The 68,919-nt window shown below is 40.8% G+C and overlaps 7 protein-coding genes and 2 long non-coding RNA genes across 11 annotated transcripts in view; 6 read left to right on the top strand and 3 right to left on the bottom strand.

Moving 5' to 3' along the window:
• kpnb3 (karyopherin (importin) beta 3) overlaps window positions 1-1,068 on the top strand; it is a 21,571-nt gene extending 20,503 nt beyond the window's left edge. The window contains exon 26 of the mRNA XM_030070767.1: window positions 1-1,068. This exon is cut by the window's left edge and continues 189 nt beyond it. The gene's annotated coding sequence lies outside the window, so the exon portion shown is untranslated.
• An 8,800-nt stretch (window positions 1,069-9,868) lies between these two features.
• On the top strand, window positions 9,869-12,579 carry LOC115371860 (uncharacterized). Its single transcript, XR_003929401.1, has 3 exons — window positions 9,869-10,048; window positions 11,202-11,255; window positions 12,481-12,579. It is a non-coding gene; the product is annotated as an uncharacterized LOC115371860 (long non-coding RNA).
• A 1,649-nt stretch (window positions 12,580-14,228) lies between these two features.
• On the top strand, window positions 14,229-18,060 carry LOC115371851 (cyclic nucleotide-gated channel cone photoreceptor subunit alpha-like). Its single transcript, XM_030069424.1, has 4 exons — window positions 14,229-14,261; window positions 15,562-15,663; window positions 15,761-15,867; window positions 16,015-18,060. The coding sequence occupies exons 2-4, from the start codon at window positions 15,647-15,649 to the stop codon at window positions 17,370-17,372; spliced, it is 1,482 nt and encodes a 493-aa protein (XP_029925284.1). The 5' UTR covers window positions 14,229-14,261; window positions 15,562-15,646; the 3' UTR covers window positions 17,373-18,060.
• Window positions 18,061-18,623: 563 nt separating this feature from the next.
• Window positions 18,624-32,008, bottom strand: LOC115371838 (ubiquitin-protein ligase E3A). Of its 2 annotated transcripts, none has more exons than XM_030069404.1 (11): window positions 31,708-32,008; window positions 30,923-30,967; window positions 29,038-29,342; window positions 26,591-27,843; window positions 26,007-26,151; window positions 25,480-25,685; window positions 25,020-25,184; window positions 23,608-23,763; window positions 23,430-23,503; window positions 22,202-22,345; window positions 18,624-21,453 (listed from the first exon to the last, which is right to left on the bottom strand). In XM_030069404.1, exons 1-11 carry the CDS (start codon window positions 31,770-31,772, stop codon window positions 21,333-21,335), a joined length of 2,679 nt encoding a protein of 892 aa, XP_029925264.1. In that variant the 5' UTR covers window positions 31,773-32,008; the 3' UTR covers window positions 18,624-21,332. The 2 variants fall into 2 exon arrangements, with proteins under 2 accessions (XP_029925264.1, XP_029925273.1); XM_030069413.1 differs by having other exon boundaries at window positions 31,748-31,978.
• A 5,029-nt stretch (window positions 32,009-37,037) lies between these two features.
• ddx4 (DEAD (Asp-Glu-Ala-Asp) box polypeptide 4) lies at window positions 37,038-44,639 on the top strand. 2 transcript variants are annotated; one of them, XM_030072026.1, is made up of 23 exons: window positions 37,038-37,162; window positions 38,069-38,099; window positions 38,218-38,293; window positions 38,377-38,424; window positions 39,340-39,402; window positions 39,672-39,692; window positions 39,785-39,838; window positions 40,000-40,050; window positions 40,165-40,188; window positions 40,321-40,374; window positions 40,637-40,672; window positions 40,757-40,792; window positions 40,875-40,916; window positions 41,034-41,176; window positions 41,478-41,630; window positions 41,715-41,869; window positions 42,029-42,158; window positions 42,249-42,415; window positions 42,544-42,689; window positions 42,820-42,919; window positions 43,002-43,272; window positions 44,027-44,134; window positions 44,220-44,639. In XM_030072026.1, the coding sequence occupies exons 2-23, from the start codon at window positions 38,079-38,081 to the stop codon at window positions 44,298-44,300; spliced, it is 1,980 nt and encodes a 659-aa protein (XP_029927886.1). In that variant the 5' UTR covers window positions 37,038-37,162; window positions 38,069-38,078; the 3' UTR covers window positions 44,301-44,639. The 2 variants fall into 2 exon arrangements, with proteins under 2 accessions (XP_029927886.1, XP_029927895.1); XM_030072035.1 differs by lacking the exon at window positions 37,038-37,162 and adding an exon at window positions 37,191-37,421.
• A 2,049-nt stretch (window positions 44,640-46,688) lies between these two features.
• On the bottom strand, window positions 46,689-54,689 carry ccdc14 (coiled-coil domain containing 14). Its single transcript, XM_030067165.1, has 12 exons — window positions 54,513-54,689; window positions 53,331-53,386; window positions 52,971-53,040; window positions 52,465-52,537; window positions 52,160-52,258; window positions 51,893-52,073; window positions 50,615-51,150; window positions 49,667-49,799; window positions 49,057-49,139; window positions 48,353-48,496; window positions 48,104-48,206; window positions 46,689-47,736 (listed from the first exon to the last, which is right to left on the bottom strand). Exons 1-12 carry the CDS (start codon window positions 54,534-54,536, stop codon window positions 47,046-47,048), a joined length of 2,193 nt encoding a protein of 730 aa, XP_029923025.1. The 5' UTR covers window positions 54,537-54,689; the 3' UTR covers window positions 46,689-47,045.
• A 1,442-nt stretch (window positions 54,690-56,131) lies between these two features.
• On the top strand, window positions 56,132-61,387 carry ddrgk1 (DDRGK domain containing 1). The gene is made up of 8 exons (XM_030072583.1): window positions 56,132-56,345; window positions 57,810-57,962; window positions 58,059-58,180; window positions 58,703-58,804; window positions 59,114-59,236; window positions 60,034-60,072; window positions 60,269-60,374; window positions 60,782-61,387. Exons 1-8 carry the CDS (start codon window positions 56,258-56,260, stop codon window positions 60,940-60,942), a joined length of 894 nt encoding a protein of 297 aa, XP_029928443.1. The 5' UTR covers window positions 56,132-56,257; the 3' UTR covers window positions 60,943-61,387.
• Window positions 61,093-68,242, bottom strand: cars2 (cysteinyl-tRNA synthetase 2, mitochondrial). The gene is made up of 15 exons (XM_030072573.1): window positions 67,801-68,242; window positions 67,653-67,703; window positions 67,435-67,552; window positions 66,969-67,040; window positions 66,680-66,785; window positions 66,504-66,584; window positions 65,749-65,878; window positions 65,263-65,396; window positions 65,035-65,102; window positions 64,836-64,902; window positions 64,544-64,682; window positions 63,683-63,806; window positions 63,330-63,428; window positions 62,777-62,992; window positions 61,093-62,466 (listed from the first exon to the last, which is right to left on the bottom strand). Exons 1-15 carry the CDS (start codon window positions 68,031-68,033, stop codon window positions 62,401-62,403), a joined length of 1,704 nt encoding a protein of 567 aa, XP_029928433.1. The 5' UTR covers window positions 68,034-68,242; the 3' UTR covers window positions 61,093-62,400.
• On the top strand, window positions 61,924-63,152 carry LOC115373941 (uncharacterized). Its single transcript, XR_003929574.1, has 2 exons — window positions 61,924-62,072; window positions 62,753-63,152. It is a non-coding gene; the product is annotated as an uncharacterized LOC115373941 (long non-coding RNA).
• Window positions 68,243-68,919: the final 677 nt, after the last annotated feature.

Genomic DNA, 68,919 nt, shown 5'->3' with positions numbered 1-68,919 from the left:
TTCCTCCTGCTCTGATCTGTAGTGTGTATGAGTGTGTATGGATGCCGGCTTCAGCCCCCCTGCCCTCCTCCCCACCCCACCCCGCTCCACTCCACCACCCTACTCTAGTATACAGCCTTCACCCAGGGAGTGGGCTGGATTATCGGCTACAGATGGAGGACATCGCCCAGCCACCAAAAAAAGTCTTTCACCCTCTTCTCAACAGAAGCGTCACCGGTTCTCACCTGTGCAAAGGGAACCAAAGGAAAGCATCTGTCCCTTAAACCACATCTCGTTACGGTTCCGTGTCTTATATCTGGACTTAATTTTTTTTTTTTTTTTTAAGCCATTCCCTGACGGTTTGACTTGTCTAGCTAGTCCCTGAAGCATTCTCCATGTCACCCAGTGGAAACTCATTGGACTGTCGGGGCTCAGAAGGGCCAGAGCTGGTAAATGGGGACAGGACTGGACATTAAAGCGGACTGAGGAAATGAATTGAGGTGGAAATGCACGTGGGGCGATCACTGCCTGTCTCCTGTGAATTTTTTCTTTTCTTTTTTTGTTCTGTTTTATTTTTTCTCCTTGTTCTGTATTCCCAGTGTTATCTGGGTGGAAATGGCCTCTGTTCGCCACGGGTCAGAGGGTATGTGTCTAAAAAAAAAAAACTTAAAAAAAAAAACTTTAAAAAAACTAACGGCATGTGTGTAAGTGGCTAACTCTAGGAAATATAAACTAGTTAGGAAATCTACATCATTGTCGTCTGGGAGAGTTGACATCAGCCTCAGCAAGTTCCCTTCATAGCCTTCCAGACAGCTATTCATGGGAGATGAAAAAAAAACAATGTTTTCGTAGCGGTTTGCACCCTTTTTATAGCAGTTTGGTAAAGGGCACTCGTAGGAAGTGCAATAATCCATAGTGGGTCTTGGCCGCGACGTGTGTGACAAGCTGAAGGAACACAGGATTGTAGAGTATTTGTAAAATGCGTGCTACCATCCTCTAAAGTTTTTGGTTTTGGCCCTTTGCAGTTCTGCAGGTATGTGATGGAATTCCAGAAATTACAATAAAGTTTCAGTCGAGACTTCAGAAGGACTTTTGTTTGTGTGTGTGTCTGTTTTATATATTTCTCTTTTTTTTTATTTAAGTCAACATGAGCATTTTTTATAGTGCAGCTTTTTTAATATAAGTCAAAATCAAAGTGGTGCACAGATTGTTCCACCCCTGCTAATTAAAGAACGAGACCAGTCTTCTTTCCATTAGTTAGCCGTTACTTCAAAATAAAACTGTCAGCATATTGTTTTAATATTTGAATGTTTCCTCCATTTCAGGCAGCCATAACTTGAAAATCACAAGTTCTAGTTAACTTCCCACCCGTGTTTGTGTTTTCTAAATGCAGATATACCAAGTGACTCCCACATAAACAAACATGGACATTACAGCATAACAATAACCAGTGAAGGGGGGAAACACTGGATTTGTCAAAGTGTTAAAAAGTCTACATGTCCTCTGGTGCGTTCACATGCTGCTGGGACACATCAGTCTTGTGGGTCAGGATGCTGCTTATCGCTGTATACAGGATGTCCTCAGGTGCTTGAAAAGCCTGAAAATGCTTTAAAAGTCATCAAATAGTCAAACATTTAATCCAATGTAATTTAACCACCTAATTTTGTCCAGATGAGTCATGCTCAGCATCAAAGTAAAAATTTCTGATACTATAATTCATAAAGGAAACTTGAACAGTTGAAAATCATCTGGGTCAGAAACAAACATTTATACCTCATTTACTTGGCAATATTTCACTTTGTACTTAAACCCTGGAGCTTATTTGAAAGACAAAAAGATGATTTGTCTTAAATTTAATTGAACGTTGACTTACAGAGGTCTTAGATAGCATGAACACACACCAAGTCTGCATCATATTCCACACTGTTTAAAATTCAAAATACTCATTTGATGTAATAAGGAAATCTGTATAAAGTTAACTTTGATTCTTGTTTATTAGTACTGATGTTCATGGTGAGGATTCAGGTGTTATGGGAGGTCGTCTTGTGCTTTAGTCCAGATCAAACTTTTCACATTCCTCTGCTGCACGTTAATTTATAAATCATCTTGCAGTCACGTGTCTCTCTTTGGATATTTCTATATTTTCTCTGCATATTTCTCGGCACATATCTCTGCACACATTTCTGTTTGTCTGCTACTTCCACATATAAATACCTGTGAAGAGGAATCGTGCTGAAAATAATGCACAATCAGTTTGTCTTTTGACATTTGGACCTCGATCTTTGTGGTAGTCGTTATAAAGCACCTGTGGCCTTTTGTAGACCTGCTAATGTGAAAACGACACATCCTGCTCGCCCTGTGTGAACCTGTAAAGAAGGACATAAATTTCATGGCCCAAATAAGGGATTGCAGATCCACACTGATTCCAATCTAGTGGAAAAAAAGAAACAAGCTCTAAATATATTTTCATTTACTCCAGTGCAAATATTTACTTTTGCGCATTTGACAATTACTTCCTTATTCTCGTCTAGATGAATTAAAGTGGATTCAGATCCGTTTTGAGCATAGTGCAATATTGTAGTTTCTCTTTGCTGTGTCAGTTTACGTGATTTTTTTTTTTAAGTGATGGATTTATATATGTATATATATATATATATATATATATATATATATATATATACATATATATATATTTCTTTGATTGCAATCCATGACTGAAACACTTTAGTTTGAGTGAACTGGGCTGATTGTATAAACGATCATGGGACAAGTTTAGAGCAGTCCTAGTTTTTTTCAGGGAAGGTTGTGTTTATACGAGGATACTGGAGAACGTGGTGACGTGTTATTTGAGAAGTGTGTTCATGCTGGTGGTTCTTGCATGAGGCCCGGGGTCCCTCTGGGGACCGCGGCGCAGGCACATCCAGTGCCACGGCTGTAATGAATTTAATTGGCACGCAGCAGCTCTGCTGGGTGACAGCAGCTTGTTAACACCGTCAGCAGCTCTGGGAATCCACAACAAGAGTGATGCACAACGCCTGATCCACTGAGACGCAGCCTCCACACACACACACACACACACAGAGAGAGAGAGAGAGAGAAACATTGCAGTTGCATTTTATTTATTCACTTTACAAACTTTTAATTCAGTTTTGGCTTCAGTTTGTCAGCAGTTTAGTGGGCAAATGCTCTCGAGAGTAAACACACGGGATTGACATAGATTCACAGATGACAGATAATCAAACAATAAATTTACTCCAGTTTCCTATAGTTTGTATGCAGAAACCACGGTTTTACTTTATGATAACTATGAGTACTATTATTTTTCATCATGGTACCATTATGGTTCTACTGCACTGACTGTCTTTTATTATGTTTTGATTTGTAAAGTGACCTTGGGTGACCTGAAAGAAGCTTATAAATATTTTTTATGGCAACCGTCCTAACCATTGTGTTTTGTTTGTTTGTCTGTTTGTTTATTTTATTTTATTTTACTGTTGGTTCTTTATGGTAGTTATGATAAATTGGTAGAAATACTGTAGAAAAGCTGTGGTTTAACCAAGGTTCAGAGACCATCATTTTACTTTATATCAACATAAATAATGATAAAAAATATATATATATATTTATAGTTGTCTTGTTGTCTTGTCTTATAGTTTTCTTGCCATAGTAAACCATGGTTAATTTTTGCAAACCAAAAAAATTCTGTTTAGTAAAATTTGCAGTAAAACCCCTCCCATCTGCCGGTAAGTCAAATGTCAAGTTGTTTGCAGAAAACGTTTGACTCATGTCTGATGACGTGAGGAGATGTGGGTCATGAGGTTATTAATTAAAGCCATTCAGGTGACATGAATTTTCCCCGCTGATGTCGGTACTTCCTCGGTCTGACGGCTGCGCGGCTGCAGGGCCGAGCCGCCCGGCAGGCTGCCCGGGAGCCGCTGGGGCTGAATCCAGAGCTCGCCAATTATAAAAACACATGGGGCCTGCAATTTGCCGAGGCTTACCTACCCTGCGTCCCAAACGGCAGAAATCCTTCCTACTGATGCGATGCTCTCAGGCAGGCAGGCATCAGGTCGTGTCCCAACCAAAACTTTGAATTAAGAGGAGATTAACCTTTATTGTCTCCCTGAGGAGAAATTTGTCTTGGGCATTCGAGAAACGCATCAGCAAAAGGTCACCAAAGGAAACAGAGTTCATGCTTTGTGTCTTCATAATGTGCACCAAATTTCATTGAACATCTGTACAGATTTGGCATGACAGGGTCACCGAAATGGACAGGGTCCATCCTCTGGGGAGCATAAATGTGCTCATCAAATTTCATGGTAATTCTTCCCCCTTTGAGAAGTTGTTTTCAAGCCGAATTTTGCCAAATAGTAGTGCTAGAGGGAAGGGACACGAGTTCACTGAAACTGACAGGGTTCACCCTATCTGGAGCATCAGTGTCCATCGAATTTCATGATAGTAGATCCAATAAATTTCAAGATATGTTGCCTTGGAGTGGACGGCTTCTTGCAGGGCCAAAAGGATGAACGACTGCTCCATATCCCGAAATGGTTTCCTGCTCTTCTAGCTTCCGTTTGCAGATTCACCCACGCTGGCTTTATAAATATTAATGTCATTAATGTATATTTTGACCAGGCAGAGATGTTTTCTGGTGAAGCAGAGGGGGACTTCCAAGCCTCAGCTAAGGTGTCAGTTCAAGCCACCAGTCCTTCACGTTGAAAAGAGCCAGCTGAGGAGGTTCTGGGGTCTAATTAGGATGCCTCCCTTGGGAGATCATCCAGGCACGTCTAACTGGAGATTACGGAGCAGACCCAGGACACGGTGGGGGAACGACGTGTCCCAGCTGACCTGGGAATGCCTCAGGATCCTCCGGGAGGAGCTGGTGGACGTGAAGGGGGTAAAAAAGTCACAGAGTTACATGGCGCTTCAAGTGAATGGGATTCTCTTTATTCTTATCATTCAGAAGCAGCTGCCAGTTTTACGATCCGTGGCCCTGATTCTACTTCAAATTTGGATTTTTGGATGTAGATGCGGCTCGAAAATGATACAAAGCAGCAAACAATTCAAAATCCTCAATGGGGGCTGCTTTGTTTGCCGATCTATCTGTTCTATATTTGGCGTCCTGACATTACATCATCTGTCTCTGAACAGCAACACATCTTCCCTGTTTGGCTCCCCGACACAAAAATACCATCTAAGCCCCGTTGGCTTTGGCTCTGTTTTTGTTGCACATGAAATTTAATTTGACAGAAATAAAGGCTCTTTACGGTGCGAGCTGTAAAAGTTGCTTCCCCTAAACATGTTCGCTCAAGAGATGCTCAGCTCTGTTTGTTTCTTACCAGCTGGACGGTGTTTTATGATCTATCATGGCCGTTCTGTTCGTTCACCAAACAGCATCAACGGATTAACCGTAATCCCATTTGCTACAGCTAATCTCTCCATGCTGTGTGGCTGCAGGACGGCCTCTGCAGCACCACAGAAGGTAGCATCAGGTCATTTCTCAAACACACAAATACACGGAGGACTGGTTAATGAATACACCTTAAGTTGCCACAGCGGTGAGGGCAGTGGTTTTCAAAGTGGACTTGGGGTCCCCCAGGGGTGCTTACGGGGCTCCCTGGGGGTCCTCAGGAAAATGAAGTATAGTTTAATATCAATGAAATTAAATTAACCACATGCTGTTACAACACAGGGCGGCACAGTCGTCAATGCTGTGGCCTCAAGTCAGGTGAACTGGAGGTACCGAGTGTCTCTCCGCCTCCCGTCCAATGAGCGCTGCGATTGGCTCCATTAACCCCGCCTCCCTAATTAGCATAAGCAGATGGGAAAACAAATGGCTGAGTGAATGAATTAATGTTAGACTGCAGGAAATTTAACATTTTCCTCCTTTTTGGTTTTTAATCTCACCACGGTGTTCAAGACACTGTGACGTCTAAATGGTTTAACACTTTGAAACCTGAGCAAACTCACCCGAAAAAAACACAGTGATTAGCAAATTAGTAAAAAATGACCAGAACAAGTGGAAAATTTATTGATTAAAAATGTGTTGATTAATTACAACAAAAATAGCACCAAAAAATAAATAAACATAAAAAAGGAAAAAAGAAGAAAATACAGATAATTTGAAAAATAATACTAATAATATTAGTAATAAGAATAATCTAAAAAATTAGGGGGAAATTTTTTTTTTTTTAAATTACAAGAAAACTGTATTTATAATGATGAAGGTAATATATTAAAAAGGTCAGATCAGTGATGCAGGGTCAACATCAGAATGGTTATGTTTAAATGCTTGTGCCTTTCTCATAAATGATATGAGGGTCTTCAAATGGGGGTTCTCGGCTTATTGACATTGACTTATTGATATTTTTTTTTCGATATAAGGCTACTTAACACTGCTCTGAGTCAAAATGAAAGCAGGATACTTTCATTTTTCCCTGTGGAGGACACCCACAGCACAAACTGATGGTGTGTGTGTGTCTCTCACAGTGTCTGGGCCTGTCTGAGCTCCGGGCGGCCCAACACTTACCTCCCGGTCCAGGCATCAGCATTAGCAGCTCAGGGAAACACTGGAACCTTAGCTAAGATTAGCTGCTTGTACCGCGGGCTGCCGGGAGGATTACCCCGGAGGTGGAGTCTGATGTCTCACTTTAGCCATCCAGCCGGTAAGAGGCTTTGGCCGGGGGGCAGGTGGGATTCTCTGCCTCTGGAGCCAAATATGAACAATCAGACTGAACTCTTGTGACGCTGCCTTTTTTTTTTTTTTTTTTTTTTTAAACCAGACAAGCTGATTTATCCTTCACCTCAGTCAGTCTTGTCCTGCACAAAGTCCTATAGAAACAGGCAGAAAGTGATTTAACAAACATGATAAGTGGGCAAAATTCAGGCAAATTCACTGAAATTCATCGACTTCTCTGTGTAGAAAAGAGAAACCTGTCAAAGAGCTGGAAGAGAACCTGCCATGCTCATCAGCTGTAGCTCAGGCAAATGAACAGCTGCCTCTCATGTAAGAGGTTGCTGGTTTGAATCCCAAGTCTGTTGGCCAGAGAAGCCCTCCCTACCCCAGCTTTATTATAATACTTTAAAAAGGAAGGAAAAATCTGAAAGAAAATGTGAAACTGGAGTTGGGGGTGTGTGTGCTGGGGGCGTCTGAACCGTCAACAGGCCAGAACCAGTTCATGAGATATTTTTGGATTTTTTTTTTTTTTTTTTTTTTTTTTTTTTTTTACAGTGCAGACATTCAATTTAACTTTAGAGCTCCCCACTACAAAAAGTGCAGATCCCACGTTAAAAAAAAAAAAAAAGAAAAAAGTTTGAAACCTCAACTGTGGTATAATAGTTGAAAAAGGCAGGAGAAACCAGTTCAATAAAGGGTGGGCTAGGGAGGGTTGGGGGGCAGTGGGACGATGGGGAGCTGGGGGGTCTAAACAGTTTTATAAACCACTTAGGTTAAAAGTTCAATCAACATTCAATACAAATTTGGGGTTTTTGAAAGTTGAATTAGATTTTTTTACAGTGCAATTACCTGAGAGCTCCCCGCTGCAAAAAGTGAACACTGGGTGAAAGGTGTGAAGATTTTTTATGCCACCTCTTTGGGTGATCGACATAGACAGAGACAAAGAGAGCGAGTGCAAACGGGCAGTTTGTGCACCAGTCAGATGCTCAAACTTCAACCTGCAAAATCTTTTTACAGCGGGGAGCTGCACTGTAAAAAAATTATATATATAAAAAAAAAAATTCTCACTGAACTGCTTCTGAGCTGTCAAACTGAACAGTTTTTAAAACTGAACCCCACCACCTCCACCCTCCACCCCCCATCCCCCCCCCTGCAGTTTCATCCCTTATATAAAAAATGTTCACAGCTTTCAGTCAAACTTTTTTTAATCTGCACTGTAAAAAATTCCCCAAACTGTGCAAATTCTGACACTTTTTCCGTCTTTGCTGAACTGGTTCTGAACTGTTGAAGTGCACTGTTCAGAAACCTGTTCAGAAACCCCCTCCACTCCACCCCCTACCCCCTGTCCCCCCTAACCCTCACCCCCCCCACCTCACCAGCCTCCTCACCACCCCACCCCCCTCCTCCACCCTCCAGTTTAACCGTTTATTGACCAGGTGTTTCTTGTTTGCCACAAAATAAAATATTTAATTTCCCTGACTTTCTCAAGTTCTATATTATATTATATTATATTATATTATATTATATTAAAATAAAAAGATGGGCATTTGAGTGTATTAATCCCTTTGTTTTTTAGGTCTTTTAAAAAAAACTTTTCACTCTTTACAGTGGAGTCCTGTAGAGACAGACAAAGTGATTTAAGAAGCCTAATAAGAGGATTTGAACTCACAATGTGCTGAGCTCAATATAAACACTTCATCCTGCTGCACCAACAAAATTTCTCTGGTTAAAGAAGCAAAATTGATGAAAACCATTGACTTGTGTGTGTGGAAGAGAGAAACTTGTCAAAGAGCTGGAAGAAAGCTTGAGCAGCTCATCAGCTGTAGCTCAGACAGATAAACAGCTGCCTCACATGCAAAAGGTTGACAGTTTGAATCCCAAGCCTGTTGTTCAGAAATCCTTCTGAGCTCTTCAGACCAGTTCCCCACTGGAAAACTATGTTATCAGAAAGCATAGCCTCCAGTTTGAGCAGCTGCTGCAGGTTTTTCATCAGTTTGTTGACTCTTATGTTAAAGTTGAGGATGAGGCTGGTTTCACATCTCAAACTCCTGATGAAGATCACTGTGATCCTGCTGAGCTGCTCCTCACTTCCTTCAGCTTTGTCATGTGATTCCCACAAAGGTTCAGCACCTGGAAAACCTTGAGACCAGCAGATGTGGGATTCAAACTTACAACCTCTTGCACCAAAGGAAGCTGCTTATCAGTCTGAGCTACAGTTGAGGAGCTTGAGCAGCTTTCTTCCAGCTCTTTGACAAGTTTCTCTTTTCCACACAGAGACGATGAACTTTTAACTTTTTGCAGCGGGGAGCTTTCAAGTCACACTGAATGTCTGCACTGGAAATAAAATCAGTTTCAAATTTCAGAAATCTGAAATGTGTATTTAATATTGACTGGACTGTCAAACTGATCAGTTTTACAAAACATGCAGACCCCCCTCACCACCAGCACCCAACCCCCCCCCCACCCCCCCACTGCCCCCCCACCCCTAAAGTTTCACCTATTATTGAAGTGTTTTCTCTCTCTCTCTCTCTCTCTCTCTCTCTCTCTCTCTCTTTTTTTTTTTTTTAAAAGTATTATGTTGTTTATATTTAGTTGTTTTTTTTGTTTGTTTGTTTGTTTGTTTTTTATGAACAGTGCACTTTAATAGTTGAGAACCGGTTCAGTCAAAGTCAGCCTGAAAATTAGAATAACAACTTTATTTTAAAATTTTTTTACAGTGCAGTCATTAAGACTCCCCACTGTAAAAAGTGAACACTGGGTGAAAGGTGTGAATATTTTTTATGCCACCTCTTTGGGTGATCGACATAGACAAAGACAAAGAGAGCGAGAGCAAACAGCCAGTTTGTGCACCAGTCAGCTGCTCAAACTTCAACCTGCAAAAACTTTTTACAGCGGGGAGCTGCACTGTAAAAAAATTATATATATATAAAAAAAAAAGTTCTCACTGAACTGCTTCTGAAGTGTCAAACTGAACAGTTTTTAAAACCACCATAAAATAATGTGTAAAAATAAAAGATAAAAGTAATAATAATGTCAATAAATAGCCTAAATAAATGAATGATAAAATAAAAGTCTGATGTACAGCGACGAGAGGCGGGGAACTCTTTCCTTTTGGCTCCCCCCCACTTATCCTCCTCCTCCTCTTGCTCCTCCTCCTCCTCCTCCTCCTCCGCAGAGTAGAGCAGCACAAACACACACTCATCCACAGCAGGACCAGGTCTCTTCCACACAGACACACACACACACACACTCTCACACACACACTCACTCACACAGGGATGAGCTTCCTTTTCTCCTGAGCGGCCTGAGGAAGAGGAGGAAGATGAGCAGCCTGGGATTAACGCAGAGCTCGCCATGATTTCCATTCTGGACTGCAGCTTTTCTCTCATCCAGGTAAAACCAGACGGAGGCTCGGCTCCTTCCTCTGCTGTTGTTCTTGTGATGCTGAGAGGCAAAACTCCTGCGAGCTGCACCGACTCGGGGCTCTAATTTTAGCCGGTGTAATCTGAGAGAGCAGGATTGGAGTTAATGGTGTTCAAGAAGCAGAAGGCTGAGCTAATGGGATTAAGAGGAGTTGAACAGAGCTGTGGTGAATTCTCTTTTTGTCACCTGATCTGCATAAACTTAAAAAAAAAAAACAATATTTCATCTTGACTTCTTCCTCTTCTTCTGGTTTGTGTTAATTAATTCGAACTTTTATTTAATCCTCAGGGAAACAGAGAGAGAATGACTCAGTAGATCAAGGGGAAAACACAGAGATTAACTCACAAACTCTTTTACACTTTTATATTTTGAAAAGGTTTATTTGACCCGCTGCACAAAATTCACTTTGTTTCTTTCAATAACGTAAAAAAATCTCTACTGTGGCCTGTGAACATGTGATTTTTCTGTTGTTGATTCTTGTCCAAAATATGTACTTAAAAATGAAATATAACAGTTTGGTAAGATTAAAAAAAAGGCTTGTGTTGATTTTGCTCTGCACAGAGAAGTGGCAATCCAGCTTTTTATATTTTTTATTATTAGCAGCACAGATAAATCTCAGGGTGGGATATTAGAAAAAGCATCTAATGGTTCAAATGAGGCAGCAGGTGAACGTCTATGTGCTGTAAATGTTTTCTGGAATAACACTAATCCAGAATAGAGAGGAAATCCTCTCCAGATCATCCCTTTCTGCTGAGGAAACAGCAGAAAAGAGGCCTTTAACTGTGTTTATTCTCATGAGACAAAAATAAAAGGTGTGTGTGTGAGAGAGTTAAACGCTCAGGCCGGCATACTGTCCTCTGTTAGCAGTGTGTGATCATCCTGATGCTCTGCTGAGGTGTGTGTGTGCGAGGAGACGTCGAACCCCGGGCCGGTCCGGACAGCAGAGACTGTGGGAGCGGAGAGGACAGGTGAGTTTGCAGAGGACAGCAGCTCACTGTCTTTGTCTTTGTCGCCTGGGATGGCCAGGTGGAGGCAGGAAGCAGCGTCCTGGGCTTGTTGTGTTTGCCAGGCAAGGTGAAGCGTGGCTGTGAGTGTGTGTGACCGAGCTCCGCTGTGTTTCCAGGACCATGAGCGCTGAGGAGCAGGCGTCTGTACCGGGGACAGGACTGATGGGCAGGTGAGTTTCATGACCCACCGCCTGCTCTGCTGTGGAGGAGAAACCAGACCAGAGGCACCGTGAGCTCCGCTGAATGCTCCAACATTTTGGGCAAAATCCCCCTTTTTCCAACTCACCTAGACTGAGACACAACGTTGGATACCATTTTCATCTCAGGGCTAGGCTAATGACTCCCATAGACTTCAAGTCTTTATGCTAAGCTAACACCAAATGTTACCCACAGGAACTGAACCACTGGACGTACAGAGGTGAAAATGGTATCCAACATCGTGTCTCAGTCTAGGGAAGTCGAATTAAAAGGGTTATTTTGCCCATAATGTTGGAATATTTCGTTAAAATATCTTCATCCTACTTACCATATGTGTTGGAGTCAGTTTCATCTCCTTTCTGTGTGACTGGCTCTGTGAACTGTCCTGTTGGAATAAACCTCCATCATCTCTTTCCTGGATAAATCAAGTTGTTTCACATTTTACTGACTGATGCACATCTGGATTTAATGGACCAACATAAGTTCCCCACCAAAGTGACTTCCATCGCGTTGTAGGCTGATACAAAAACACAAAAAACACAAAGGCTTAAATAAACATGCTGACCATTTGCACAGCAACGTGTTTCCTGTTGCACTCTCCTTCACTGCCACCTGGAGAGAGTGCAACAAATCGCTGTGCAAGAAAGCTACAAGAGGGCTTTGAAGCTACAACAAAAAGTATTCTGCACATTGCACTGGTTTCCATCCCAGTCACTTTGGTGGTTATTTTATTGCACCATTTAATCCAGACCTGCTTCAATCAGTGTATGTAATATGTGACATAAGTGGTAGGATTTGGATAGCTGCACTCTTTTCCAGCAGTGAAGAAGACTGCAGCTGGAAAATGTGTTGTGATGCAAGATCATAAATCAGCTGAACATTGGAAAAAACATCTCAGCCACCAACCTGTTGCATCCAAATTAACATACGTATTGTACCTTTAAGTTACATCAGCAACACACAGGGAACCATGTATGGACTTTTATGTGATGCTCCACCGATGTGTGTCCGGTTATGCTGGTATAGTTTGCATGTGACTTGAAATGTTGCCTCCGAGTGCAATTCACATAAAAACGAACACCTCATTTTCCATCATTTCTTTGTCGTTTTAAAATGGAAATTTATGGCAGTATCATTTCTCATGTAGTTTTTTTGTTGCTGATAACTGAGTATTTTGTACTGGACATCTTCTCCAAGGCTGTCCCACGTCATGCACTTTGGGAGGGCTGGGCGAGTCGGCCCTGCAGAGCTGCAACAGGACGGCAGAGCTGAGAGCAGCGACACCGCCAGCTGCAGGAGGAGGTGACAAACTCATTTTACACCGATGTTGAAGAAAACCTGACCTGTGGCGTAGAGTGTGTGTGTGTGTTGTCTGGCTCCCTGGGTGTGATGTGAGTCCTCATTAGCTGCTCTGTGCTCTCCTGGGCTGCTAATCCACAACACTGGATTTCTATCTCTCCATTCACTTCCATTAAAAAAACAGCTCCCAAAATATCACTTACAGCACAGAAACCAACACCAACAAAGAGGATTATGACAATATTTTTTATACTGTCCTGGTTATAATATTGTTTATAATGTCCCAAGTCCTGGTGCCCATGTAATTGTAATGTAATTACAACTGGTGCAAGAAGAGAGCCATTAAATTTCCTCAAAAAAAGTACTGGAATTTGTTATTTTTTGGATTGGCACAACCTGCTTTGTTTGCATCTGTTTGCATCAATAGTTTTTTACAGTATATGATGTTTTGCAGTATATTATGTACATAATACAGAATCATAGACAGACTGGAAATTATTGTGTTAGAGCGGCAGGTTATCTGGACATCACACAGGGACACTCATAAACAAAATGAACCAAATGTTTAAGTGTATTCACACTCGAAGAAATATATATCTCTAGAAAACTAAACACTACAAATAACAAAATAATTATATAAAAAAGCTCAACACAAAGAATATAAGAAAAAAACTACACACGCTCCAAGTGTAGTAAATAGTAAAATCAAACAAAATTTAGCTCTAGAATTTTTTATTATTATATTTTACTGTATATTTCACCCAGGGAACATATATATATTCCACCCAATACTTTATTTGAAGTGTGATTTGTCTTTGTGCTGCTCCTCACACCTGACTGAGTGTTGCTCTGTGTTCCAGCGCTGCTCCGTCGGCCCTCGCTGCCCTCAACACCAACAACTGCAACAACAAGGACGAGTGAGTGCCGTGCAGCGTTCACGTCAGCCCCGTTAACCCCTTCATCACCCGACCCGGCGTAAAGAAACTAGTGCCACCAAACACTGCATCTGAATCGTGGGAATCTGACATTAAACTGACATTCAAATCTGAAATTACGTTGAATTTGTAAGGGAAATTTGTGAGGGAAGTTGAATGCCATTGCGTAAAACTGACTTTTAAATATAATTTTTTTGACACTTGCACTTTCTGGTGTGTTACTGGGGGTTTTCTCATATAAGGAAAGTGGTTTGTCGTTTCTACTTTTGCTTTGGTTTTATTACTAGATTTATTTTCAAGTGAACGGGTCAATATGAGCAAATAAATAAATAGAATAAAATGCAATTTAAATTCTATCTCCCATGGCACTAATCTCTTTCTATTGTTGCTGAAAAGGCAGAACAGGTAACAGAAAGGGTAAAATAATGTGTTTTCTTCATCATGCACTATATGAGTGTTGAGTTTACTTATTAAATCTGTTCTGCAATCTGTTGCTTTGTTATTAAAGCAATAAATGCACAACACTGATTAAAGGCCTGCAGGATGAGACATCTGGACTGTTCCATGCTGCTTGTTTTTTTTTTTAGTTTAATAATGCACTCCCACCTTCTGGATTGTTGTTTTCAGCAAAAAGGACGCCAAGAAGGACGACAAGAAAGACGACAAGAAGGACGAAAAGAAAGATGACAAGAAAGACGACAAGAAAGATGACAAGAAAGACGACAAGAAGAAAGACGAGCCTCCGTGAGTGTGATGACGTGTACAAAGTACTTCAACTGTTTGAAACTGAAACTGAATATTCTCTACATCATTTGATCTCTGGAAGTCATTCTGAAAAAAAAAATAGAGTCTGAATAATTATTTTTACACTTGGAAGTGGTCATTTGGGTCTCACATTATTAATTTGCAAGAAAATCTATTTCAAACTCACATCCCAAACAGAATGAATGAAGCTTCCATTCACAAAAAATCATATACCTTGGGAAAAAAATCTTACATTCTTGAGTCAATATGATTATAAACACAAAAACTATGATAATTTTGGAGCAAATCTCTCAAGACGATATATAACTCTAAAAGTAACCGATAACAGATTTTTATTTAATCACTCATCTAGAGCAGGCATTGATTGACAGCTGTGGAGGTGACCCTCTGGCTCGATAGGTCAAACTATCGGCACCCTCTAGTGGCCAAAGTAACACATCAACCTTTATTATAAGAGGTGTGTGTAAAATTACATGGCGTACATTAGGGTAAATTATGGGGTCTTGTGTTTTTTGGTACATATAAAAGTAAAACACAAAACATTCTCCTTTCTTTCACTAAACCAGGGCTGGAAATGGGAATCAGGAGAAATATACACAGTGATTTTAATAATAATAGTAAAATTAAAAGTTGAGTTTTCAGTAAATTGTTTTCAGCTCAAACTCAGGCTAAATGGAGCCTTCTTGCCCTCTCACACACAACCAAAATGTTCTCAGACAAAAAAAAAAAAAAATAAGGAGCTGGCCTTTACTGCCCAGAAATAAATACTGAGGCAGTTTCATGTTGTTTTTTAGCCTTTTGGCATTTTTGTGTATAATCACATTTATTTGCACATTTGTTTTGTAGCAGAGTTGTTGATAGATGATAAAGCCGGGTGGGTGTACAACTGAGTGGGCCTTGGCAGTTTAGTCTATGTGGATTGTTTACTTTATAATATTGAAGTACAAATAGCAAATAGTATTATTGATGGCAGGGTGTATCAGGGATGTCACAGTATCAGAATTGTAGTCGTTGGTGCCAGTGAAGGTAAAAATCCACAATTCTCGATACCAATCTCAATACCACAGAGAAAACGTTATCCTCATCTTGGAAATTTGTGTATGTAGCTCATGAACGTTCTTCTGATGAGAGTTAGGCCTAAATTACCTGAAGAGACCACTTGTAAAACAATCTCATTTTGAAACACTTGACCATAACCCCTTCCCTGCCTTTTTCCCCAAATGCTGGAATAAATTACTATAATCAATCATTCAATCAATTTTGTATTCTTTTTTTCCAGAAAGGAGGTGTGGATCTTGGACCCTGCCACTGACACTTACTACTACTGGCTGAGCACAATTTCCATCCCAGTGTTCTACAACTTGATGTTGCTGGTGACAAGGTCTGAATTTCTTGGATTTTGTGTTTTCATTTATGAGTGATTTTTTTGATTGATTGTCTTTTGATGGTCCATCTTACGGTGTTTATGCTTCTCCCAGGTCTTGTTTCAATGAACTGCAGTACACAAACACAACAACATGGATGGTTCTTGACTACATCTCAGATGCCCTTTATTATGTAGACACCTTCGTGAGGGCCAGGACAGGTTGGTCAAAAGATTTTTATTTAAACCATGACAAGGTACATGCTTACAGAACACTTATTTCAGACCATAGATCTCTTGCAAAAAAATAAAATAAAACAAAATAAAATAAAAACAAAAATAATGCACATCTTATTCATGTATCAACAGGTTTTCTGGAGCAAGGACTGCTTGTGAAAGATGCAAAGGTCCTGAAAGAAAACTACATGAAGACAACACAGTTCAAATTAGACATAATATCAATGATTCCCACTGATATTGTCTTCCTCAAAATTGGTATCGACAACCCAGAGTGGAGGTTCAACCGTCTCTTCAAACTGGGCCGCCTCTTTGAGTTTTTTGACCGAACCGAAACTCGGACGAACTTCCCCAACATCTTCCGAATCGCTAACCTTGTGCTTTATATCATCATCATCATCCACTGGAATGCTTGCCTCTATTTCGCCGTCTCCAAAGTCCTTGGCTTCGGCTCGGATACCTGGGTGTATCCAGACATTAGGGACCCTGTGAACGGACGCCTGGCCAGACAGTATATCTATTGCTTTTACTGGTCCACACTCACACTGACCACCATTGGAGAGACACCACCCCCCATCCAAGATGTCGAATACCTGTTTGTGGTTTGTGACTTCCTCACTGGCGTCCTGATCTTTGCTACCATCGTGGGAAACGTCGGTGCTATGATCTCCAACATGAATGCTGCTCGTGCAGAGTTCCAGGCCAAGATTGACTCCATCAAGCAGTACATGCAGTTTCGTAAAGTCACCAAAGACCTGGAGGTGAGGGTGGTGAAGTGGTTTGACTACCTCTGGACAGAGGAAAAAACATGCGATGAGAAACAGGTGCTGAGGAACCTGCCGGACAAGCTGAAGGCTGAGATCGCCATCAATGTCCATCTGGAGACATTGAGCAAAGTACGCATCTTTCAGGACTGTGAGGCAGGTTTGCTTGTTGAGCTGGTCCTAAAGCTTCAGCCGCAGGTCTTCAGTCCTGGTGACTACATCTGTAAGAAGGGTGACATTGGCAGGGAAATGTATATCATCAAAGAAGGAAAGCTGGCTGTGGTAGCAGACGATGGGGTCACCCAGTTTGTCGTCCTCAGCGATGGGGCATACTTTGGGGAAATCAGCATCCTCGGTATCAAGGGCAGTAAGGCGGGCAACCGAAGAACCGCCAATATCCGAAGTGTTGGCTACTCTGATCTCTTCGCCCTGTCCAAGGATGATCTAATGGAGGCACTAATTGAGTACCCTGATGCTAAAAAGGCCCTGGAGGAGAAGGGAAGGGCGATCCTGATGAAAGACAATCTCATAGACGAGTCAGCCGCCAACGCTAGCTCTGATGCCAAAGACATGGAGGTTAAGGTCGATCAGTTGCAAGCGAACTTAGACGTCATGTTGCTCAAACTCAGCAAGGTGACAGAACAATATGAATCCCACCAACGTAAAATCAAGCAGCGCCTCAGCAATATGGAGAATCAGGTCCGAACCCTCAGAGTGGATGGCTGATCTGGGGTGTTGCAGGATGATGTTTGAAATAGTCTGGCAGTATTACTCTAGCAGGTGATGCTCCATAGCTCAACGGGTAGATTATGGCACCAGCACCACCAGGGGAAGGGACCCTTCCTTCTGAGGCCAACCCTGGTACTATGAGGTGCTTTGGGTACCAGTGTGACCCAAACGGCATCTGACCGACAGCTGGACAGACAAGGACATTGGGGTGTTTCTCCCAGTCATCATCCCTTATATATAACATAGTATGGTAGCCTTGAGAGGTGACTATCTGCATACACATCTATGCACTGTGGTAGGTGTAACAGCATCCGGCAATGCTGCATTACTGCCAATATTTATGTAAAGGAGTCTTGAGGAAATTTAGATTTGGAAATTATTTTAAGCTAAACCAAGAACTGGACTTTGTTTTTTTCTAAACACAGTTGCCAAGGTCTGATGTCAGCTGCAATTTTTTGACAATTTGCAAGATGGAATTCACTATTAATCCATTTTCCTCCCATTCATCAATATAGTGAATGCATTTGATGGCCACAATTGTAATGTAATTTATTGTCTTCTAGTGCAGCATTTGCAGCATCATATGATCATCTTTTCAAATGCAATGTGTTTTTGGGATTTCTTAAAAGAGTAGTCTGATTTCGTCAAGCACCGCTGTCAAAAAGTTAAGATATTGTTTGCAGTTAAAAATGATCAACTGTAAAATAATTTTCAAATTTCACAATAAACGACGCATGAGTGCTTTTATTATGAACATTGTAGTCTTGTTGCATTATAGAACAGATACAGAAATCCATCTAAGAGGCTGTGACCACACACCCATTTATTTACTGCCTAGTTTTGCAATAGCTGTTAAAATTACAAGCCACCTTGGTGCTTATTTCTTAGTCTACATTATTTTTAGCACTTATTATGGAATATCAGAGTCCAAGACTGGTAAATGACTGTAGCTGCTAGATTTATCAGTAGCACCAGCCATCCTGATAAGACCGTAGTGGAGAGGTCTTTTGCTGTGGAAAATTAAGTGATTACTTCTTGAATAACCTGTGCCTTGTGGGGAAGAAAAATTTTGCTTCCTGCCATCATGGCAAACATGTATGCAATCTAAATATTAGTCAAGTGTAGTCAGCAGTAGTAGGTAAAGGTTCCTTAAATCAAAACTAAAATTAAACGTGGATGAAATTCATCTTCAATGAGTGAGACATGAACTCTGGACTGAAATCAGAACTATTCACCAGTACAACTTTGGAAAAAAGCAGTCACTTTTATTTAGCATGTTTTCACAACACTTGATACTTTAGCCTTTCATCAATTTGTGTCTTTTTCAAATGTTAACTGTTGATTCAAGCCAACCGACAAAGAACTGCTTCCCTTCCCCAGATAAGGTTAACCCTTTCTCCTTTCGCCTTCACAAGGCCCCTATAAGTCCTTTACAAGTCCGTGTGAGCAGCATCTTCAGCAGTTCAAATCAAAAGGTACAAAGAAATGACAGACAGCTTTAAATCAGACCTGGGTCCACTAACAGCGGTAAATAAATCTCGGGAGTTTATTTTAACCTGCCTCGAGTTCCACGCGGTTGGGGGTTTACTCCAGTCGGGACAATGCCAGTTAATTCCACAAAAGTTTACTGTTGTTTCTCTTTCCAGTGTTTGTCCAAACTTTCTGGCACTTTGCCATCCCGACTGGCGATACCCACCCGCCTGGCACCTCAAGAGGCAAGAACAAATCATAAAAAGTATTTTAGACACTATTATTTCTCCCCAGGTCTGGCTGAAAACCAAGGACATGAGAAAATAAGAGCAAATAGAACAGACAAAATGGCTCAGGGTTGCTGTGTTATGTCGCGGTGGCCTGAGCACCTTGGTTTTAGTGGCATACTGTTGCTAACATCACCCAAATCTGAGCAGTGTTTCAGTGTTCCCTCTTGTACGCTCCTCCTGCACCCACACAGCTGAGGAAGGGGGCGGCAGGCGGGGGGGCACTAACCTCATCATTATACACCATCACCTTTATCTACAACAACCATTGAAATGCCCATGAGCAAGGCACTTATCCCCCAACTGCTCCAAAGAAGCTTCTCGTTGACCAACAAAGACTGTTGCAGTCCTTGCTAGGTTAGAATATATGAATATGTATTAACTCTCCTAGGGTGTTGCTTTAAAAAACAAACAAAAAAAAAATGAACAAAAAAAATGTTCTTAGTCAACCTGACTTGTCAAATAACAGCTGAATGTTTGCTGAATCTTGTCTAAATTCAGACGAGTGCAGGGGAAGGGAATCAGCCACTGCTGAGCACTGGGACTCCTTTTGTGAGGACAGCATGCAGCATCACTTCAGCCCTCTTCAAAGAGTGATTACTCCCCTATTAAACTGTCCAGAACCTTTAAAAAAAAAAAAGAAAAGAAAAAGAAATAAAATAAAAAGCGCGGAGAAAAAGAACTGCCAAGGCTGAGGAGGAAGTTATTTCACAGTTGGTATTCCAATCTATATTACAAAACAAAAAAAGTGCCATTATGAGACTTTTTTTTGTCCAGATCACAGGGGACCGAAGCTTTATCAGTGACAATTGGCAAATGTCTGTAGACACTTTATTTAGCACACGATGCCTTGACTCTACAGGTGGAGGTTACAGCTAAACCAGGGTTATATTTAACAGACTCTGCAGTGTGGAGTGTCTATTTCTAGAGGACTAATTCATAAGGAGGCAACACAAAGTGCCTGCGCCAAGAAATAACTGGGGGGGAGTTAGCCAATCAGGTGGCTGTATTAGTTGGCACAAGAGCAGCTCTATGTTGGTATGTCGATACAAGCCGTTTGGCTCTAAGAGCTACATCACACTGCTGAGCCCGTCTTTATCAGTGACTGGTCTAAAGTGTGTAAATAATCTTCTAAAATGTGCACAATAGGGTATTCTGGTTCCAACCGCACTAATTTATAAATACTGTTTTTTTTTTTTATTTATTGAGAATTGTCAACACAGGAAGACATGGAAATAAAATGCTGCAAACAATCATGGCAATCTGTGGCCCAAAAAAAAAAGAAAGAAAGAAAGAAAGAAAAAAAAAACATTCTGAAAATGTCTAAGTGCACTTACACAGCTCTGACAAGATTTTAGTATAACCCGCGGTGTTCCAAATGGCGCAAAAGGAAAAAAAAAAAAAGACAAATTAAAAATAAAAATGCTATCTGATAATGTGCCATTTGAGACAAAACGACAGTGACTTTCCAAATGCTAACTCTGATGAAAAATGTACTGGAAATAAAAGATAACCGATGGTTGTGAGCTGAATGGCTGGGAAGGGCTCTTTCCTCCGAGGAGAGAAACACGATGCGTAGAAGTAATCAAACTGGGAGAAACTGGTCGACTAGACAAGAGTTTAGGACTACATGGATACAGCTTTGTTTTGCATCAACAAATATCAAGGTTTATATTTATTTGTTTATGCATTGTCCCGATTCACATAATTTAATCCCACTCCTCCCCTTCCCACCAGCTAGGTAGCTATCACAACAGACAGGCATGAAAAATAACCAATTCCAACCTTAAAATAAATAATAAAGAAAAAAAAGATCCTTTCTGTACATAGAAAGAAGGGTGGGGGTGGGGGGGCTGCAGCACATTGACATAATGTGTATGCAGGGGGGAGGGAGGGAGGGAGGGAGGGGGTTTGATCGCATGAGGTCTCTGTGCTTACACCAAGTGATGTGGGATGATGCAGGCACAGCTGAAGGACTACTAGAGCGCTCTATATCATTCAAACCTTTTATCCTGTGTTATTTTTTACTTGCTTTTCCTCAAATTGTTTTTATGATCTGTATCTGTATTTTGTCATCTTTTAGGTCGTTTCCATTATTGGACGAGGGGAGGAGGAAGGGGCAGGGGGCGAGGCGGGGCAGGGCTTTAATGGGGCTTTCTGAAAAGGAGTCCTTTTGCAGTGTGTGTGTGTGGAGGGGGGCTCAGAGCATGCCAAACCCTTTGGCGTAGGTGATGGCTTTCAGCAGTCTCTCCCTCAGCTTCTCCTTGCTGCTGTACTCGGGCAGCAGCAGCACATTAAAGCAAGTGTGAGACGTGGGTAACCTGCCAGGAGGAAACACAACACAGCACACACAGACGGTCACACACACGGCATCAACAAACTTGGCTTTGATCAACTTGAAACAGATACCTCTACTAGCATCTCCCAAGTGTGATGTGAAACCAGGGTCCAAAATGAACTTTATGGCTGAACTGAGAAAAGGTTTAACTGAGGTTTAACACCAGAAATCTGTCTCCACATCTCTAATGACATGTATCACAGATGCTTCTTGCAACAAAAACAGTCAGACATGGTAAGTAGAAGGAGAATGAGCCAAACAGTAGAAGCAGCTTTGATTTGATTAGCTGACGTCATGTTAGGTACGGTGAACAATGAGGGTCACATTAGTCACGGCAGTGGTGTAAACCTCACTCTTCGCTGTTAATCCAAATTACTTACTGGCCACCTGGCGAGTGACACCAATTTATTTACCAAGCAAACCCAAAATGTACCAACATTTGGCAGGTAGAAGGTGTTAAATTTGGACCCTGTGTGACACAGTGTGAGATTTGTGCCACCAGAAAAACACATTTCAATTTTAGGTGAGAAATGTATTTGATCTTTGAAACCTAATGTTGAAATTTTTCAGTTGGTTGTGTTGCAGCTCCTGTTACAAACTAAATCTGTAGCTTTACAGACTTGAGAGAATGATTTTCAGAAAGTGCAAGTACAATCTCCTGTCCTTCTGTGTGGACTGGAGCAGCGTACACAGAGAGAAGAGGTGCAGACTGGAGGACGGAGCGGTCTCACCTGTCGGTGTCTGGGCCGTTCTTAGCGATGATCATCTTCAGCTTGCCCAGGCCACCCACGGGCGCCCGGTCAGTGCCGGTTGTGAACTGCAGGAACAGACGCTTCTGCTCCTCGCCAAATGAGTGCAATGTCTCCCAAAATTCCCTGCAGGAGCGCAAGCAAACACATTCAAAGGCTCATAAATAATTCATGCCACTACACTACCACTACAATGCTGACACAGGATCTGATGGAACTGGTAACTTAAGACTTTGACAAAGTGCAAATATAAATATATTTCAAATACCAAATGACAAGTTTCATGTATGGTTTTTACTGCGAATGTTACTCTACAAATCATTTTGGGTAATAATTATTTTAATTATGGGTTTTACTGCTTGCTATAATTGCTGTAGGGGTGGGAACGCAGTAAAATAAAACAGCACATTTACAAAAATTATGGAAATGCCATCAAAATGGGTAATAGCCATCATCCAGCTGCTGAAGTAATGGTGCTGACTGAGTTTGGTGAATTTAATGATGACTGGTGAATTTATTTACTCTACTGTCTGGTTAAAAAATGGCTGGTTAATTTTGGGATTAATTACAGTAAACCCTGTAGACAGAAAGGCCATTCTAGGTTCATGTTTTCATGGCCTTAAAGCAAACTTGAACTTTGGTAGAATGTTGGGTTGTATATCCACAATACTTTATTCCTGCAAAGAAAATGGTCCTAAAATCACAATTTTAGCACTTAAATGAACACAAACAAAGTGGATTATGCTAAAATAAAAACAAAACGTCCTGGTACCATTTTTTGAGGAAATTAAACATCTCTTTTCTTGTTATTTTCCTATTTGAGCTGGAAAGTAGATCCGGCAGGGAGCGTCTGCAGGAAACTCCTGCATAGTAACCTTGCACCAGGAAGAAAAACATTTATATTTGCCCGCTTCCTCTTTGTTCAACCAATGCTAGATTAAAGCATGTTTACGTTAACGGTGCTGCATTGTTTCAAGGTGGTGTAAAACCTGGCATGGTAATTGCAGTTAATGGACCCAGTCAGTGTCTTCAAATACATTATTGTAACCATCATGCCACTTTCGCCGTCAAGCATGAACCAGGAGCGCCAGATTGCTGCTCTGAGTGCAATCCAGGGTCAGCGGGTTTGTGCACACTGGGCTGCATTCAAACCTCATTTACCGCTTGTGCACAGTCAGACAGACACAGACACACACACACAATTTCTTACTTGATGATTCGAGAATCTCTGTTGTAACCACCGTCATATTCTGTTGTTTCTTCAAGTGCTAGGAAGTCTAGGTTCTGTGAGCACAAGAGGAAAAACAAAGCATTAGTGGAAATGAAAAGAAAGCAAAATATTCAGATTACTCTATGGTGTATTAAAAATGTCTGCCAAAAAAGCTCACCCTGCTTCCACAAATGAGGAGCTCAATCTCCTCTGGCCGGAATAGATATTTCAATGGCGACTCGTTGGTGACCATGTGAAAGCCTCTCCTGAAGGCCTTGAACTGCTTCTCCACGCTTTTGTTCAGCATGTACTCGGCGTACTGAGCCACAAACTCCTGCACAAACACAAAGTAGCACAGGGACGGTTACCATTATATGTCAAACTTCTGAAGGGTACTTAGACATGCAGCTAACCTTGGGGGAAAGGTTTATAATGCAACTCTGAATACCAGGATCTCTATGATTTCATTTATCAAAGGGAGAAAAATTGCAGAGTATAAAAATGAAAGAAAACTCTGAAATGTGGATGAGCCTTTATGGATTGGAATGAAGAGACAGAGCTGTCTGAACTCTCCTACATTTCTAGTGATGATGGCCTGCAGTCTAACGCAAAGCTAAAACAACTGCTTTATTTTCATTTGTCCAGACCTTAAAGCTAGTGTATTTAACTTTTATCCTTCACAATTTCGACAAATCCCCATAATACATACAGGGTCCAAGCCAAACTAAATGCACTGGGGAAAAAAACGGTCTTCAAGGCTGTTGCGGAGGCTGTCGTCTCATTTGTTAAAATCAAACAACCAATCACATATTGCGCTGCTATGCATGCTCACTTTCCCTCCACTAAAAAAAAAACAAAAAACAAATGTATCAGAGCCACACGTAGGAACATGCATGAGGCTGAGAGGGGCTTCGATGAGGTACTGAAACACAGGTGGGTGCTGTTTGATCTCATGTTCAAGTGATTGAGCCACTTTTTAACCGGTAACCAGACTGAGCAAAACCCAGTGCCCGTTCAAATTGGTTGTCCAGCTGCCGTGGTTGCCTTTGCCTTTCACTGTGTGGTCAGATCTGAATTCGACGCACGGATATTTTCACACATGGCACCGAATCTAGATGTGATACCAAGTGTGGAAATCTGAGCAGCAGCAGTGACAGTAGCTCTGTTCAACAGAAAGGATTCAAAACAAAGTCAGTATTATAGTTTCTATTTCTGTCTCCCGACTGGCGATGCAGCACCGGATAGTTGGAGCCAGCAAAAATTAAAAAGGTGTCCGTTGTATTGACTGCGTAAATCTGCAGAAATCTGACCTTTACCTACATGTGGTGGAAACAAATTTTTCTGCTGATGTATGTTGTTCAAACTGGTGTGTACCAGAAACCAATTAATTTCCAATTATTAGTGCTAATTTAACAGCCCCTTTGCAGTTTCATATTTGCACTGTGATAGTGATTTAATGGGTACATTTGCACCACCAGCTGCAGTATGTTGAACATGCCAAGTATCAGGGTTTGTTTTAATTCTGAGAATTCAGTGACAAGAGTGTGATGGTAATTTGGAAAAATTATACGTCTTTTATGCTTCACTCACCTTTCTGTTATCATTTGTGACAGGGATCTTGTCCCCGTTTTCCCTTAAGTCATACATGAGCGGGTTTCCAAACAGGTCTGTCTGTGAAATCTGGAAGGTGATCATCATGTCCTCCTCCACGCTGCCCTCGTACTCCAGCAACTCTTTCAGACTCTGGTACAGCACCTGCACAACACACAGATGGCAACAGCCAGGCTTTAAAGTCAATAGGGCTGAACAAATTTCAACATTCAAATTTCAGTCAAATGTCAAAAAGATAATAAATCAAAGTCCCAACATACCAGTCGAATCATTCAAAAACATATTAGAAGCTGCAACTAACAGTTATAATGACAGTAAACAGTAAATCTGGCCCCTAGAAGAAGACGATCTGGTAACTGTTGCACTGTTGCAGTAGTATTACAGTAATTTCATACTGACTGAAACAACAACGAAGGACTCAGTGGATTGAGGTTCCTACCGGATTGGAGTCAGCCAGGTCCCGAAACGTGCCTTTCTTGCCCATCAGCTTCCTGTACACCACCATGGGGAAGTGGACATCCAGGATGCAGTTGTTGTAGATGGCCAGACCCAGAACGATGCCAATTAGCGTATACTGGCCTTCATTCTCAAACGACGACGGGTTGAACCAGAAAAGTTTGGTGCGCTCGTCGTATGTGAACATCCCTGCAGGAGAACCCGATGGCATGAAAACACAGACACATTTCAACATGATTGGGAATGTGAACATACTTCTACAACATTACTATATTTCTTAACATCGTAACACGGTATTCAGTGAAAACTTTTATTTTAGCATTATTCCCTGAGCAAGACACTGAAGCCTTGACCACTCCTGATGAGCAGGTTGGCGCTTGCATGGCAGCCTCTGCCACCAGTGTATGAATGTGGGTGTGAATGTGGGGCGTACACTGTAAAGCACTTTCAGCAGTCTGTAGACTAGTAAAGTATCTGTCATTTACCAACTCCTATTATTTGTTGTCCTACCAATATCTGGATTGAAGATTTCCTCCACCACAAGCTGAAAGAACTCTTTGGAAACGCCTCCTTCATCAACACCTTGCTCGCCTTCAAACTCCACGTACAGCTGCTTCTTCAAGTCTGCAGGATTCTCCATTGCGATCATTTCAAGCTACAGAGAAAAAAGAAAGAAAAAAAAAACCACAATGCATCATTAATAAGTGTATTGGGTCCCTAATTTAACCACATCACTTTATTCACTGTCACTGCACACTGTTTTTGCACTATGGAACTATTATCCATCTACTACATCAACAGCACCTTGTTCATGTATATAGTGAAGCCACCTCTCCAGGCTATTTTAATTTTGGCATGTTTTTTCTATATGTTTTCTACAATACAAGCTTATGTTTCAGGATTAAAGTTGCTTCAGGCGAATGTGTAGTGCATAGGCTATAGTTTCATGCTGAGGGTATTTTTACTGTAGGCTACTGAGTGTATTGTCATGTTGTGCATTTTTATTGAAGGGATCAATCAATTATTTATCTACCAAAATTCCATAAAGGCAGGTGTGTGAAACTGGATGTAGGGACTGGAATTTGGCTACATACCCTGACCAGAGCATCATCGATGATGTGATCTCTGCGCACTTTGAGCCTCAGGTAAGGGTTGAGCTGCTGGCCCTGCACCAGGCTGTACAGTACAGTGATGCGGCGCTCACTGTACATACGGATGCGGTTGTCATAATACAGGCCCAGGTTCTTGGTGACAGCATTGAGGATGAAGGGACAGGTCATGAAGGAGAACTTGTTTTCTGTTTCAACCTTAAAGAAAGTGTAGTCCTTGTCCATCTCCAGCACCTCGTTGAGGGGCTCATTGACAAACTCCTCAAAGGGGATGAGCGGCCGTCGGCAATCGTTGGTGCGGATCCCCAGCTCCGTCTCCAGCGGATCCACTCGTGGACCCTTTTTGTTGCGCCGTTCCTCGCCCAGCAGCTCCTGAAGGGTAAGCTCGCTGGACTCTGGGATGGGCTCCTCGTCCTCTTCCTCGTTGTGTTCTGTGTCCAGGTCACCGCCCAGCACGTTTGCATAGTAGACGATCTTCAAGCACTTGGTGGCCGCGACCACTGCGTCATCATCATTGACCAGGTTGCGGCTGTTGAACTCGTTGCTAATCACCTTATAAGTGATGAGTTGCTGGAAGGTCTCCATCATGCGCCTGATCTGATCCGCACTATAGTGCGACCAAAGGCGTGCCAGCTTGGCCAGGGCCGCCAGAGGCAGTTTGCTCATGGCCTTGCAGAACTGTGGAAGGGCAATCTCCAGGTACTCTGGGCTGTGGAGGTTGCTGTTCTCCATCACTATGACAAAAAGGTTTAGGTAGTTCGGGTCTCTGGAGTACACATTGTGGTACGTCAGGTCACACTCCACGTTGGGCGACAGGTAGACCAGCGCGTTCAGAAAGGCTGCTTCGATCTTCTCGTTGGATAGCAGGCGCTCATAGATCCGCCGCACTGCTTCAATGTCCACTGACACCTCATCAGGACCCAGCTTTTGGATATCGTTGTCCCCCGAGGAGCCCTCACCAAGCCTTGATGAGGAAGAGGAGGCGGGAGAGTCCTCCTCCATTGCTGTGGTCGAACAGGCAGCTGCCTCCTTCTCATCCTCATCCTTATCCTCATCCTTACCTTGTAGAGACTTGAGTTCCTCCTTCGTGTGAGGTTTGGATCTCCGGAAGCTCTGCACAAGGCCCTCAGCGCTTGAGAACACCCGACCTATTACTCGGATGAGAGGGGAGTAGTCCTCCTTTTCGCCACAGATGTCCAAGATCTCATACACTTTCTCCTCTGTCAGGAAATTCACATCTGAGCACAAAATTACATGTTATACTGTTAAAAACAAAAGGCAAAAAAACACTGATTGCCATGTCATGAAGAAACTATGCACATCCTGCTAGAAAATAACATTTCTGAATATACAAATATTAGGTGGCTGAAGTGATTCCTTGAGCAACACTCGTAATGTGAATAGTAAAAATCCTCAACTCAACTTTTTGCCTCTAAGTTTTGTTTCATCCACAAAATGTTTTTAACTGTCGTTATACCTGCACGTGCTGAACAACACCAGAATGTGTGGATAATAATTAGATTCATACAATGAGCTGACACTTTTGATTTATGACAAGACAGTCACTTAAAACAAAATGTCAAAAGTACAGACACCATTTCAATCAGACAGGAAAAGAAACTTTTGTAAAGCTAGCAAGCCATAGCAGCACTACATCGATGCTAAACCACCTCAACAGAAAATACTGTACTTTCACACACGACACAACAAGGTCAATCAAAATGATGGCTAATTCAGCGAACCATAGGTGTTGCTGGGGAAACAGCTACAATAAACTGCATCAGTCAATCTGTGATATTGATATTGCTGCTGAAAGTATATACACTGTAATATCGATTTAAATTTTAAATGCTTATTTTTCTTGATGTGAAATGGATTTGGGCCGTACATTTTTTCTGCCAGTCATTTCACACTGGGGTAACCTGACCCCTAAGTTCAAGTCGATCAACTTTTGTCTAAAAGTCAATTCACTCTCTTTGAGGTTGAGCAATCTGACACCTGGAATGTAGTTAATATGGAAATAAATGAATAAAAAAAAGTTGAATTTTGACTTAAAAAAAGGTTTTAAGAGGCTAGACTTAATTTTGCTCTTTACAAAAAGGTATAATCTAGTTCAATTAATCGTCACAATCACAAATCATTTGCCAACATGATCCTAAATTGAGCCAGAATCCAGACATCTAATCTGTGATGTCTTCAAGAATGTTATCATGCCCTCAGAAAGTCAGTGATTCAGACGCTGCACTAAGTGTCATTAATCAGTTGCAAATTATAGTGTTAGCTGTCTCATTTTAGTTTTTGAGAATATTATTTCTGCAACATTAAAACTAAACCGTCTACAGTTCTGAAATGTATGCCTTACACTGAATTTTGTTTCATTTCACTGAAATGTGTGTTTGAGGATGAATCCATAACGTCTGCCTTCAGCTTACCTTTGAAATCGTCCCTTACAGAATGGACATCTTTGTGGTTAATTTTCCTGTTGCTGCAGGCTGAGTTGTTGTGAGCGCTGCTCTCCAGGTAGGCTGAGGTAGTGCCTTTCTTCGAGGGGTGGGGGTCACACAGTTTGGCATTGACCTTGTAGAGCTCCAGGGCCTTGACCGCTGCTGCGTTGTTGTCCATGCGGTGGAAGCCCATCGACGAGGCACACCACGAGTTGGAGCATGAGTCATTTCCACAGCCCTCAGTTAACTGGTGGTAATAGCGCTCTATTAGATGTTTGGCAGCTGCTCGCTTCCTGCATTCAGAGGTGAGGCACAACATGTTATGAATACTGAGTAAACCCCATATGTTTATCAAATCAGCACTTCGTGTAAAGCGCTACAATAATCTGTCTGAAGGAGAAACCTGTGTGAACTCATTAGCATGCTAGTGTCATTTAATTTTCAGAGAATAATTTGTGCATCAAGTTAAGGCTGACTGCTATATTGACATGAGACTAGAAATCTGAGATTTTGCATATTGTGACATCATGCTGCACCATCTTTTCCTGGTTTTAAAAGCTGCATTACAATAAAGGAATGCACTTTAGACCGTTTCAGCTGTTCTGCTAATTTGCCTCCATGAACTTGGTCACCATATCCACTTTACTAATGACTGTCTTTAACAATTTCAACCAGTAATCAACATTAATCAATGCTGATGCATTTGATGTAGTCTATATTGCTCAGCCCTGCATCAATTCTCACTGCATTGCTCTGAACATAAAAATGCTCACTGATATTGACAGTTACAATAGATGTCTCTGTATTGTACAGAAACAGACACTGATGTGAGAAAATCGACACATTTTGATGACGAGGAAACATTTCTGAAAGCACTTAGTTATAACTAGGGGTGGGAAAAAATCAATTCACTTAAGTATTGTGATTTGTTTTTAAACTTTGTGCCTGATTTTTTAAATTACTGAATCGACTTAAAATATTGTACTTAAGGCATGCAGAACAAATGTGTTCTTTTGGCCCATTGTAAAATGGTGTATTTGTGCAGACTGGGGCCTAAACAGTCTTGGAGTTGCATCAATTGGGTTTGACTGGAAAGCTGAGACTCTTGTGGATTCAATGAGCCACATTTGATTCATGTGTGTTGATGTTAGCCCACATAGCAGCCATTTCACTGCAGTGAGACTGTTTTTTGAAACTTGTCACTGTATAAAATGACACACTATGACCTTTAAGATAATCAGCGCCTCATGAAACTAGAGGATAATTCAAAAAAACAAAAATCGCCATAAATCGTAATATTGAACTGCAATACTGATAGAACCACAATACATATCAAATCAGCACCCAAGTACCGTGACAGTATAGAATCGGGAGATAAGCATTTCTTCCCAGCCCCAGTTATAACAGGCACAATCAACAAGGTCACAAAATGAAGAATGGGAAATGTGTGACAACAGAGATGCAAGCCCAGTTTGACAGGCCTGGTGGAGAAGGGACAGCTTCCAAGGGCTGGGCAAGTATGGTGATATTATATTTATATACCAGTATATCATAATATAGTACAACTGCTGTCTTTTCCTGAATTAAAAGGCTGCATTAAAACAAAGTGATCCAATTTTCTGAACTTTGGACAATGTTCTCGCTGCTCTATTAGCCTGTCCTCATTACTGATGGTGTATCAAAAGTCTTGTGTGTGCAGCACCAGCTGTCGCCTTTACACCATTGATATTGAGTCGGTCAGTCAAAAATAAGGTGATATTTGATTTTTAGCCCAGCCCTGGAGCTTCCAGCCCATGCTCACATGCAGGCATACCTGCAAGCTGGTATGGGATGTGACTAGTTTGACAGTCAGCACGTCTCAAACATGACTTACATTCGGCTTGCTTCTGGGTTTTCTATTTCAGGCTCCTCGTTTTCTCTAATTGGACACACAATAACAGTATGAGTTGCAACAGAGATCAAGGTTGTCCTGTGTGTTGACATGATATCCGCAACAGACACGGTTAAGTCAGCTCTCTGCTGGCTCTGCAGCACTCCGGCTCAAGACTTGCTCTCTTAGCGTTAGCAGCACATTACCACAATGAGAGGTTGCAAAAACGAAAATGAAATGCTAGCTAGGACAAGCAACATCAGAGCTGACAGACAAGCAACCCGGCTAACCTTGCTTTGATTAGGGATCAATCAGTGATGGCAGTGCACCCTGCTAAATGCACGGCTAGTATTAACTGGCTTACACTGATAACTTACCAAAACCAATAATTAATCTACACTTAAACATGAGACGGTTAACTGAGCTAAACGACTGAGCAAAATACTCAATTCTTAACGTTTAGCTACACTGCCTCACTAGCTAACTAGCCGCTAGCACAACCAGTATAGGAAATGACGTTGACTTGTTAGCTCGCTAAGCTAACACTGCTAATTAACATATTAGGCCTGATTTCAAAAAGTTATTCAGTTAGAACTACCGAGGCGGTAACATTTAATATTTAACACAAAACAAAATCCCCGCCGGGTACTCTTAATGTAAAATGAAGATACACAAAATTAATATGGCACAATGACAAAGTGACAGCTAGTGGTAGCGGCTAGCTAGCTGGCTAACAGCGACAGCGGTTCTCCGGGCATCCCCGACCCTCTCCTCCCGCCGTGCCCCACCTTGCGGGGCTCGTCTCGGCCTGTGGTGACGCACACTCACAGTCCTCCTTCTCGTCGGAATTCATACGAGACTTTATCCTCAGTTGTTTCTTCTGTCGGTGTTTGTGAATGCACCAGTTCCTCCGCAGGGTGAGTAACTACTTGGATTAAAAAAGCGACTCTGAATCTGTAAGGTCCGGGTGATCTGTGAGCGATTTTCTCAGTTAAAACTTCAGTTACGGCCTTTCCGCTACATGCTCTCTCCTCTGTCTTTCGTTCACAGCCATCTTGACTTCACCGTCAGCCAGCGGCGGAGCCTGGGACTACATTTCCCACAACGCACCGCGGCACCAGAGCGAGTGCCTTTGACGAAACCTCAAATCAACCTTCCCTGAAGAGGAAAAAAACAAAAAACAAAAAAACACGTTAATAAATTAAATTAAAAAAAAAAAAGTCAATGACAAGCGAAGACAAAAAATAATAATAACAAAATAAATAAATACAAACAAACTGTGGTCACAATAATTAAACATAGTTTTTTAAAATTTCAAATAAATCTTCTTAAATTAAAATAAAAATTAATAAATTAAAGGTCATATGTCTCCAAAAAAAAAAAAAAAAAAAAAGAAGAAGAAAGAAATAAGTTAGACAATGACAAGCGAAGACCAAAGATAATAATAACAAAATAAATAAATAAATGCAAACAAACAAACAGTGGACACAATAATTAATCATAATTTTCAGATAGATTTCAGAGAACCTATTTTTCCTTAAAAGACTTTATACCTAGGCACTTATCAGTTTGATACTAGTGCATAATATATAGCATGATATATGTCAAATTTATTTTTAAATCACATTTCAAACAATGATGAAACTGTACCAGCTTGACCAACATGTTAAAAAAAGGCAAGGCAAGGCAAGTTTATTTGTATAGCACATTTCAGCAACAGGGCAATTCAAAGTGCTTTACACAGAGCATAAAAGGCATTAAAACAATATAAAAGCAACAGAAGAAAACATACATAAAAACAATTAAAAAGTGTTAAATTTAGGAATAAAAAGAAGCTAAAAAGAGAATAAGACGATAAAACAGGACATTAAAAGTTACAGTGCAGTGTAAAATATTACCCCTTAATGTGGTTCAATGGAAGGCAGCGGCAAACAAAAAAGTCTTCAGCTGTGATTTAAAAGAATTGAGAGTCGCAGCAGATCTAAAGTTTTCTGGGAGTTTGTTCCAGATATGTGGAGCATAAAAATTAAACGCTGCTTCTCCATGTTTAGTTTTTATTCTGGGGACAGAAAGTAGACCTGTCCCAGACGACCTAAGAGGTCTGGATGGTTCATAAAAAAAAGAATATGGACAGTGAAAATGCCTTTACTGTCACTGTCATCTCCAACAACCCTGATATTGTTTTGTTTCCTGGACAGTTTTCATCCTGGTGGACGTTTTATTGTGGCGGCTTAAACATAGCAAAAAGCAAACCCAAGAAAACACACTATCATAAACCTTTTGCATGATGCACAACTCAGTTTGACACAGTTGGCATTTTGCATGGTGTGTGACGACTGTGACAACAAGTATTTGTCGGTTATGAAGCAATAGTTGATGGCTATTTGTTGCCACCTAGTGGTTGAATCAGATTGTTACTCGCTCCTCCACCTTCACTTGATTTATTTTCTCAAGTAGAAAATTATTACAAAAAGAGAGAACAAAAAAACATAAGAAGAAGGCATCCTCATCTCATCAAGTATAAAAAAAAACAAGTTATCATGTAATGTAAACTGAAAAAACATGCCTACCATTTTCATATCCTCCATCTGTTCCTGCAAAATCAATAACTTCATTAAAAATCCATCAGTAGCAATACCTAACACACTAAACACGGGAACCAAACATTCAATTGTTCCTGTTGTCTCCACACACAACCACTGGAAAACATTACCATTCAATTCACCATCATCTCCGCTGCCAAATCCTTTGCTGCGTCCTGGTGAATAAATAGTCATGTCACAAAACAAAAAACTGATTTCAGTGTTTGTTCAATGTTTCAAATTTTCAGATCGACTGATTAGTTTTTGTGATATCTTGTTGATATTTGATATTTTGGCCCGGAGGTGGTATTACAGGAAAGGTCATGGGTCAAATGCTATTCTCTCATTGCAAAAGAAATAAAACAACTTAAAAACATCCTCAAGAACCATATCATCATTTTACTGTTTCTTTTCTTCTGTGAAAATGGCACTGATCATGCAAAACTTATCGTTCCCAGTGAAACCCTGAATCATGTTGTAATCGCAGTATCAGTCAAAATTGCACTGTGTTTTTCCCCTCCATTGTTCAGCTCTAAAACAGATGGACAGACAGATGGACAGACACACATGGCCATCTTCAGCCCTGTCTACCAATGACGCAAAAAGGATAAAAAAAAAAAAAAAAAAAAATCCATCATCACACAACGCTTACCTCCCGTGTTTAAATCATAAACTCACCACCATTTGCAGTCTGGCTGGTTAATGTAACAGAAGTTCCCTGTAAACAAGAGTAAATTCAAAACATTACACATGTGGTGGCCTCATAATAACTTTACAAAAACAGGGCTACAGAGTCAGTTATAATCAAAGAAAACAGAAAAGAGCAAACAACACAAACAGTAAAAACTAATATGAGTAGAATGAGTCAGCCACATAAACAAGACTAATTATAAAGGCAAGATTTCTACAATAGGTGATAAAAATTTGTGGACAACAGACAGAGATGTGAAGCAGTTCTGTAATTTACAGAGCAGGGCATGCAAGAATACTCTCTAATTCATAAAGATTTATTTGCAAAAGGTTTAAAGACATAGCTCTGAAGGTCCGGGAGGCAGTTATCGAATATGATGAGTTTATTTATGTTAAAGCAAATCTGAACAGCCCCAGTGTTGGATGGTATAATTACAACACAAGTATTGTAAGGCTGCAGAAGTTTAAGGAGACTTTGACCCCATCTTTGGAAGGTGGCGTCACTTCTTCTCATGTTGGCCAGTCTTTTGACAATTAACACTGGAAATGCTTTCTCGAATACCTGTTGGTATTCAACAGCTGTTTAAATTAAGAGAAGGGCATTATAATTTAAGAGGGTTATATATTTTTGAAACATGTAAAGTGAGAACAAATGTAAAATACAGATCTGTTTCACTTTTGGGAGTTCAATTATGGAACGGCCTCAGTGATGAGTTGAGATTGTGTAGCTCTCTGTTGAGTTTCAAAAGTGTAAAATAATTAAGGATTGTAATTTAGAGTAAAGTTTCTTTCATATTTCTTTCTGTTGTGATGCTGGTACTCTAGGATAGGCAAAAATACACCCTGGGGCTCCAGCCTCTTCCTTTTTTCGGTCACTGATGTGGGAAATTTGTTGTTTGTAATGTATATTCACACAAAGTGTTAAGTATCATTCCTTATAATGTGGCCCGAAAATAAACTACTGATTAATTAATTCATTCAATTAGTTTATAATGAACTGCAATTTCTCTTAGCAAGATCATCCCTTTGTTGGAGCCTCTGTGGCATGACAAACAGCATTCAAACATGTACGGTATATTAACGTTAAACTATATTAGTTTGTAATTATTTCTACCCGTGGGACTTGACAACAACTCATTAGTGCGATATGCCTGTGTATATAGGTACACTGTTTTTTAACATATGCTTAATTTCTTATTTCTGTATTTACTGTTGTAATATTTTGTGGGAATAATGCACATATTTAGACATAATGCACACTTTTTTACAATTATAATTAATGCACAAGTAGGATTAATGCACACACTTCTTTTTTTTTTTTTTTACATACATCTAAGGCACATTTTTATATTTCTCTCGTAATTCTTCTCTTGTGAATTTGAGCAACTGACCAAAGTTTACCCTGCTTATTAGTGTCTGATTAATTTCTAATACACTTAACCAATTGTAGATTCACTTACCACTTCCTCCCAGTCGTCCATGTCTTTCTAGACCTGTAGATCAAGACAAGTCATCATTATCACAATATCATGAAACAGCCATTTGAACAGTATACTCTGCACAACTCATGTCTGCGCCAGGGATGGAGAACCAAGTGCCAGGGATGGAGGGCAAAGAGTGTAAAATGTTTTATTCCAACTAAAAAAAAAAATACACCACTCTCTTTAGATGACTAGTGCCTCCTCTTCCTCCTGTGTGGATGAAAGTGAACTAAATGCTGAAACCACCTGTTGTCAGTATTTGTTGTAATGAAAACCTGCAGACTCTTCTCTAAGACTCTCTCTCTCTCTCTCTCTCTTTTTTTTTTTTTTTTTTTTTTTTTTTTTAAACTTAGTCAGCAATGAAAAGAGTCCTGAATAATATAAATGGCCTGACTTGGGTTTACAAGCCTTGTCTTATTTTCAGAAATAGCTGGACAACCCTGCCTCAGAACAGGTGCGTCCCAGCCGCCACAACCATAACACAGCAAATTAATCTTAGCAGTTAATGTTAGTTAATGTACCGGTAGTCCTAATCAACACTACAACCTACTAATTTTGAAATACTGTATGTCTTTTTGCACTCCAACGTTACGTCTTCAAGTGCACCTGGAAAAATGCACATATTTTTTATTTCTGCCCAGTGTTGAAAGAATTTTGGGGTGTAATTCAGAGGAGAATTATAAGCATATATGATTTAAAGAAACCATTACAGCCGTCAAATATCCTATTAGGCCTCATCCCAGGAGAAATTAAGAAGGAAGGAGATATATATCTGTACTCAATAATACGAATAGCAGCATTAAAACAAATAACACGAAACTGGCTAAACATGAAACCACCATCTGTTAAGTCTTGGGAAAAAACAATTGAAGAGATCAAGGAGATGGAAAGAATAACTTATAAATTGAGAAATAGAGAAGAGGAATTCTAAAGAAACTGGAGTAAATGGGACATGGGAATAGGAGTGGATCAGTAAAACAGCAAAACTGTAAAACCAAGAGTACTGCAAGATTATAACTCCCCAATCCCCCCCCCCCCCCCCCCCCTTTTTTTATTTATTTATTTTTTCTTTTTTTTTTCTTGTGTATTGCTGCTGTTTGTCTAGCACTTGTAGTTGTCATTTCCATGTAGTACTCTTTATTTTGTCTTTTTTTTTTTTTCCTATTTTTGTGATGTTTTGTAAGTGCATTGTAAAAATGTAGAAATGTAGCAGGATGAATGATATAATTGATGAAAGCAATTACAGATGATATGAAAACCTGCAATAAAATAGTAAAAAAAAAAAAGTGCACCTGGAAAAGGGAGCTGCGGCAGGTGGTTGGTGTCGGCTCCGTGATTGACAGCCCTCCGACCGGTGAGGCTGCGGCGCCGAGTCCCGGTGGGTGTGCCCAGTAGGCGGGGCGCAAACTCGGATTATCACGGTGTGCGGTGTGGCATCCGGAGAGCAGCTACATAAGGTGGAAAACCTTCGAGTGAAAGGCACCGAAAAAGTAAGGCTATTATTATCTATCTATAAATTTAACCAAAAGCTCCGAAGTGAAAAAAGTCGTTAATTTGAATTTAACCGACGTTATATCGCTGCTGATGTCGCGAGCTAGCTAAAGCCCGGAGCCCCGAATTTAACCGCTAAATTTAGCTTCGCCTTAGCCAGCGTTAATTAACGTTAGTTGGCAGCCGTTCTGTACAAAACTCACTTTATTTGAGGTGTATTCTTTTTTAAAAACGGCGTTTGTCGCTGTTAAAAGCGAGGTAAGGTCATTAAACAGTGAAGACACACCTTTACCTTCTGGTGCGGCACATGGCGGGACTCGCTGGCTAAGCTAGCCACCTAGCCTAATTAAGCTAACCCTAACTTTTACACATCATAGGTTAGTCAGCTAATAGGTCCAAAAGTAACTTATTAATTTAACCAGTAAGTCTTGACAAATAAATAACCAAACCAAACAAACTCGTCCATAGACCTCCAGGGAAAAAAAAAAAAACGCTTAAATCCATTGAAAGAGCACAGGTGTTTCAACTGATAATCCCAGGAGAACATTCAGAATTCACAAATTACAAAAAAAAAGAGAAAGAAAATTGTCTACATTTTCAAGTGTACTCCAATTAGTTTTTCTTTCCCTCTATTTCAATATTTGTTCATTTTAACTTACTTTTATATTAATTTTAAACTTAAGTGCTTTTATAGCAACTTTTCCAATAAAAAGTGTATGTAACCTGTGTACCTCATGTACTTGCCTTCAAAAATGTTAATGAGATTATCTCAAACTGCCTTTCAGCATGATATGATCCATCAGTTGGTAATTAATGTTGATAAAATAAACCTGTGTTATTACCTCAGTGTACTGTGTATGGGTGGTGGAGCAGGCGTGTGAATGACTTGAGCCTTCTCTTTGCAGAAAGTGAAGCATGGATGAGTGGGATGAAGAGGTAAATTAATTAATTCATATGAAACAAAATGGAACAGAAATAATATTCAGGCTTAACATTGTAGTTGTGACTTTGATGGTGGAAAGGGTCATATTTTTGAATTTACCCATGTTTGCAGGAAACTAGCACTCCTGTTGCACTAAGCACCCAGCCTGCGAGCTGTGACGGACCTGAGAAGTTGTTTAGCAATGGAGGTAAGGGGTTGTGCTGGTGTGATTGCAGTTTTTTGTTGTCTAGATGAAATGGAGTGTAACTGATCACCTGTTTCTGTCTTTAGGCGGTCAAGAAAGGTCCTGGAATGCTGAAAACGGTGACTCTGGATGGGGTGAGCGCGTGTGTGTGAAGGACGGGTGTTTGGACCAGATGCAGCCGCATTCTCATTTCATTTTCTTCCAGAGGAAAAAAAAAAAGAAATTAACTCTAGATGTACCTGACCTTAGCGACCCAAATCCGCTCTTATCCAGGTGTGCTGGATGATGAATCCCACATGTTGGTAAACTGGAGGCGTGTGTCCGAGCATTTATTAGCAGGGCTGTGTGATATGACTTAAATCTCATATCACAATATAACACATTTTCAGTAAATTACATGAATAGTTTATGTAAAATCATCAAATGAAGAGGCGCATCTTTCTACTTTTTGAATTATATAAATGACAAATTAAAGGCACTTAATCATATTTGATTATTGTTCTCCTTTTATTTGGAACCTTTGTGCAAAATTTTAATTAAACAGTGAACAAAATATAAAATATGACTATAAAATAGAAGTGTATTGATGGAGAGAATCTATTGGTGATCTGTACATGATTCCTGATGCTGGATCAGTTTTTTTTTCCCCAGGCAATAATAGTGCTGTGAATGTGCCATATGGAGTGATACTTCTTCAATCAATTACTAAGACCTTATATTTTGATGCCAAAATCCTGCCGCAGCCACACATCAGGTGTGTGTGGCTCCTGCAGAGGCTGCCACCGGGGCTTCCTGCTCCTCTCCAAAACTGTCGGGCGAAGCGAGACGCTGTGCTCCTCTGTTGTTTTGTGCCGCTTGATGAAGGCAGAAATTTCATAATCAGAGAAATGCAAAAATAAGAAAACATTGGTGAATCCTTGAAATCGATGGATATGAACAAAAATGAGGTCAAATTTATTTGTATATTGTTTTCTGCATCTGGCCCATCTGTGATTCTGTAAAAATTTATTTGTTACCATGAGGCAATTTCTTATTCTTACTTGTTGCAGGTCGTGGAGGTCGAGGCAGAGGGAGAGGAGGAGGAGGAGGATTTAAAAGTGCATTTATTTCAGGTGCTCATGCAGCTCATGTTTGAAGTTATAAACAATAGACAAAATGGGTCGCACACTCCAGCTCCAGTGTGATATCACACTTTAATTATAACACAATGCCAACATTTTGATTGAAGTTATAGTTTAACACCCAGTGGGCTACAGATCTCACTTTGTTTAAATGAATGTAGTAAAGCGGTTCACTACATCAGAAATCAGATGGGAAGCAACAGGCTGAAGTCGAGCAGTAAACACAACCTTGTATTGATGCTTTGATTTGTGCTTCACAGGAGACGATGAGAATGGGAATGGTGAGTGCTGGCAGCCTCTTATTTTTTATTTCCAGTTGTATCAGGATGCAGAAAGTGAATCCTGGTTGATCCTCTGACTTGTTGCTCTGCAGAAGGCTGGAAGAGTTCAAGAGGAAGAGGAGGGTTCAGAGGAAGAGGAGGCAGAGGTGTGTAGAGGCTATGAACTGTGATGAACCACACTCAGATAATGCATGTTATTCACAAAGAGCTGCTCTTCATATTCAGGTTTATTCTCTGAATTAATTGAATGCTTTGATTTTCTTGGAATCAGTTTTTTGTTTTGTGACACGACTGTTTATTCCACCAGGACGCGGCAAAGGATTTGGCAGCGGAGATGATGATGATGGTGAATCAAATGGTAATGTTTTCCAGTGTTCGTTGAGACAATAGGAATGATTGGATGTTTGTTTGGTGTGTTAGTGTTTTGATGAGTACTACTGATGGCTTTTTAATGAAATTATTGATTTTGCAGGAGCAGATGGAGGGTATGAAAATGGTAAGCAATCATGTCATATAAACTGAAAAAACATGCCTGTTTTTTTTTTTGTTTTTTTTTTATACTTGACTGTATGAATGCTTTTAATCTGTGTGTATGTTTGCATCCTGGTCACTGATTTCTTCTCAACAGGATTTAGTGGACGAGGTCGTGGAGGGAGAGGTGGCAGGGGAGGTTTCTCCCGAGGTATTTTCTTAATCAATTATTATTATATTGGACAGAATATTCTCTGGAAAATTAATTTGAAATTGTGTTATGTTGGAAACATCAAGTCATTCTTATACATTCTTAGATTCTGCTACCCAGTAAACCTGATCATTTGAGTCAGATGTAAACTTTGTGCTTGAAGTTTTTAATTTCCTATGTAAGTAATCCAGTACTCAGTAAGTGGAACAGGTTGATTTGAAGTGTAAAGTGCTCGTCACTAATGAGTCCTGACCTGTTAAAGGTGGAGCAGCGGGTGGAAGAGGAGACTTTGGTGGAGGTAAATAGGCCGTCATACTCGAAGTGTCACATTGACGTGTTGGTTGATGTTGGTTACCCAGCGTCTCCTCGTTTGTTACTGCAGGTTACCGCACAAAAGATGAGGATGTCTTCGCTAAAGGTTCTGATATTCTCTTATCAACCAGCATTCAGTGAATTTGAAAGGCGCCACAGATGTGATTGTTTTCTGTGTCTGATTGCAGGTTCTGCAGGGGACGGTCAGGTTGCAGATGATGGTGATAATAGTGAGTAAATGAACTGTTGGTTGTGGATGTGCTCTGTTTCTGCAGCAGGACCGGGTTCGGTTGTGTGCTTATCGTCTGTCTTTCCCACACTGTCATGTTGTGTTTTCTCAACCCCAGAGCCGAGGGTGACCTATGTTCCCCCGCCCCTCCCTGAGGATGAAGACTCCATCTTTGCGCATTATGAGTCGGGCATTAACTTTGACAAGTACGATGACATCATGGTGGACGTTAGTGGCAGCAACCCGCCGCAGGCCATCATGGTAAACTGTCAACACACCCTACACGCACAAGCTGCCAGGGCTACAGAAGGTTTACATGCAAGTAGCAGCTGATCATAGCAGGATACAGAGTTCTCCAGCATCACGTCTTATTTCAGGCATAGGACTGTTTAAATACAATTTGCACATTTCCTACCAGACAGCTTTCAGTTTTTTTCTTGTTGTATGCCCTGTAAAAGTCCGTTTTCTGGCAGTTTTCTGGCTACAAAGTCTTCTTATATTCATGTGTTATGGTGTGATGGATGGTTGCTCAGAAAACAGTGAAAAACTTGTTCATCTTTAGACTTTTGAAGAGGCAGCGTTGTGCGAAACCCTCAATAAGAATGTCAGTAAGTCTGGCTATGTGAAGCCGACCCCAGTGCAGAAGCACGGCATCCCGATCATCTCTGCTGGCAGAGACATCATGGCCTGTGCCCAGACAGGATCCGGCAAAACGGTAAGCCACACCGACAGAATCCACCGGTGAGCCTGAAGTTTGCCTCTGGTCCTTTTGATGTTTTGATGCCTCTCCTCGCTCCAGGCTGCTTTCCTGCTGCCCATCCTGCAGAAGCTGATGTCTGACGGCGTGGCAGCCAGCCGCTTCAGTGAGCTGCAGGAGCCCGAGGCCCTCATTGTGGCCCCGACCAGGGAGCTGATCAACCAGATCTACATGGAGGCCAGAAAGTTTTCATTTGGGTGTGTTAACAGTCACATCAGATCTTGGATTTGTGATCAGCTGGGAGATTTCTTTTCAGGCTCATGTGCAGTAGCAGTGAATACAGTCAAGAAATGACAATGCTGAATAATCATTTTCCCATTCTATAATCTAATCCTTCGTTTTGTCTAATGTTTTAGGACCTGTGTACGTCCAGTTGTGGTTTATGGTGGCATCAGCACTGGACACCAACTCCGAGAAGTGGAGAGGGGCTGCAATGTGCTGTGTGGCACGCCGGGGAGACTGCTGGATGTGATTGGACGAGGAAAGGTAAACTTGTGAAATCTGCCGTCGCTCACGTGTGCAGCCTTTGGATCAAGGCCTGACTGTAATAAACATTTGGTGTCGTCTTGCCTCCAGGTCGGCTTGAGTAAGCTGCGCTACTTTGTTCTGGATGAGGCCGACCGCATGTTGGACATGGGTTTTGAGCCTGACATGCGCCGCCTGGTGGGCTCCCCTGGCATGCCATCCAAAGAAGAGCGCCAGACGCTGATGTTCAGTGCCACCTTCCCTGAGGAGATCCAGAGGTGTGGACTTGCAACTCCTGCCTGAAATCTCAGTCAATATGAACTGCTCTCACCTGATATCTGTGTGTGTGTGTGTGTGTGTGTGTGTGTGTGTGTGTGTGTGTGTGTGTGTGTGTGTGTGTTTCCAGGTTGGCGGCTGACTTCCTGAGGACAGACTATTTGTTCCTGGCAGTGGGTGTGGTGGGCGGAGCCTGCACTGATGTGGAACAGAAATTTGTCCAGGTCAGCAAGTTCTCCAAGAGGGAGCAGCTCCTGGACATCCTCAAGACCACCGGTGATGTTTCTCAGCCGCCGCTTCACTCATAATTAATGGTCACACTGATGGCATTTCAATTTTCATGTTATGCAAACTTAAATTGATGATTCAGTAGTAAATAATCATCTGACATGATATCTGTCCGTAGGAACTGAGCGCACCATGGTGTTTGTGGAGACCAAGAGAAACGCTGATTTCATCGCCACGTTCTTGTGCCAAGAGAAGGTTCCGACCACCAGTATTCATGGGTAAGTGGCACGTTGGATTTCCTCGTTTCCAGTGTGCTGTCATGCAGAGATGCTCTGAATGTGATGTGTGTTTTTCTGGCAGCGACCGCGAGCAGCGGGAGCGAGAGCAGGCGCTGGGAGATTTCCGTTCGGGCAAATGTCCCGTTCTGGTGGCCACTTCTGTCGCGGCTCGAGGTCTGGATATCCCTGATGTGCAGCACGTCATCAACTTTGACCTTCCCAACAACATCGACGAATACGTCCACCGCATCGGAAGAACCGGCCGCTGTGGGAACACCGGAAGAGCCGTGTCCTTCTACGACATGGAAGCAGACAGCCAGTTGGCTCCTTCCCTGGTCAGAGTCCTCTCTCGGGTAGGTGACCTGACTGATCAGAGGTCAGCTTTGGCATCTTAACGTCATGTCAGCCTTGATGGTCTCCAGCAGTGGTGGAAAGAGTCCCACACACTGCTACTGCAGTAGAAGTAGAAGTACTGCTCCTCTGCTAGTATCTGACTGCAGTAGAAGTAGAAGTACTGTTCCTCTGCTGGTATCTGACTGCAGTAGAAGTAGAAGTAGAAGTAGAAGTACTGTTCCTCTGCTGGTATCTGACTGCAGTAGAAGTACTGTTCCTCTGCTGGTATCTGACCGCAGTAGAAGTAGAAGTACTGTTCCCCTGCTGGTATCTGACTGCAATAGAAGTAGAAGTACTGTTCCTCTGCTGGTATGTGACTGCAGTAGAAGTACTGTTCCTCTGCTGGTATGTGACTGCAGTAGAAGTACTGTTCCTCTGCTGGTATGTGACTGCAGTAGAAGTACTGTTCCTCTGCTGGTATGTGACTGAAGTAGAAGTAGTGCAGTAAAAATCTCCTGCAGTAAAAAGTCCAAAGTGTCTCATTTCAAATGTCCTGGCAGTAAAAGTGACTGAGCTCCTTTTTCCAAACAGTAACTGTGTTCGCTGGGATCTTTTCCAAGCAGTTAGAAAAGGAGGAGAGAACACGCTGCACACTACATGCTTTTAAAGGGGCATTATGTAAAATCGCAAAATGAGGACCCTGTAGACTCAGCTGACACGTGGAATAAGCACATAATATGATATGGTCTGCATTGATTTGAATGGGATATGCAGGCGCAGCAGGAGGTGCCCTCTTGGCTGGAGGAGTCTGCGTTCAGTGGCGGTGGCTCCGCAGGGTCCAACCTGCCAAGGAAAGGCTTCAACTCCACGGATTCTCGGAAGGTAACTGAGCCTGACCTGCTGGGTTTGAGCAGAATTGAGCCTTGAAGAATTGAGTTTGACTTAATTTTGTGTCCTGTGTTCTCAGGGAGGCGCTTTCCAAGACCACAGCTCTGTGTCGAGCCAGCCGGCCGCTCAGACTGCAGCCGACGATGAAGAGTGGGAATAGACGAGTATCAGCTCGCCCACACAGCACTGACTTAGTTTTACTTTTCAGATTTAGTTTGCAGTGACAACAGGGACTGAAAGTATCCCGCTTTGCTGATTCCACTCATTATTAAATGATGTTTTCAGTATTAAACAATGTTTTGTTGTGGTTTGACTAATCATTCACTTGCATGTAAATGTTTTTTTTTGTTTGTTTTTTTATTAAATCAAGTTGTTCACTCACAAGGAGTATAGTTTATCTGTTGACTTTACCTGTTTGACAGATCAGTGTGTTTTTTCAAACTCTTGTTTCGAGTTTGTCAAACTCCTTTAAAATAAATAACACAGAATGTATCCTGTATTTTTGAGTGTCATTGTCATCTTTTTGTACATGATCATTTACAGTCTCTTGAACTCAGTTTATGGCCCAGTTTTTGTACAGACAAGCTGCATCTGGTCTCTGGCCCAGTCGAAGTTTGGTGAGATGAAGTGATGTGGCTTCTCTCCTCGCTTGTCGTATTTAGCGTTTCGGTGACACAATGTGCTGTAAATGGCTAAGTCACCAGAGGTGTATGTCTCTTTGAAAAGCTTTGAGTTCTTGAAGCAGAGCTTTGTGAAGCAGAAGGCCAAATCCACCTGAAAGTGAATTGATTTTATAAAACTTTAGAAGGAATTTTGCTATATAGTAGTGTAAATGGCATCAGTGGTGTCTTGGTCACATTTGTATTTGCTGTCCTTGAGAGGTTCAGGCAAACACTGCAGAACATAAAATAGCCTCCAGTTGAAGAGAGTGTATGAAATGGTTCTGTAGCAAAGGACAGCTAAGAACTGACAGACCAAGACCTCATCTAAGACTAGAAGTAAATCAACAAAATGATGTCCAACAAACTGGAAGAGTCAACTGTGGTGAATAAATTATGCAACTCTTTGGCCAAACTCCTGACCTTTTTAAATTTAAGTTTCCTTACAGGATCTCAGTTTGGTAGAGAAACAATTTCATTTGAAGGAACAGGTAGAATCAAATCATGCAGAAGCTAAACTACATTTGACTTTATATTTCTTTGCAGAGGTGTTAATAATTCTCTATTAGTATTAGTTTCCAAGTTTTATTCACTTGGCGTAACCTTTTTCACTAAATGCGACAGGCATAATCTTACTTGACTTAAACTGATTGATTAATGCTCCACACTCACTGATCCATATTTTTTTGTGCAGAAACTTCATTGTGCTTGTTTACTTTAGTGGAGAGAGAGTGTTGAACAAGGGAGAAAAACCGTTTTCCCGAGTGCTTCATTGTTTTTCATGCATAATAATTTTTTTTTTTCTCAGTTGATTTATCACATTTCTCTGAATGGAGATTATCCTTTGCAAACCATTAACAGCCGCTGGAAAAAATCTGCACAGGATTTACAGGTTTAAAACATTTTTGTGATGTTTGTTAGCATGAATACTATACAAATAAAGTCTGATTGATTGATAATTTGTGGGACAATTTCAAATATGATTAACATTTTTTTAACATTCTGTTCATTTTGGAAAATTGGAATATTTTCGAACTGTTTCGAACTGTTTTGAATGTAGTATTTTGAAAATGACATGCTGTATGTGGCTTCCCAGGTTCAGTTGAGTGTGTTAACTGTTTTGATAGTATGGACTTCTGAGAAATGTGGAAATTCAGCTCTGAAAGTGAATGGAAACGTAAAGAGGACATGCCGGTTCGCTTTGTGTTCAGCCCAGTCCAGAGTGAACTTCTGTGTAAAGACTGTTTTCCCAATGCCAGCCAATCCCTTTGTCATCACTGTTCTGATTGGTTTATCTCTTCCAGGTAAAAGTTTCAAAGATGTCCACACATGTGATTTTTGTCTCTAGTGTGGCTGGTTTCAATCTCAGAAATCAGAAAATTTCCTGAATTACTCCAAACAAATGGGGGAGCAGGCAAAAGTCGCTGAGGGAGTTGGGAAACTCCGCATTGCCAAGGCGCCGGGAGATGATGAGATCCACCCCGAGGTGCTGAAGGCTTTTAATGTTTGACTGAACTGGTTCTGAACTGTTGAACTGCACTGCTCAGAAACCCCAGCTTCAAACTGCTATTATCACGTTTATTAAATCACTTTCTGTCTAGGCAATTAACTCTTTCATTTGTAACAGCACAGGAAGGAAAAAAACAGGGTGATAAAGGGTTAAATATAACCACTTTCATAACAAAAACTGAAGGTGAAAGAAGTTCATTAAGGATTTGTAATAAATTGATTTTTTAAAATTAGTTTTGCAAGGGAAACTGGTGTAGAATAGCTTAAATGTCTCTCATTTAGTTAACGAGGGGGCTCTGGAGCTCTCACACGTTCACACATCCCCGATTTAGAAAATCATAAAACACGACAAAAAAACAAACAAAAAAAAACAACACAGCTGTGGAAGGCTTAAATATCATTTATTAAAATCCTTAAAAAAATAAAGACAAAATGCAATCTACACCAGACATCAGAGGATAAGCATTATACAGTATATATATAGATATAGATTTATATAGATAAAGATATGATATAACATTTAAAAACCAAAAACAAGATTTATAGAGCTTTGATAAAACAAAAATGATAAATTATACAAAATCAGCAAGGCCCTTAAACAGTGTGAGTGTGTGTGCTCTAGTGCAGCAGACACTAGTAACCTAAATGAAGCACACTTAACATAAAAAAAAAATGAAAAAAGGATATAATTTGTGTCGTGATTACTAAAAAATTTTGAGGCTGAATACGTGTCTGTGTCATCTCCCCAGGTCCATTTTTATGGTCCTCTGCAGACTTGCGATGCTGGCGTCCAGCGCCGCCAGGCCGTCCCTGAACGCCACCTCGTCCCTGGTGTTGAAGGTGGAGCCTGACGCCGCGCTGCAGTCAGACAACACAGATCCCACTTCCCACTGGGAGAGCGAGGAGTCAAATAACAACCGCTGGCCCTTTTCCAGCTGCCTTTCAGACGACTGGCCGTGTGTTTCCAGGTGAGGGCCGACCAGAGATTTTGATTTTTGGAGGAGCTTAAAGACGGCGTCTAAACTTTGGCTAGGGGCCTCTGAGGCGACTGGAAGCCCGTCTGTTTGCTGAGAGCTCATATCAGGATGCAGTGACATCATTGTTTCTCTCTGTGGGATAAAAGTCAATTTCTGTTGCTCTGATTGTTTTCCCTCTCTCTCTGCTGGTGCACACACACTCCCCTCCTGCTCCAGTGTGCACACACTCCCTCCAGCAGTCTCACCGACACTCACTGTGGGCTCCACATCTGAGCGACCGGCAAGGACACACCCACCCTGACCCAGCGAGATCAGGTATTGGCTGATCGTGTCGGGGGCGGGGTCTGAGGGATCCTGTCTGTGCTGATATTGGTCAAGAAGCTGCTTCGTCAGTGGCGGGCATGTTGCCGAACTTTCAGTGACGGCTGATGAAACACGAGTCTGCAGAATCCTGGAGGGAATAAAGAGAGAAAGACAGAGATGTGAGGGAATCGGAAACCTAAAATCAGGACCTTTTCTATCTAATGTGTGTTCAATTTGACATGTGCAACCAAATTAAGTGTATTTTATAGTAACAGGGGTTGTGGTCGCCTAACACCCTGTATCTTGAGTGAACTGTTCATAGAAAGAGGCCTAATGAACCAATCCTGGAGATACCATGTGTGCTTGTTCAGCACCATGGAGAGTGGAACAGCCTTACACTCCCATGGAAAACTGAGGAGACACACACACACACACACACACACACACACACACACACACACACACACACACACACACACACACACACACACGCCTAAGTCTTGTTCAACCCCTACCTGTTGAGGTTTTGTATCTCTTCCAGTCTCTGCTGGGCGAGCAAGGCCACCTCACTCCTCTCTCTCTCACTCTCCAACAGCCTCCTGCTAGCAGTCTCCAAGTCTGCAGACACACACACACACACACACAGTCACATGAGCACACAGATGCATGTGCCTGCATGTTCACCTCTCATCTCCAGTGAACAGCGAGGCCAGTTGGTGTTGTCTTTCTTGCTGCAAAACAGAGCAGAAACAGGGAGTGTGTACCTGTCTTGATGAGTGTGTTCTCTGCCTCTGTCTCTCTCAGCTGCCGGTGTGTGTCCTGCAGGGCTTGTCGCAGCTCTGTGACGTCGTCCTGGAGCTGCTGGAGCTGAGACTGAGCAGCACTGAGCTCTGCCTGCATAGTCCACACTGCGGAAAGACATCAACAGTGACTACAGGGTAATCTTTTCTTCAATTCAAGCTTTTGCAGCACCTTGCAGCAGTTTACAACTACTCAAAATGATTATTTCACGTCTTCATCAGATTAAATTAGATGTTATTGTGCTATAAAAAAAAACAAAATTATGTTCAGTGAGACCATTTGACAGAAGGGAGAAATTAAAAAGGAAAACACAACAAAGTTTCAAATTTCACAATGTGTCACAGACAGTAATACAATAACTATTCTGAATGGTTTGAAGCATTTTAGTCAAAATCCTTATTCTTATTCTCAAGGATTTGCAACACCTGCACGAGCTCTAACACACTTTCTGCCTCTCCTTTGTTGTGCAGGGAAATTCTCTCACACACATTTATTGCCTGAGACACCAATTGACTTTAAATAAATCAATGCATGGTGATATTGTGTGGGTGGGAATACTTTTTGGAAAGACATCAACCAACCAAAAAGGCTCTTTTCCATTGCCACAGGGGCACAGTATAGTACATTTTGAACTCTGAATGTAATAAAAAACACACACAGGCCTTACCTTCTGAGTCACATTGCCTGTCCGTGCTCTCTCTCTCTGTCTTCTCTCTCTGCTGTAACTGCTGGTTCAGGATCCTCAAACGCCTCGGACCACAAACACACACACACACTATTTGATCCTTTGATACCCACTAACACTCACATCAAGACACCTATACCAATTCTATAAAGCTTCAGCCTGTTCTGCAGTCCTATAGCCTGTCCACCGTCGGCTCAAGGCAAAAAATCGGAATATTTTGGCTTTTTGCAAACGCCAGACAGTTGGGATTTGGACACGAGTCATGCAAAATGCAGGATGTGCACTTAAAGACAAGTGACTATCTATTACTGTTGCACCAAAGCACAAGAAAAAAATGGAAAAGGCCAGTTTAGGTTTTGAAATAATAATTTGCTTTCAAAAACTCTGGGTTAAAAAAGAGAATTATTTTTTATACTTGACTTTTAAGATTTCTTGTTCTGCTTAACTAATATACAGTTAATAATAAATAGCTGCTGGACTAAATTCTGCGTGGGACAATATTCAGTATCAGTGTGTACAGTACACACACTTGATGACAGCACTCACACACAGCACAAAATAACAAACACACACAAACATGCAGATGTGTTACCTGCGCAGCTGTGTGTTCTGGCTGTACAGCGGCTGTAGCATCAGTGCTACCTCAGCTTGGATGTTGGAACGGTCAGCCGCCAGCGGCAGCAGGGAAACCGTCTGCTCCAGATCGCTGAGCAGCTGAGCTGCGTCTGCACAGAGCAAGGCAGGTTAGCAGATCACTCAATGTACAAACAGGTTCCACAAGTTTCTCTTCCTATTGGCCACCGACAGACCACACGTTGGGTCTTCTCGTGTTAAATCCAAGACAATATCAAAGACAACAAATCATGGCGCTCATAATTTGGGGAAATTAAACAGCTCGTTTCATGTAATTTTGCTATTTGAAGTGGAAAGTAGATCAGGTGTGGGGGACTGGTAGCCCCAGTTTTTCTTAGTTTTAATCATTAATTGTCATATTTATTTTCATCCTTGTGTTTATTATATTTTATCTTGACTTTTAGTTATTTCTTTTTGACATTTTGTTTTTTGTAATTGTAATTTTTAGTCTGGGATAATTTTTTATTGTGGTCTTTTTTTTTTTGCAGCATTTTGGGCTGCATATTTGTATGATAGCTGCTGTATAAATAACCGGGAAAAGATGCAGGTAAAAACAAACACCGCTCCACCTGTTCTGCTATTCTGGTTTGAAGTTTGTTCTACTTTATTCAAATTCTGTGTGCAGATGATACCTGCTGGATCTACTTTCCAATTCAAAGACAGTTCAATTAAAAAAAAGAAAAAGGAGTTTAGTTTTGTCGAAAAAAAAAAATAGGTGGATTTGTTGTCTTTTATATTGGTAAAATGTGCTTTGTTTGTATTGGCGTATGTGCTAAAAGTGTTATTTTGCAAGCTGCAGATAGAAATACAGTGTTGTGGATTAGCAGCCCAGGGGAGCACGGAGCAGATAATGCAGCAGACAGACATATTGATCAACATCTAAACAGCACACAGACGGATGAGTTACCTTGTCCTGTAATCCGAGCCTTCAGTTCTCCTAGCAGGTGCTGAACTTCCTTCACCTTCCCCTCCGTCTCTGCAGCACGCCCGTCCCGACCAGCACCCGGAGCGTCTCTGTGCAGACGGAGTGTGTCCTGCTGTCCAGGCTCCAACTGCAGGCTGGAATGTGTGTTTGAGTCTGTATCTCCTTCATGTGTGTGTGGATGTTTGTCAGATATGTTCAGGTGATTGGTGTCTTTTACAGGCACGCGCTCCTCCTCCTCGTCCGCTCCTGCACTTGTAGCCTCTCGGTGGCCACAGCGTTCAAGTGTCGGGGTTCCTTGAGGATTTGAAGCTCCTGAGGCTTCACTCTCAGGCCGGTGTTGTTCTGGTGCGTCTGGCTGAGCTGAGAGCTGCTGCTGGCCTGGAGGGTTGGTGTTTGCCGGATGTTCAGTTCTGGGTGAAACAGGTCGCTCGAGGCTCAGCGTTGGTGTGGAGGTAGTCAGTCGAGTGTTGAAGTGAGCGCCTGTCCCCAGGTCAGGTGGGATGAGCTCAGGTTTTGCTCTAGAAGATCAACACAAACTCTATTGAGACTAACTTGGACTGGTCTTGGTGATGTTAGTTTTGAGACTCAGAGGAAACCGGAAATCATACTCGGCTCTGGACCCAAACAATTATAAGACAACATAATCAGTCCTGTAAAATCAGAGATGCCAAAAATAATCTAACTGAGAGATATTCCACCTACAACAATATGAGGTTACACCTGTAGGGGGAAATGCAGAGCACTGAGACTGGGCTAAACAGTCAAATGAACAGCAGTTAATGAAACTTTTCTAGAAAGTCAGCTCCTGAAAATATAATACTTTTTTTTTTTTTTTTTTTTTTTAATTGTGCATTGGTGAAAATTACACGACAATGGATAAAAAAATATACATGTGTGTGCTTACAATATTAGGGAAAATGCCCGTTTTCCTCGGCTTATGCAACTAGACAACACCACATCCTCACTGAAATATCTGGAATCAAATGTATGATCATTTTATAGCATTTAGCCCCATTGACTGCCATATATTCTACTCTGTTTAACAAGTACTCAGCACTGCCCCTGATGGCCAAAAGACTGCACTGCGCTATTTTTTTCTGTCTCAGCAGGCAATAGCGAGACAAACTTCAGCTCTACTGGCAATAAAGTATAATCACTTTTCTGATAGGTTTTGGAGATATTATGACATTTCATTTTTGTTTGTTTTTCTTCCTTTCACACTTCTTTCTGATTTGCGGTTCAGAAAGAAAGTAAGCTCACCTTGGATGCTGCTTGGCTGGACGTCCAGGATCTGCAGTGGCCACAGGGGACGGGACCGGCCTCCTGACGGCTGGACTGGCTGCTCTGCGCTGGACGGCGGCTGGAAAAGGTGGCCTGGACTGCTGGCTGGCTGTCAGACCTGGGTGGGCCTGGGAAGACAAACTGCTCTTCTGGGCTGGAGCTGGAGATGGGAGTTGAGATGCAGCACCATTAAGTAAAAAAACACTCACATGCACACACACACACACACACAAACAGTGGTCCCACCTTTCTTTGTAACTGTTTTTTTGGTGATCTTCCTCCCCACTGAGACTTTTGGTTTGGCTGCTCCACCCTCCACCCTTCCTGTAAGGCCTGGCTTGGCTTCTGGTCTCACACACAGACATACACACACACACACACAAACACACACCACACACACACACCCAAATGAAACAACAGAGAATCAAATGTGGCTGTCAGTGGTTTGAATGAGGGATAGCAAACCTTTAAAGCAATCCTTTAAAAAAAAAAAAAAAAAAAAAATCAGATGCTCTCTGGTCTTGTCTAAGATTCCAGGAAATCCACTTTACCTGCCCTCTCAGCCTGGAGGATGCCATTGAGCAAGGCAGCACAGCGATCCAGCCCATTATGGATAGTAGTGACCTTGAGGGAAAGTATAAACAGCAGTGAGCACCAATCAGAACTTAATGTTAGAAATGCTGCCTGGTTATGACTGAAATAATCCTTGTAATAAATATATAATAGAAATAATTAGATTTCTCAATGGACTGATAGGACAACCTTCGAACCCACATTTGAATAAAAAAAGGCATCTGCTTGATCAAACATCATGGTATTTAAATATTTTGTGTATAGTACAAAATACAGTCTCACATTCAATAAATAATAATTAGGATAACAACAATGAAAATCCTTCATTGATCCTTCATTTATATAGCACCTCTCATACAGGGGTTGTAGCTCAAGGTGCTTTAGAATAAAGTGAAAAAACATGACACTAAAAAAAAATAATAATTTCATCTCATAACTTGTTTTTTTTTCTTTTACCCATCTGTAAACGAGCTCAGTGTGTTACCTGGTCTTCAGAGTCAGTGGAGTAGAGAGAATAGCTCGGCTCCTTCCAGGCTGCAGGCTTCTGACTCACTCTAATAGCAGAAATATTAAAAAAAAAAAAGATTAACAATTTCTATATTGCCATAATGACCCTGAATCAATGCTATATCGTTATTTTACACATTTTAATTTAATTCAAGATGGGAAAATGTGGCTTAACATTGTGGGAAGATGGAAAGATGACGGAGCTGTTTCTAAAATTGCACAATAATGCAGTAATCATTAGTTGAAGGTCTACTACAGTGACAGAAAAACTGACACCAGTCACCACTAGTACAAAGGATAATACTGGTGATATCATGAAAAAAGCCAGTGTACTCACCGGCTCCTGCCTGGCTGACCTTTGACCCCTCCTGTCAGCCTGCCTGATGACACCACCTGCCAATCACAACCAGCACTAACAGATAAAAGTCCAGTAACAACAAAGTACGACTTTAAACCTCTTAGGCCCTGCTCCCATTCAAAGATGAAGGTCCTAATTTCCAGTTTGACCCCCTGGAAGGCCTTCAAGGACCCCACATTGTCCCAACAGGTGTAAAACAGGTGTACGTACAAAAGCAGTTTTAGGTTCAGTTTTTGGTTTATTGTCTTATAACTTGCGGCGGAACGGCTCAACAAACCCACAGCTTGGTTTGTCCTGCAGTTTTTGGATCACAATTTTGGTCTCATTTATAGAAAAAGAGAAAAAAAAAAACCACTACCATTTCCAGTATTTCCAATGTTCTCTGTATTATGTCGTCGTTGCAGAAGGCAATTTTTTTGGGATGATGATATGAAACCAAGAAATATTATTTCAAAGGCAAAAGTCTACTTATTATTTAAAACATATACATTAACACTTTAAGTATAGTCATTAATTCATCAGCTCAGTGTGTTATTATCTTATACAGGGACTGTGTGTCTAACACTGCACTTTGTAAGTTTTTTTTTTTTTTTTAAGTCTGGTTTTAGACCTTTATTTATAACATTAGCAATGTTGACAGTGATACATTAGACATTAAATTAGACAAAAAATGACTGTTGAAATGAGGGGCTCATGGCTCATTAAGTGAAGAGTTCATTAATGACTGCAGACAGCCCAATTAATAATTCTTTCTTTTCCTTTCTTGACTTTAATTCTTTCATCCCCCACTACACAATCCCCCTATTTCAGGCTCATTCCCATCCTCCATTATTTGGACTGCCAGACCAAAACACAGCCAAATAACACCATCAATACTCCTGTAAATCAGATTATTAGACCAGCAGATATGAATACAAACTGGAAGTGCCAAAAACCCACTGCTGTCCATCATTTTAGCTTTATCATTTGTGCTTTCTCCACAATATGAATAATATTGTCTAGCAATGATTAATCTAGCTTTGGTTTAGTTACAGCAAAGTTAAAAGAAGAACCTGACCCAAAAAATAACACACAAAAATGTCACTTTATCGACTGTTGTGGAGTTATTATGCCATAAATCACTTTATCAGCCGTAGTTAAGGAGTTTTTAAGGGCTCTTACCTTGTGTTTGGCGGTTCCTCTCATAGCTCAGAGAAAGTTGACGCTCACACCGAGTTAACCAGCTGTCTGTACAGATTTATAAAGTTATTTTGTGCAGCGAAATTAAACTTTAATGGCAGTATTTGAGACTTTCCGACCGTCAAACCGCCGGTTCCGTTTGAATTGGACTTCTTCTTCCTCCTCTTCTTCTTCTTTGCGTGTTAATGTCGGTCGGCAAACCAGCCTGAAGGCGCATTACCGCCACCCACTGGACTGTGGTGTAAAACAAAAAACTGGTAGGAAAAAAATCTCTCTATTATAGGGAAAAAAAAAAAAATAGTTACCCTCTAAAAACCACCAGAGAGACATGACTGCTACCCGCATGTGTACACAGAAGCATTTTGTTAAAATTCAATGTTTAATTTCATTTTTGCTTTACTAATGTTATGTTGAAACAGCTTCTTTCAGCACACCTCATTATCTCAATAAAAGATAGCACCAGTGATATCCAAAATAATGCACTGTCTCTGTCGTTGTATTGTTTTGTACAGTCAGCATCGTCTGCAAAGTATTGAAAAAAGTACAAGCATATATTGAATGCGATTCAGGAGGTTTAGGATTATGAAAACATGGACTATAATGGGTCATCATCAACATAATGAGTGGTCAGTGGACTAGAAAAGTAATATAGAAATGTGGGCCATTTACCATTTACATAAAAATAGACTCTGACGCAGCTAAATCGTAATGACAAAGGCGTCTACACAGATAAAATCATGTGGACTTGAATTAAAAAAATAGCTGACCAATTAAATGACATGACAGACATTTCTTGAAATTTGCTTCGTTAATCAAAGAAACTCGGCCAATTTATGTACATTTATCTATTTTATATTGATTTGTATAGTAGTTTATATATATATATTGAGTAATGTATTTATTTATTTTTGATGTAGGCAGATTTAGCCTGGTTACTCCATACGAAAAAAAGGCTACATTGTGAGATTTTTTTTCTCTCACAATGGCAGTTTAATATCTTACAATTCTGATTTAATATCTCATAGCTGTGAGATATTAAGTTGCTATTAAGTTGTCGGAAAAAAAGTCAGATTTAAGTGCGACTTAATATGTCACACTTGAGATTTATTCTTACAATTTAAGAAAGAAAAGTCATAATTGTGAACTAATTAGTCTGACATTGTGAGATTTTTTCCTTAATTTTTCATGTAAATGGCGGAATGCACCTTTAACCGCCTGAACTCTACGAACCGGAAGAAGAAAGAAAAAAAATTGAAAGTACATCCAAATATGCAAACATTTCAGGCATGTGCTTCAACATAATGCTGTACAAAGAAAAAGGAGTCTGAATTAAAGAGAATTAAAAAAAAAAAAAGAATAAAATAAAAATTCGAATTAAAAAAATCATTGAGGGAAAATAAACCCAATTAATATAAAATATTTAGAGAATAAGAATAAAACCCGCCGGTTATTACTCTTTAAAGAGTTCACAGTACAGTTTTATAATTTTTTTAGTGTTCATAAGTTAAAATAGTTTTAATATTTTCTTTAATTTCACTTAAAAAAAAAAAAAAAAAAAAAAAAGAAGCTTCGACCAGGCTTTTGTTTTGAAGGTCCCAAACGGAAATTGCGTCGTTGTCAAGGACCGACGTGTCTTTGTAGCTTCGCGGTTAGCCGGCGAGCTAAAAACAGGCTGGAAATGCGCTATTTTATCCTAATAAAAGTGTAAAATAAATTTCAAAACAACCATGGACGTCGCGCTGTATTTAATAGCGGCGGCCATTCTTATTGTGCTGATAGTTTTCGCGGTGAAAGTGCGGAGAAAAACAGAGGAAGGTGAGCCGAGCGGTTAGCTAACTTCAGCTAACCACCAACTATCTGTATTATTAGTTATTATTTCTCATCTTTATTATCTTTATTATTAACTTATTAGTCAACTGCATATTCCTCTTTGGGTCCCACCTGGCTAATTCTCTGTAAATTATTCCCCTATTCTGTCATTTCCATTAAATTTGCGTCTTGAGTAAATATTAATAAAGTAGTTCATGACTTTAGCAGCAAATATTAAGAATATACAGTGAAATGGTTAAATAAATAAATATGGACAACATAAAATAAAACATCATCACCACCAATAATTCACATGTAGGCAGACTTTTATTAACATATGCTCATTTTGCAGGATTAATATACATATTCAGTCATAATGTACATGCTTTTTTTACAACTAGGTTTAATGCACATGCAGGGTTAATGCTCATATTTGTACATAATGCACATCATTTTTTTTTTTTTTTTTTTTTTTTTTAATTTCTAAGGCACGCATTTTTCGATTTCTTATCTCTTTTTCTGTGTCTTACAATTTAATTCTTCTCTTGAGAATTTGAGCAACTGACCCAATTTTATCCTCTTGGATCAATAAAGTATTTCAGATTATGATAGTTACAGTTGTAAGAAAATATTTGTGAATCTTTTAGGGATAAACTGTTTTGTATTAATTTGGTCTCAAGTATGGGCTTCATTTCACTCAGAACAATAATAATAAATCCAGACATAAGTTAATAGCACATTAACAGTTTTACTTTTTTGTGTATTTATTGAAGAAATTGTTCAAGGAGCACAATCCAGGCTGGAAAAAGGGATTATGACCAGTATGAAAGGGAGTGACTGGAGGAAAATAATCCTGTCACTGTGATGAGAATGATTCAGATATGGGTTAGGGGTACCTGCCCTAATTAAAAGTAATAATAATAATAATAATAATAATAATGAATAGATTAGTCTGTGTAATAGAGCTTCTTCTACTTGGAATATGCTCCCCATTAATATCAGAGAGACAAAAAGTAGATTTTCTTTTTCTTGTGGAATGACCAAAAGCAAGCTGTTCTTGTAACACCACTTAAAATATCATTTAAAACAGCTTTCAACAACAAAAATTTGGAATCACAGAAATTGTTGTTTTTGTGTCTAGAGAAAGCTGTTTCTTTTGGTCTTTTGCTCTGTCTTTAGAAATACCAGTCTACTACACACTGCAGCCACTAAAAGAAAGATAATCTTAACTTTAGTAAAAAAATAAATAAATAAAGGATAATTGCTTTCTTGTGCATTTAATATAATAGAAGTGGTACTAAATTGAATAATTGACATGAATACTTAAGGATGAACCAACAGTGTCAGTGTCATTATAAGTCAGTCACACCGTCAGAATTAGACATTGATGTGGAATAAGCACAATAATCTGAAACATATTAAATGTGTGGTACATAAATGCTAAATGACCTCTGCCCTGTTGGCGTTCAGCCGACTTGCAGCACCAGCGGGATGTCCAGCGTGCGGCGGGACGCCCCCAGCAGGTGGCTGAGGAGCGAGGGGCTGGCATGCCCCGTCGCAGGAGGAACCTCAACGCCCGAGTGATGACCAACCGCAGAGCCCAGAGAGACGCCTCCGACAACGGTGAACACTGCAAACTGAAGTTTAATAGATTACACAAATTATCTATCCAGTGTGTTGAAAGCCTGAGCTGAATTTGGAGTTTGTTGTTGTTTCTAGAGGAAAATGCTGTGGAGGAGGATGAAGAGGAAGAGCAGCAGAGCTTCCAGCCTGCAGGCAAAGTGGGAGCCAAGAAACAGAGGAAGCTGGAGGAGAAACAGGCCAAGAAAGCCCAGAGAGAGGTGGGATACACCCTTCAGCTCGGACATCCACACTGTGTATAGGAAGTCAATCCAAGAAAAACTCTCACTATTAACATAATAACATGTAGCATATATCATGAATTATTTTGCTGTTACAGTAGACCTGATAGGCTGATAGTTCCACATATAGAAATTGAATGAACCATTTAGTCTCTATGGTTCCACTGAGTCAGACAGTCAAACGAATGAAGGCTTTCCAGCATGATGAAGAATCTGTGGTGGTTGCGGTGAGACAGAACCTTTAAAAAACAAGCACCAGAGAAAGGGAAATACGCAGGCAAGGCCTCCATATTTTCCCTTCTCCTGGTAGGTGAATAACAGGGTAGTTTTTCACCCGAGTCTGAGCACCGAAGACGGGAAGATACACCAGGTGGAGATCTGAAACGGTGTAAAAAAAAAAAAAAAAAAAATGATGACAATTGAAAAGAAACAAAACAGTTCATCGGTGGTAGATCTGTTTCCAGTCGACTTGTGATATAGTGTAGCGTGTTTGTTCCTCAGGCAGAGCAGGAGGAACGGGAGGAGAGGAAGAGGATGCAGGAGCTCAGAGAACAGGAGAGACGCCAGAAGGAGGAGAAGGAACGACTGCTGGAACAGAAACAGGTACAAAACACAACACACACCACACATTTGTCTTAGTATACCTGAGGATCTTTGATTGACAGCATCCATTCCATAACATGATCCCTAATCAACCTTAACCTTCCCCCAACAGTCCTGATTATAGCATATATAATTTCTGCCATCAACTGTTTCTTGGTATCACCATCTGAATATCACATCTGTAGTTTGAATCCAGTAATTGCAAATTTATCTCTCAACCTAACCCCAAAACTTCATCTTTTACAGTGTGTACCAGTAGTGACTTGTGGTCTCACTCACAGCTCCTCTCTGTGCTGATGTTTTGTTCAGGAGGAGGAGGAGCGCCAAGCCAAGGAGGAGCAGGAGAGAAGGGAGGAGGAGGAGTACCTCAGGCTGAAGGCTTCCTTTGTCATCGAGGACCAGGGAGAGGAGCAGCAGCTGAGTGAGGACCAGGTCAGATCAGAGCTCACTGTGGAGGACCACACCAGTGATCTGCATGTTGAGCCTAATATATCTACAAAATATATAAACTGCTAATCTTTTCCCAAAGCAAGCAGTCGTATTTTAGAACTGCAATATCATTTTTCCTCCCTTTTCTCCAGCTGTTGATTTCCATTCATTCCACTACGATATGAAAATGAACTTTCAGAGACTTCAAACTTTCTTCACACCAGTTTTCCAGTACCGTAACAAAGTCCTCCAATTAGTTTTCCTAAAAGCAGCAGCACTGTTGTGTTTTGAGGCCTTTTCGGGCAGAGTGAAACGCTTCCTCCGCCAGGGAAAATAGTCCTCAGGAAAACGTTTGCTCTCCACAGCCAATTATCAGCTGTGTAGTTTATGAATGTTGGCTGTTGATGACTTTGTTAGCCGCAGAAGCAGAATGTTATAAGACGGCTGTTTGAACCAGAAATGCACATTTTGATTATACATTGTGAAATCTGTAGAACCCTGCATGTTTTACAGAATGTTTTGTTGACAGGTAAAGTATTGGTCAAACATTCAAAATCACTGGTGTGGTCCTTTTTAAAAAAATGATCAATGTAGCAACACATGTAGGCACATCATCCAAATTCATGTCTTAACCTGATGATTTTAAACGTGACCCAACCTTAAGAGGTACATAATGCATCATCATCTGTTAGTGTCCAGGTATTGTATTTTTGACCACATTTAAAAGGAATGCCACACAAACCTTTTATTGTATGTCACAAATATTAATTGTAATAAACATTTGTGTTCTTTTCTCTCAGTCACGCAGCCTGTTGCAAGAGTTCATCAAATACATTGAGGTAAGAGTTCACGTTCAACTTTATTATCATCCTGCACGACGAAATGATGTCTGCGGCTCTCCTTACATTATCAATGAAATCATGGCATAAAATAAAATCAAGTTCAAGTACGTAGTAAGGAGCATGTGTATGAGCTGCTGGTGGCATTGGTAAAATCAAATAAACGCAGCCATTAAAAGCCATAAATGTGTTGCAGGACTCCAAAGTGGTTCTGCTGGAAGACCTGGCTTCACACTTTGGGATGCGAACACAGGACGCCATCGCACGACTACAGGACCTCTTGGCCGACGGCTCGCTCACAGGTTAGTGCACCTGCAGACTGCAGAGGGAAAACAGCAGGTCGTATTGTAGTGCATAACTCCAACACTTTTTATTATAGGCTGAAAAACATTTAAAGACAGATGACAAACCCTGAAACCCGAGTGTTGATTCACCTTTTGGTGCTGTATAAAATTCCTGACTTCATGCTAGAGCTTGGTGATCGACAACCAATATCCCAATATTTTTGAAAAAATGTCTCTGTATCAATATTGTGATGATATTACATAAGATATTTAAGTTATGTCAAGGAACAAAAACGCCTCATAATAAATGTATTTTCTGTGCAAATGAAGTTGAAAACTCAACTATCTACACATGGCACAAGTTCATCATATATTGTATTATTGATCACTACCCCTCTCCTGCATTTCCTTCCTCTCCTCTGCAGGAGTGATCGACGACAGAGGGAAGTTCATCTCCATCACGCCGCAGGAGCTCAACTCAGTGGCCCAGTTCATCAAACAGAGAGGCAGGATCTCCATCACAGAGTTGGCCCAGGCCAGCAACTCTCTGATCAACCTCATGCCAGAGATCCCAAACACCGCCTGACGGGATCTGCAGCTCGCCCGTTGCTCTTTTGGACTGTAAGAATAATCATCAAAACACAACACACAACTTCTATGGGACATAAGACATCACAAAAACTAAAAGCCATGCTCACATGATGGAGCGTTTTGTCATCAAAGACAATTATGAACAGTAATTCGGAAACTAATGGCCATTCAGTTTGTTATATTTTTGCCTTGAGAGAAGATAAATACACTTTATCCGCTCGCTGTCTCCCCTGACAGCCGTTGCTCCACCTCCCCAGCTTTAAGTCTTACACTGCTTGTTGCATCATGTAAAGAAAATCCCTGATGTGCGCTCACACTGTGGCAGAGCTCGAACCTCCTCCATGACAGCGCTGTGCAGCCACACACCTCCAAAAGTGAACTAACTGATGACACAGTTTATTATTTAATTTAATAAAGTTCATTTTTGGTGGTTAAGCAAATAAAGTCTTTTTGTATTCATGTATTGGTGTTCATCCTTAAAGGAATTCTCCAGTGTTCTTGACAAAATCCCCTTTTTTGTTTTAAATTTATCCAGACTGAGACAAGATGTTCGATTCCATGTTCACCTCTGTATGTCCAGTGGTTCAGTTCCTATGGGTATTATTTGGTTTTAGCTTAGCATAAAGACTTGAAGTCTATGGGAGTCATTAGTCTGGCTGGGTCAAAGTGAAAAAATAACCCTGACAGCAACTCTTAAGTTGTCTTGAACCAGTGGATTTTAAATACAGTCAGAAAAGGGTATTTTGCTAAAAATGTTGGAATAGTCCTTTAAATTGAAATTGAATTAATGTTTTCTTTGATAGAAACATATTTGAAGTTCTTCTACAAAAATAATCAGATAAATTTGACTTTAAAGGTAAAGATTTATAACTTGTCAGGTGCGGTTTTCCCAGGATCCTTCATTCCTTCAGTGCTTCTTCAGTCTCTGTGCTGCCTGAAGCGTCGCTCAATCAGTGAGACGCAGGCGAGTCTCTAATCTGGTAAATGTGGAACAGGTGATCACATGAGAGCATCTTCCTGAAGTGGTTCACTTAAACAGATCGACCTGAACAGGGTGTGCATGAAGGTGCGTGGGCCTTAATTGGGTCAGGTGTGCAAGAGAAACCAGAACTCCACAACAACTAGGTGAGTGACACAAATTATGCCAAAGTATAAAAAAATTCAGTACCAGATTATTTGGTGTAATTACAGTTAGAATCACGTGAGAGTTTGATACTGAATCCATAAAAGCAGCAGGACAAGTTTAGTTTCTGTTGTCATGAAATCAACATGATTCTCTGTTTCATTTATTTACAATTTGATGAAAGATCCTTTTTCACTGAGAAACAAATGCATTTGACATGATAAAAAAAAAAAACAACCTATTTAAACTGAAGAGGTTTAAAACGGGTCATTCCAGCCCGGACCAAAGCCATCAGAGTCCCAGAGGTAAAGTTTGGTTTGAGCCGGACTTTTAGTTTTTCTCCTCGACCGTCTGCCTTTTCCGAGTTATCTCCCACGTGGAGTTGGTTCCTCTGTCCTGAAACCACAACCAGAAAGCCTGATGGTTAAAATCCCCTTGCAAACTGTGATATATAATGACAAAATGAACAAATGTATTTTTTCTAACAAAGTGACTGTTGCATAGGCAGGTCTACAAATTCTTTTAAAATATTTCACATAAGTTTCACCAAAAAAAATCGATTGTACCAACTGAGATCCTTTTTATCATGAGGGATGTCACACATTTCAATCTTGTTTTGGTTTAAAAACACCGTCACAACTCTCTAAGCAATTTAAAAAGGTATTTTTAATTTTGACCTGAGCCGCCGCAGCAGATCTCTGCCCACCTTTATCAGCACGCCCAGAGGAGCCAGGTCGTTTCGCAGGGCGTCGCAGGCTTTCAGCAGAGGGATCCTCTCTGGGTGAAGTCCTGGTTTACTGAGGTTTCCGTCGGCCGGGGGGTCCTGACGGGCGAGGGCGAACGCTCGAACTTCACTTCTGAAACGAGTCAGCTGATCCACAACGCCCTCCAGACTTGCAGAGGAATCGACCGCGGCGGCTTCCTGGGGAAAGATACATGAAAGTAGAGCATGATGGGTAGCAGGAGATGAAGAGGGGTCTGTTGGATTGAAATTTTGTGGGTGTGTCATCTTGTCTGATTATGGCCAGACTTTGTGGAAATATAAAAAAACATCCAGGAATAATGACTGTTTGTAAAAAAGATGTATTTCTATGAGCCGGATGGAAGCACATTACAATGTTACAGTGACAAATTATGATTTACTGCATTATTTCAATGGTACTCTGGTGATAGAGGGTTGATAAATTCTGTCTTAAGGAGTTAAAGATGTTTTTTTCCAATTTATTTATATGATCTGGATGTGATGCGTGAACTCTGACCTTTCTGTTTAGCAGATCGATCCCAAACATGTCCATCACCTCTCTGATGTAGAAGAGGATCGCTCCGAACACTGCCGGGCTCCGCGCCGCTCCATCAACCTAGACAAAAAAAAAAACAACATAACAAAAACCACGATTTATTTACCAGCCTCATGAATCTGCCCTCTTGTTTTTCTTTGGCTTTTTATGTTTATGCAGGTGACATTTGCAGTCTTAGATTATCACTTCACTATCCCGTTGTTAATTTTTCTGTCATTTTGTGATTGTAAATTGGAAACATTTTTCTTGTTATACTTATTTTATGAGACACCGGAGATACGTCAGTGGACAGTAATAACTCGGAGAGGGTTTACCTTTGTGACGGGATGGAGTTGGCAGTTTCCGTGGTAAACGAGGTTCATTATGGCATTAATGGCTCTTGGGGTGTCGAAGTCGTCGGCCAGCGCTGACGCCACAGCGGCTTTAGTCTTGGCTAACCTGAGGAGAAAAAAAATGTACAAAAATTAAAGTTACAATCAGCAACATTATTTAGATAAACACCAGAGTCAGCACTCTGTCTCCTGCACTTTGTTCCTCCTATACTGTCATGGTTATTCCTGTCACTAAATAGTTAAGCCCCACCTCATCCTTACTGAAAACAACCAAATAAATAAAATTACATAAAATAAGCCAAAATATCATAGCAAATTTAGCAAAAAAAAAAAAAAAAAAATTATAGAAAATATGCAAAACATTACTGGAAAATTAGCGAAATAAATAAATACAATTACAGAAAATAAACAACTACTGGAAAATTAGCAAAAAAAATTTAAAAATAAAATTACAGAAAATAAGCAAAACATTCCTGGAAAAGTGGCAAAAAAAATGTATTAAAAAAATTACAGAAAATAAGCAAAACATGATGAAGAAATGAGCAAAACAAACAAAAACAAACAAAAAAAACTAGCACAATAATTATAATTACACAGTATATTGCAAATTAAATTAACTTTTCAGAAGGTCAACATTTCTGTATTATGAATCCTTTTTGATTGGTTTTATGTAATATTCTAATAGTTTAAGACCCTGGATTTTTGATTTTCATGATCTGTAAGCCGTAATCATCAAACATAAAGCAAAAAAGGCTTGAAATATTTCACTGTATGTGTACTGAATTTAGAATATATGAAAGTTTCACTTTCTGAATTAAATTACGGGAAACAACTGAACTTCACCTCTCCCAGAGGAGCTCCTCCTGGACGGCCGAGCTCTGCAGCTGGCCCTTCATGTAGGCCTGGGCGTCGTGACCGAAGGCAGAGAGCGTTGCCAAGGTGATCTGTGCCTCTGTCATGCTGTCATCGCTGTAGTCCACAGCTGTGGAGAAAACACAAATCATTTTCTGTTCATTACAAGGGTCTACAGGTATCAGAGGGTTACATTTAATGCTTTTAAAGACCTTTTTAATGAAGTTTTACACTTTTTTTGGACAACAGACAGACAAAGAAAAATACGACACTTCATCCACACCTGATCTGTATTTTGTCAACAGGCAAAACATCCGGAAATCATTGGCGGAGTAAGACTTGAGGAAATCCTGCGAGAAACAGAGAGACAATGTGTGGTAAATATTGTTTTCAGATGACAGTGTACTCTTAGTTTTACTTAACGAGGCACAAAAACATGCTCTGATACATATTTGATCATATAAAATGCAGCACTACTTTACCTTTATGGTGATGTAGTTCTTTAAGGATTTGGACATTTTCTCCGTACTGCCTTTTAAATGCAAGTGTCCTAAAAAGAAGAACAACAAATCAAGACCAAGGAATTAAAAACAGAAATCCTGAATTTTTATTTCTCAATTTTTGGTAAAACAAATGGATGTGAGAACAGGAAACAAGAAAACCATCCGTTTGGTAAAAATCGGACCCGAGAGGCCGGGGATTCACAGCACCTGCGTGGAGGAAGTAGTTTCCCCACTGCCCGCACTGGTGATAGGCTTCACTCTGGGCGATCTCGTTCTCGTGGTGAGGGAAGGCCAGGTCGATGCCTCCTGAGTGGATATCCAGCTGGCTCCCAAACACCGAGCTGAAAAAAAAAAAAAAAAAAAAAACACCAGAAAACAACACAGGTCATTACGGCACAGAGAATTTGGTTTATCCTCCATGCAATATCTTTATTCTCAATGCAATACCTTTATTTTCCTTGCAATACCTTTATTTTCAGTGCAATACCAAACCGTAAACAGTAGCTTCTCTACTTCTGTAAACAGGTGTGCGTCTCTTTGTCACTCAGCGACAGAACTTCCAAACAGATGCTCGAATTTCCACCAAATTTGTCGGGAAGGTCGGTCGTGGCCCGAGGAAAGACTAGCTACTGTCTGGAGACTGTCTGTCTAGAATACAACTTAGAAGAAGATTAATTTGGCATAAATGCAAACCTGGCGACGGTGGAGCATTCAATATGCCAGCCTGGTCGTCCTCTGCCCCACGGAGACTCCCAGGACGGCTCCTGAGGTTTGGATTTCTTCCACAAAGCAAAATCCCTGGAGTCTCGTTTACCCGAGTCGCCTGGAGGAGCCAGAGTGTGCTGACCGTTAGTGAAGTGACAATATAATCAAACAAATAACAGGAAATTACTGGACAGCAAGCAGATTATACATCAGATAAAATCCAGATTACACTACTGACCCTGTTCTTTGGGGAGTCCCAGTAAAACCAAAAAGACAATAACTGGAACTGAACTACTTTAGGGCCTTAAATTTGAACAATTACACCAACTGGTTTAATTTTTTTAAGAACCTGAGGTGATACAGTGACGACTGCAGATGCTGCATTCAAGTCAAAAGCTGAAACGCTCCACTTGGTGCATCATAATTTTCGAGCTCTGTGTCTCCAGTGGTCCAGCTCCAAAAACCCAGAGCAGAAATCCCAATAAGAAAGCCCAATATCACAGATTACAAATTTACCTCACCATGTTCATACTGTTTGCCAGCTGTAGACGGGTGACAAATGAAAGGAAAACCCAACGTAAAGTGTCTTAGTGAGGAATTCAGAACAGAAGAGCCTTTTCACTGCTTTTTTTGTGAGCAGGAAGATGGAATTTCCAACTTTGTAACGAACATGGAATACAGCATTTCCGTGTTTGGATGAAATCCGAGGCTGTGTTTTCCCTGCAGGGACAGAAAACACGTACCGGGTTCATACTGGACATTGACGGCTCCCAGGAATTTGCCGTAGCGATCGCCGATGGACGGGATGTCAAAGTAGACGTTACCTGCAAAACCAAAACCAAACCAAATCAAATTGATGCACAAACATTGACAGAAAAACGCTACGGCTATACTGTGATCCCAAAAGTGATGATTTCACCTTCCTCGGTGGCGTAGGCGTGCCCGTTATGGATGATGCGTTCGATGAAAGCCACAATCTGAGGCACATTTTCAGTGACTCTTAAATACACTGCTGGAGGAATCACCTCAAATAGAATAAAAAAAGACAAAAAACTTCAGTCGTCCATGTACGGGTGACGCTTCCACATTTCATGCAAAATCAATGGTGTGGTTATTCATCTGTTAGTCTGGCTACATGTATAAGAACTGGCTTTATTTTATTATATTTTAATATGCAAAACAAAACACTTGCGTCTACAGCCACACACCTGTAATGACAGCATGTCCTTCTGGAATTCTTCCTCATACATTCTGGCGAGGACGGATGCAGAAATATTTTCCTACAAAACAAAAACAAAAAGAGAGGGACAGAAATAATCCTAAAAATGGGGATTTGAAATAAAGAATAAGGACAAAGTTGAGGATAAAAAGTGGAAGAACTTCAGTCAAATGTCAGACTTGCTTCCAACATGTTTTGGCATTGCTCAAAGGTTTTTAAAAAAGAAAAAAAAATATATATAATAAATTATGTTACAGCATCTCTATCTAACAAAACTCTAAAGGGAAACGACATGTGGTGATGAATGGATGGCAAAGAGGGGAAAAAGGCAAAGAAAGAAAAGAAGAAAAAGGAAAAATGCAAAAGCCCAGGCTGATCCTCTAACCCTAACCCATTCATTCATTCATTCATTCATTCATTCATTCATTCATTCATCACCATGACCATGATCTCACCTCCAGGCTTCTTCTGATGATTTTGTCATCGATGTCGGTGATCACCATGGCGTGGATGACGCTGATGCCAAAGTGCCGGGTCAGGATCCTCTGCACGATGTCAAACCTCACGTAGGAGCTGCCACACAACAACAACAACAACAACAACACACACAGACGTAAAGCAGGGCCACATGTCACAATATATAAAAAATAAACTGTTGATGTCACGTGATTACCATGCATGACCCAGGTGGGCGTGGTCGTAGACGGTGGGTCCACAGCTGTACCTGCAACACACACACACACAGAGTTAATGCACTGTTTTCATCATCCTCACTGTGAGTGTGATGATGATGATGATGATGATGGAGGTGCGGCTCCCACCACGTGGCCACGCCCTCCCTGGCCAGCACGAGCGGCTCCTTCTGCTTGCTCAGGCTGTTGTAGGTCTGCACTCCGGTGTCGAAGCCGCTGGGCCGACGCCACTTCTTCCCAGTATGACCGGTGCAGCCTCCGTGTGGCCTGCACAGGACGCTGCTGATTGGCTGCCGGGCTTTAGACAGGAGCTTTAAGGTGCACCTGGTTGAGCTCCTCCACATGTTGACAGCGGCGGACATGCCGGTGTATCTGTCCTGAGTGTCTACTGCGTCACTTCACCGCGTTTTGACTCCATGTTCCGTCTCTAAACATTAAAGTTGTCCAGTGAGGGCGTCCAGCTGGAGGAGAGTCCCGTTGTAAACACCGTTACAGCGGTCAGTCAGGTGGAATGAACCTTCTCCTTCCGGACTATCCTCTTCCTCGTCTTCTTCTTCCTCGCCGCGTCGCAAACTCGTTCACACATGCGCATACCGCCACCCAGCGGAGCGTCTGGACCCTGCGCTAACACACTGCTCTGTCCTGTTGAAGGCTGAATTATGCTTCCGCGTAGGAAGAGCGTACGGAGCCGCTCTTTAATCCATTCCTGATGAAAAAATAAAATAAAATGCCAAGTATGCAACCTTATTTTTTTTTTAGTAGTATTTTTTATTTTTATTTGAATGAGTTTTAATTTATTTATTTAATTCTTGTTAAGCATGCAACATTATTTTTTTTAAATTTTTTAAATTATTTTTTCATTTTAATAACTTTTTAATTTATTGACATTTTTCATTTTACTTCTTGTTAAGTATACAACCTTATTTTTTGTATTTTTATTTTAATAACTTAATTTATTTAAATTTTTAGTTTTACTTCTTGTTAAGTATGCAACCTTATTTTTAAAGTTATTTTTTATTTTTTATCTGTTATTTTAATAACTTTTAATTTATTTAAATTTTCAGTTTTGCTTCATGTTAAGTATGCAACTTTATTTTTTAAAATTATTTTTTATTTTTTGTTTGAATAACTTTTAATTTATTTACATTTTTAGTTTTATTTCTTATTGGAATATTTGATATTTGTGCCAGCAGAAATCTGCCAAGTATGTCACTTCCTTTTTGTTGATTTTTTTATTTTTGTTTTTAA

This window comes from Myripristis murdjan, chromosome 2 (assembly GCF_902150065.1).
Source record: "Myripristis murdjan chromosome 2, fMyrMur1.1, whole genome shotgun sequence".
Lineage (NCBI taxonomy): Eukaryota > Metazoa > Chordata > Actinopteri > Holocentriformes > Holocentridae > Myripristis > Myripristis murdjan.
This window is presented reverse-complemented; position numbering and strand designations above follow the sequence as displayed.

Excerpts from the sequence above, each read along its gene's own strand:
- ddrgk1 (XM_030072583.1), top strand. The coding sequence starts at position 56,258 with ATGGACGTCGCGCTGTATTTAATAGCGGCGGCCATTCTTATTGTGCTG. Across the intron at positions 60,073-60,268 it reads AGTTCATCAAATACATTGAG|GACTCCAAAGTGGTTCTGCT; the intron begins GTAAGAGTTCAC and ends AATGTGTTGCAG. Across the intron at positions 60,375-60,781 it reads GGCCGACGGCTCGCTCACAG|GAGTGATCGACGACAGAGGG; the intron begins GTTAGTGCACCT and ends TCTCCTCTGCAG.
- LOC115371851 (XM_030069424.1), top strand. Across the intron at positions 15,868-16,014 it reads CTTCGTGAGGGCCAGGACAG|GTTTTCTGGAGCAAGGACTG; the intron begins GTTGGTCAAAAG and ends ATGTATCAACAG.
- LOC115371838 (XM_030069404.1), bottom strand. The coding sequence starts at position 31,772 with ATGAATTCCGACGAGAAGGAGGACTGTGAGTGTGCGTCACCACAGGCC. Across the intron at positions 29,343-30,922 it reads AACCCAGAAGCAAGCCGAAT|GAAGCGAGCAGCTGCCAAAC; the intron begins GTAAGTCATGTT and ends CTCTGAATGCAG. Across the intron at positions 26,152-26,590 it reads TCGATGATGCTCTGGTCAGG|CTTGAAATGATCGCAATGGA; the intron begins GTATGTAGCCAA and ends TTTTCTCTGTAG.
- ccdc14 (XM_030067165.1), bottom strand. The coding sequence starts at position 54,536 with ATGAGAGGAACCGCCAAACACAAG. Across the intron at positions 52,259-52,464 it reads CCTCCAGGCTGAGAGGGCAG|AAGCCAAGCCAGGCCTTACA; the intron begins GTAAAGTGGATT and ends GTGTGAGACCAG. Across the intron at positions 51,151-51,892 it reads CCAGCCAAGCAGCATCCAAG|AGCAAAACCTGAGCTCATCC; the intron begins GTGAGCTTACTT and ends TTGATCTTCTAG.
- ddx4 (XM_030072026.1), top strand. The coding sequence starts at position 38,079 with ATGGATGAGTGGGATGAAGAG. Across the intron at positions 39,403-39,671 it reads TAAAAGTGCATTTATTTCAG|GAGACGATGAGAATGGGAAT; the intron begins GTGCTCATGCAG and ends TGTGCTTCACAG. Across the intron at positions 39,839-39,999 it reads CAGAGGAAGAGGAGGCAGAG|GACGCGGCAAAGGATTTGGC; the intron begins GTGTGTAGAGGC and ends TTATTCCACCAG.
- cars2 (XM_030072573.1), bottom strand. The coding sequence starts at position 68,033 with ATGTCCGCCGCTGTCAACATGTGGAGGAGCTCAACCAGGTGCACCTTA. Across the intron at positions 65,103-65,262 it reads AAACTACTTCCTCCACGCAG|GACACTTGCATTTAAAAGGC; the intron begins GTGCTGTGAATC and ends TCTTCTTTTTAG. Across the intron at positions 62,993-63,329 it reads TCGATCTGCTAAACAGAAAG|GAAGCCGCCGCGGTCGATTC; the intron begins GTCAGAGTTCAC and ends ATCTTTCCCCAG.